Raw genomic sequence first — 72,089 nt, forward strand, 5'->3', positions numbered from 1 at the left:
GCATTCTGGAACAACGTGTAATCTAACGACGCAAATTGGGTTTATTCTTCCTTCTTTATTACGAAAATAATATGAAAAAAAAGACAAAAGAAATAATCTCATAGAACGTAGAACCACAATCAACGAACGTTAAATTGTATAGGCGAAGTATCAGCTGTTTTTGACGAAAGCCCAACTAAAACTTTCTTGGATGTAGAATAAACTAGAACTAAATGCTGTTTACACGCTTCAGCCTGTAATATCCCACTACTGGGCATAGGCCTCTTTCCCCATGTAGGAGAAGGATCAGAGCTTAATCCACCACGCTGCTCCAATGCGGGTTGGCGGATATATTCCCTACTATGAGTAACGATCGCTATCAGGTGTACATGATAACAACCGGGACCGACGGCTTAACTTCATTCATATTCATAAACGCTGACATGGCATAAACGCTCGAGTATTTTATCGACAAAATCTTTCTCGTGCGTTTCATTGTTATAAGAAATCTTAATTTTCGAAATCTAAGTCTATTTAACAACTTGTCCAATCCTCGTCTCTCTTTTCCTCCTGCCAACCTTTTTTTTTCTAAGTTGTCTTAGTTTATTGTTTCATTATACTTTATTGTGGCCAAAAAATATTTTAGAAATTATATACTTCAAAGGGATACGGGGAGCCACGGTCTGGAAATAAGGTGCCGCATAGAACAAGCCCGTAATGCTTTCTTTCGGCTTAAACCACTTCTATGCAATAAGAAGCTGAACATCGAGCTACGAGTACGATTAGCACGCTGTTACGTTTTCTCCATTCTCTCGTATGGTGTTGAAGCATGGACCCTCAGCGAATCGACCTGTAAGAAGGTTGAAGCTTTCGAAATGTGGGTATACAGGAGAATGTTAAGGATATCCTGGAGAAATAAAATACAGAACGTAACTGTGCTAAGTCGTGTGAAGAGGAAAGCGGAAGTTGTGTACGCGGTTAAGAAGAGAAAGCTTGAATACTTCGGCCACATCATGAGAAACTCTAAGTACCAGCTGCTTCGACTTATTATCCAGGGCAAGATCCAGGGCAAGCGCAGTGTGGGTCGTAGAAGAACATCTTGGCTAAAAAATCTACGCCAATGGTTTGGGAAAAGCACCCGTTCGTTATTCAGGGCTGCGGTATCAAGGATACAAGTTGCCAAAATGATCGCCGAACTTCGTGAGAAGATGGCACTTTAAGAAGAAGATACTTCAAAGGCAGAGGGAAAACCACTAAAGTTTGTGTTGTGTTCGACATATTATAACAAGTTTATTACTGTACTAGCTTCTGCCCGCGACTTTGTCCGCATGTAATAATAGTTACTTTGGGCTAACTACTAATTGACGTTCCCTCTCGCATACCACGGTATCCCATTTCACTATTTGTTTATAAAACCCAGATAACAATTTTTCCCTCATACCTAGACTGAGTAGGCTCTACAGAGAATTTACAGCTAAAAACGAGTCATTAGACATCTTTGCAGATAACCTAGCTATATTTAAGAAGGAACTGTTAAAGTGATTTGATTCCTCAATTCAAAAGCAATGTATTACTAATATTATTTTAAATAGTAATAGTTATTCAGTTTTATATTTTGTATATATTTTTTGTTTAAGCCCTGATTGTTCAAAATATTTAGAATAGGTAAACGACTCGACGTTAAAATTATCTAAAGCGCATGCTGTACCCATCTTTAAGAGGAATTATATGTATATTTAATACCTTGGCATATAACTCGTTGTATTTTTTAAACATGTAAAACTGTTGACAATTCTTATTAAATAAATAAATAAAATAAAGTGGGGAAGCTCGCAAAAGAAAAGAAAAAATACTCCCGATTTTGAAACATTCTCTATTGGAGCACCTATTGGTTTTAGCACGATGATATATAGCCCTTTTCGATTATTGGTTTATCTAACACTGAAAGAATTTTTCAAACCGGACTCGTAGTTCCTGACAACTATGCAACATTAAATTAGTGATACGGTTCAGTAATTAATCATTAAAAACTCTATGAGGTTAATATCAAGTGTAAATTATAAAGCATGTATTAGCAAATAAATCAGTTTAAATCCCCTTAAGGGTTAAATTTAAAATCACAGTACACCCTTGAATATTTTATACTTAATAAGTTTTTAAGCTAATAGTCATGATAAAAACTTTGTTATTATTTTATCTTATAAACGTTGTCTAAATTGTTGAAAACAATTGATAAAATTAATTTAGTTCCAAAATATGTTCCAATATAAATTTAGTAATATCTGTGAATAGGATAAAACCAATAGCAAAAAGCGTTTCAATTTAAAATTATAGGATAACAAATTTTGAAACTCCAATAGAAAGTTCGTAAAACAATTTGTCACTACCCTCTGGCTGCTGTTTCTGTTGCGTGAGTTATAATTTACTTATAGATGTAATTTTGAAAAGTTTGTCAAATTAACATAAAATATGAAATGCGATATTACAAAGTACGAGTATAAATCATTTACTTTCTGTTAGAGGAAGAATTAAAGAAAACGTAGCCTGATTTCTTTAAGGACTTTTTCCTTAAGACCGCCTTTTTTTTGGTATCCCAGTGACTAAAAAGGGTTATCGTATGTAATTCTCAAAGAAACGATTCCCATTATATATATAAACTTAAAAGAATCCATGCGTTCAAGACAAAAAAAAATGGTACCACTAAATTTAGCGTGTAAGCTAGCTCAACAAAATTTATGAACAGTACAATAACCTTTCTATACAAGATGGGTTTTGGACATTGTTATTATCAAGTTATCTCCATTTTATGAAACTTCTCCTTCAGTATTGATTAGTCTGTCATTATGATTTATTACCCAACAAAAATAACTTGCAAGTCACATAGAAGTTTTGAAACTTAATTAAGTTAAATATTTCACAACGGTTGTAATATTACGTGAAAACTCTTTCTCATCTTTCGCTAAACTAATAAAATATCTGAAGAAATTATAACTTCGTCTAATTTAATTTCTACAAAAGATTCAGGAAGTTGTCGAGACAACGTAAATATTAACTTAACGCGCTAGTAATTAATATCGCAGAAGATCAAGTAACTTCACTTAATTTCTAAATGGGCTCGTGTAAAGATTTGATAATTACTTTTGTTCGTTATAATTTCAATGCCTTCTTATTAGCTGAACTGTATTAGCACAGTCTACATAGTGACCAAAGAAGCCGTTCTAGATAGGACAATCGTACGGGGTGTGGAGGGATGAGACGCAGTAAGCGAGCCCGAGTGATATACGCTACTGCCGCCAGAATTAGTTGGTAGCTGGGGATAACACTTTCACGGCAAATACGTGTCCACTCTCAAACATTAAGGGGGTGATAGACGTGCGAGTAAGTTCGCGAACTTGTGGCTCGACGACCTTTCGCCAGTGTGTCACCCTATGTACGCGTACTTTAAAACCGCCGAGTAAGTTCGTTGGCGATCCGACAAGTTTGAAATTTTGCTCGTAGTCCGCCTCCGCTCGTGCGTGTGGCAGCACTGCGGGCCGCGAGCCACCAATTTTAACCGACTTCCAAAAAAGGAGGAGGTCCTCAATTAGATTGTACTATTTTTATGTATGTTATCTCAGAAGTTTTGACAGGGTGGACTGGTGTTCCATGATTTTTATTTTAATCGAAAGGTGGTGTGTGTATCGTGGGGTCAATTCGGTTGCGGTTTATCACCCTCGTTATTAAGTTCTTACGTCTCAGAGTCATAGCTGTTTCGTTGTTTCACAAGATTTGCTAATTTTGATATTTTTTCATACTGCACGCTTTATACTATTTGTTAAGAAGTAAACTCCAGTATTATTTATCCAGTATTCAGTATTTTTTAATTATTAATTTATTCGAATAATTTTATTTAACTTGGAACGCTTTAATTTTTATTTTCATAATTCTGATTCTAGGAAATCGGGAAACAGCCACTCATTACTTTATTTTATGAGACTCCACGCTCGTAACTAAAATACGTAGCATTGGTTGTGGATTATTACGATTTTTTTTGCTCCTTATAAAGTTTAAAAATTAGATGGCATCACAGAAGCGAACGATGATGTGTCACATGAAACGTACATAAGAACAACTACTATATTCTATACTAGCTGTGTCCGTGACTTCGTCCGCGTGGCATTTAAAAAAAACATTGTTCAGTTCGCAGAGTCACAAAATAAATAAATTTCTATAATAAAAGTAACCTAAGTTACTCCTTATTACTTAATCTATCTGCACGTGAAATTTCCGCCAGAATCGGTCTAGCCGCTTCAGAGATTAAATGGAATAAACAGACAGACAGACAGACAGACCAGACAGACAGCCAAAAATTATAAAAAAATGTTATTTTCGTATATGTAGCGTATACATAATATGAATTTAGTAAAAAGCGGTTATTTTAATATTACAAACAAACACTCCAATTTTATTTATTTGTATAGATTAACTGCTGTGCTGTGTGGCTACGGCACCAAAGAATATAGCCACCCCCTCTCTTCCCGTGGGTATCGTAAGAGGCGACTAAGCGATAACAAGGTTCCACTACCACCTGGGAACTTAAGAAGCCGACCGATGGCGGGATAACCATCTAACCGCTGGCTTTGAAATACACAGGCCGAAGACGGGCAGCAGCGCCTTCGGTGCGACAAAGCCAGCCCTGCGGTCAGCAACCCGCCTGCCCAGCCTGGTGACTATGGGCAAAACACATGAGTTCACGTTATTTTTGGTGTAAACTTGTGGAGGTCTATGTCCAGCAGTGGACTGCAATAGGCTGAAATGATGATAGATTAACATTTACTTTATCATCGTAATTGTTACCTATTTCAATGCGTATTTTAATTTTTAAGAACGTCAGAAACAATCGTGTTGGCTCATCTTGAATCTCGATCTTAAATCGCCTTTGTCATTGTTTCAATATTTTATTAATTCACATCGTTTACAAAGCTTAATTGAAAATCAGTTTTAATTTGTCTCTAAGTAAGAATAACATAATACTAAAAAAGAATAAAATTTGAGTAAAATTGTTTAAAAAATTCATCTTTTTAGATAAAACATAGACACTAATTCTTTTTAACCGACTTCAAAAAAGGAGGAGGTTACTCAATTCGACCGTATATATATGTATGTTCGGGGATAACTCCGTCGTTTATGAACCGATTTTGATAATTCTTTTTTTGTTGGAAAGAAGATATCCTTAGTTTGGTATGATATGGTACCAGAATCTGATGATGGGATCCCAGAGAAATTGAGGGAAACTCTCGAAAATTCGCATTACTTTTTACTGGGTGTACTGATTTTGATGATTTTAAATTTAATCAAAAGCCGATGTTTATCATGTGGTTACATTTAAATTTCATTGAGATCTGATTACAACTTTTAGAGTAATCTTTGATAATGCGTATTTACTTGACTATTTTTTCGTCTACCTACGTCGTATTACTTGTCGATATAATTGAAGTCGGTTTTTCTTCGTTTGACTGCAAACACAATTATATACATACCCGTTTTTAAATAAAACATAGGTATTTTATACTCTTTTATATACATATATGAATGTAGAGGAAGATAAATTGATATCACGTTAATTTCAGTTAACGAAGTGTTTATAACCTATTTGTTTACATCAATATATATTCAATAACATACGTATATACTCTTAAATAAATAATAAAACCTTTGATTTTGCGTAGTCATTGTAAAAGTTTATAGCACTTATATGGCTCACTACCTCAACTATAAATATAAAATTCTACACATTTTTACAGTAACAAAGTTGACTTAATTACCGATTAGAAATTATAGCGAAATTCGATGCAGTTAATCCAATTTCAAATTACACAAAGCGATGAAAAAGCCAATTTAAACTTCGAATTTAATTGAATTCGTAAAGGGACATCCTTCATGCGAACCCTTTGAAACCCTTTAAATTAGTCGCGTTAGAAAGGAGTCAACCACAAACAAAAATAGATAGGAACAAAGAGTGGAGTTGTTTATCTTTAAATAAAAATAAAAATTATATTCCTGATTTAAGTGCATATATATATTTTCTGCATAACAATTTCCTTTCGTAGCAGGCGGATTTTATTTCAAACATCTATTTGAGTACATTCATGAAATTTCTTTTTGGTCGAAATATTTAACAAAAATTTTGTTTACCGCCGATTTTTTTTCGTAACTACACGAAATTGCTAACTTTTCATTAAATCAAATTCTATTTTGTTTAGTTTCAAAGAAATGTATGGATACTAAATGAAATCTATAAATCACTTATCTCAGCAGAAACGCATCGAGTCTATTGAAACATTATACTTGAAATGTATGGAAAAATGTAAGAAAATATAATGTACACAGTTTCATACTTCTCCATTACCCATTTAAAATTGAAAACAGATAAGAGAATATCATTAAAGTACTTTTAATCCCTACATACATACATACAGTCTTCTCAATCTTAGCTTCAATAATGACATAATTAACCGGATTTCCAAACCAAGTACCTATAAAATTTTAAGAAAACGTCAAAGTACAGACGCTGTGTATAAACGATCGTATTACAGGATTATCTAAAGTGCTATGTATAGATAGGGCAAGAGTTAAAAGCATATATCGAATGAGAGGAAATATATTATGGTAATTCCTACAAAGTTCAAGTCGAGATAATAGTAGGGAAAATACGTCTTGACATGACGATGACAATAGGTAAGTGTTTAATTTATTTCATTGAATTTATCTCATAATCGATATTTAGAAACATTCGTTTCTTGAACACGTGGAATAAGGCGCTAGTCGTAAAAAAAAATACTTTTCAATGGTCAGAGCTCACTTTAATTCAAATATTAAGGTTTAGTCTCAAATAATTTCTTTAGCATTAGCACTGTTGTGATTGTAAAACATTAGCGTTACTAATAATACTAATAATATTATACTATTACTATTATACTAGCTGTCTGTACAATAAACATGAAAATAAAATTCGTTACGGTTGTCGCAGAATGTAAATTAAAAAAAAAAAAAACAGGTAAGTATTTTCACTTATCAAAGTGAATATTTTTGATCCTAGAATAGGTTTATAGCACTTATATTGATAATACATATAATCGATATTTATGCTCAATTTATTGAAAACTGCCGCGTTGGCGCAACGGTCACAGCCATGTATTGTGCCGGTTACGCTGGCGGTTGCGGGTTCGATCCCCGCACATGACAAACATTTGTATTGGTCATACAGTTGTTTGCCGTGGTGTGGGTGTTTGTGCAGTCCTTGTGGGTCTCCCCACCGTGCCTCGGAGAGCACGTTAAGCCGTCGGTCCCGGTTGTTATCATGTACACCTAATAGCGGTCGTTACTCATAGTAGGGAATATATCCTCCAACCCGCATTGCAGCGTGGTGGATTAAGCTCTGTTCCTTCTCCTACATGGGGAAAGCCCAGTAGTGGGATATTACAGGCTGAAGCGTTATTGAAAACTACAATGTTGATACCTAAATCTCTGATTACTGTCCAACTAATTTAGTATCCAATGACTAAAATTTTTTTAGCCAACATTTTACAGAAATATTTCGTAGCTTCGGAACCGAGGCACTTTACAAGAGACACTTAAAGGCTTTTACTTAATTATTACTCCTCATTATAGCTCTCAAATTATAAACTATTGCACTACACAATTATTAGGAAAAATTTTACTAAAAAGGTTACGTAAGGGGCTATTCTCTTATGTCTGCAGAATAAATAAAAAAAAAATTAAAAAAATATTAATAAGAGCCTAAACTATTTTCACACTAGGATTAGGGACTGGGGAAACTATTTTATTATTTTTTATTTCCGATTTGAATATTTAAAATTAAGAATATGAATCATAGAATATTACTAAATTTTTAACCAAAAATATGTAATCTTTATTTATACGAAAATAATAACCAGGAAAGACCCTTTAGGTTTCATGATACCACAAAACCAACTGTTGAGATCATGACAGAAAGCAATGCATTTAAATTGTTATATTAAGTTCCAAAGACTATTTCTAAAAGCTCTCTCAGAGAGGGAAATGCTCCATGTAACTAAATGTAAGGGAAAGCTCATGTGTTTAAATAGGATAAAATACTAAATAATATTATTAAAATTTTAGAGTTGTTTAAAGATTAACAATAACATCTTTTATATTTTATATATTGTTATATTTGTATTCACTTATATAAATTTATAATTAAATTTTAAACTTACGATTTCTTTATAACGAGTGTTATAAAAATATATACGTAGGTACTTTCTTTTCCAAAGGCTGTATTCTGTAGCAAATTATTATTTTAATGTTATGTAACTAATTCGTCTCGGACCATTAAAGTTATGATCAACCACTTAAAGTTGAACTTTAGAGTTATATTTAGAAAAATAATAAGTCCTTGACAAGTTCGTAAGTTTTTTTAGTAATAATCGTTTCGTCTAAAATAGATCTGGTGTTTTTAACCGACTTCCAAAAAAGGAGGAGGTTCTCAATTCGACTGTATTTTTTTTTTTTTTTTTATGTATGTTACATCAGAACTTTTGACCGGGTAGACCGATTTCGACAAATTTTGTTTTAATCGAAAGGTGGTATGTGCCAATTGGTCCCATTTAAATTTATTTGAGATCTAACAACTACTTTTCGAGTTATATCTAATAATGCGTTTTTACTTGACGCTTTTTTCGTCGACCTACGTTTTATTATACCGCATAACTTTTTACCGGATGTACCGATTTTGATAATTCTTTTTTCGTTGGAAAGGGGATATCCGTAGTTTTGTACCATGATATGATCCCATATGATGATGATGGAATCCCAGAGAAATCGAGGGAAACTCTCGAAAATCCGCAATAACTTTTTACTGGGTGTACCGATTTTGATAATTTTTAATTTAATCAAAAGCTGCTGTTTTCATGTGGTTACATATAAATTTTATCGAGGTCTGATAACTACTTTTTAAACGGTTTTATTTAGCTCACCCCGTTTGTTTTATTTATTATTTATTATTTATTCTTGGGTCAAATTTAGTAATTCAAATTTCACCCTCTTCCTGTCAATCGATTAATCTGAAATTTTGTATACACTTTGGATTTTGGTGACAATACAATTATGTTTATTCATTATCATTATAAATTCAAGATGGCCGCCGCTACAAAATGGCGGATAATTTATCTTTTATTAATCCCATCAATATGGGTATCAAATGAAAGGGCTCAACAAGCAGAATACAATATACTATAAAAAATTGAAATCCAAGATGGCGGCCGCTACAAAATGGCGGATAACGTAGGTTTTATCAATCTCATCAATATGGGTATCAAATGAAAGGGCTCAACAAGCAGAATACAATATACTATAAAAAATTGAAATACAAGATGGCGGCCGCTACAAAATGGCGGATAACGTAGGTTTTATCGATCCCATCAATATGGGTATCAAATGAAAGGGCTCAACAAGCAGAATACAATATACTATAAAAAATTGAAATACAAGATGGCGGCCGCTACAAAATGGCGGATAACGTAGGTTTTATCGATCCCATCAATATGGGTATCAAATGAAAGTGCTCAACCAGTATAATCAATTTACTATATAAAATTAAAATCCAAGATGGCGGCCTCTACAAAATGGCGGATAACTTAGGTTTTATCAATCCCATCAACATGGGTATCAAATGAAAGGTCTCAACAAGTAAAATACAATTTACTATGCAAAATTGAAATCTAAGCTGGCCGCCGCTACCAAAATATGTCTGATAACAATTTTTTATCAATCCCACCAATATGGGTATCAAATAAAAGGGCTTGACAAGAAGAATACAGTGCACTATACAACCTCAATATTTAAGATGGGCCTTGCAATAATGAAGCACTAAATGAATTAAACAGAATGCGAAATAAAAACTAAAAACTAGAAAATAAAAATAGGTAAAAAAACTTTTTAAGTTAAACGGTTTTATGTTAAACATACATTGCAATGTTTAAGATAAATGTACTAAAAACCAAAAAATAATAAAATAGATACAGTCGTGGGAATTATAAACATATGCATAGACTAGACTAAAATAAAACCGTGGGGCACGTCAATTGTCTACAAATTATCGACTTAATGTGCGATAGAAGAATCGTTTAATTCGTCGTTAAAATAGGCAGTTGGCCCGCAGACGGTGAGGAAATTACTTACTATTTTCTTGCTCATGGAAATTCCAATAGTTATACACTCCATGTAAATAAAAGAGATGTTTCAACTAGTTTATCATTGGACATTCACACTGCTGGCTGGCGAGGAATCGTTTCACTGCTCGTAGTTTGTCTTTAATCGACAAAACATATGATAAAAGTACTACTCGCTCACCACTATGAAACCCTAAAACTCGCTTATAATCGAGCTTGCTAGCTTGTTTCCACATTCTAGCCCTACTTATCACACGTCCATCTTTGTCGGTTGAACAACTGCCTAATTATAGTGTAACATTACAAAACAAACATTTTAATCAACGATTGTAGACAATTGACGTGCCCCACGGTTTTATTTTAGTCTAGTCTATGCATATGTTTATAATTCCCACGACTGTATCTATTTTATTATTTTTTGGTTTTTAGTACATTTATCTTAAACATTGCAATGTATGTTTAACATAAAACCGTTTAACTTAAAAAGTTTTTTTACCTATTTTTTTGAGTAATCTTTAATAACGCGTAGTAACTTGATTATTTTTTCGTCGATCTACGTTGTATTACTCTTCGATGTAATTGAAGTCGGTTTTTTTTTCGTTTGCGAGCAAACACAATTATATTTAGATATAATAATAGAGTAATACTACACGATGAAAAAAGTTTACGGCAATCTTTCGTGTAGACAGTGTGTATTATTAGGAACTTATGCTTTTAATGTGAGCACTGGATTACAAGTATTTTCCTTAAGGTTATTATTTATTTATTTATTTATTTATTTATACTTTATTGTACATCACAACTACATTTAAACATCATACATATTTAAAGACAGTTACAGACTATGAAGCATTATGTGTGGACTTATCTCTCAACAGAAAACCGGATATGACAGATATTTGAAATTTTACCACAGAAAATCTAGCTTCTATATTATTTTATTCATCAACTTAATGTGAATATGATAGGCATTATTACTTACTAGCTGCTGCCCGCGACGTCGTCTGTGTGAACGCTATACAGCACCAAAAATACCTACGATTATATCTTTTAAAATATCATTCATTTACCCGTTTCTTCTTTATATTTCATATCTTCAGAAAGTGCAGTAACGGAGGGAGACTGTCTTTTGTAAAATTGACCTTCAAAAAGTGCTTATTTTCAGTCTGCTTTGAATAAATGACTTTATGGTGATTCTGCTAAATTAAGTCATAAGTTGTGACTGAAGCAGATGGACAAAATAATGAATGAGGAATACAGAATAGGGTAAAAGTACATACTTATAGAACTTCTCGATGACATAGATGAAGCAGCTTAAAACTTCTCATCTCTGAAACGAATTAACGATACAATTTTTAAGAAGAAAATACACGACTCCATCTATGACAAACATTAACCTCGCTAACGTGATCAAATTTTAATTATTTATATCCAAAAAGGGATCGATGATGATGTTTTTGAAATCTCATAGATGGCACTGCTTTAAAATTGTCTTGATACTACTTATATTCATTTAATTATGTTTATCGGTCTAAGTTACTTATATTGCGTGATTTTTATAGTGTGAAGCTAGCTTATAGCATGGTTATTAATATAATAACAACAACATTCAAATATGCGTCGTTAGGTTACACGTTGTTACAGAATGCATGGAAGAAATAAAGGTTCACTGCTCGTTCCTCGTAGGATAGCGTGATAATAATATGTAGCCTATATGTTGACCCGACTTCTTAATAATATTCGTGCTAAATTTTAAGGTAATCCATGCAGTACTTTTTGAGTTTATCCTGGACATACATACAAATAAACAGACAAAAATTCTAAAAACGATATTTTTGGCTTCGGTATCGATTGTAGATCACACCCAACACCAACACCAAGTAAGCTTTTAAAGAAATATTCAATGTACAGTTTTGACATTCCTACCATTTTATTATATCTATATATAATAGATTGAGTTTAAATTATTTTATACTAGCTATACCCGTGCAAATAATTTGCACCATATAAGTATAATAATTGTCATTTTACAAAATTACAAAAGTGACGTGATACGTGATACGCGACTTGTTTGAAATTGAACAAAAAAATTACCGACTATCAATCATATTGACGTTGTTTCAAAATTAAAGACGTCATATATATAATTTTAATAATTAATTAATTTACAAAAACAAAAGCGATAGTAATTTTTTTAATGGTTGATGCCGGTAGAGCAAGCAATTATTTATAAAATGATATATAATTTATGTTATGTGGAGTGATTGTGGGGTTTTTTCTATAAAGGGAGGCAAATCATTCATTTATCGAACGTTCGAGATATCCTTCAAACTTATATTCATATTGCTTGTTATCCACACGGTTATTCAGTGTGCTATTGAGAGTTTCGTCCTGACCAGCTCTTGGACATACAGTTTAATTGACGGAGCTCAGTACTCGAGGATTCCGAGATCAATATTGTATCAAGATCGTCTACTAACAGTGCTATGTATACCTGAATTTGTATCCGAACATATCTACTCATTGTACGAAAATGCTAATATTGTACGAGTTATAGGTTTACAGGATAGCAATGTTTAAGAATTGATTTTTAACGATATGACTAAACTTGTCATATGTTACTTACTTAGATAAAAAACTCCGTTATTAAATCGAAGAAATTAAACAAAATGAAGATAAACACCAAGCCAAGATAAATTATCTTTGAAATCAGGGGCCTTATTGGAATGATGATCTCTACTAACTAATTGTATTCAAATTGTAAATCGTGATCAATATTATTGGTATTAAATATAAGTATTTGCAAAGAATAAGAAAAAATTATACAATTACTAATTTAAAAATTCTTTTAAAAAATTACGTTTGCGACAGACAGAAGATCGAAAAACAAACTAAAATTACTTTAAAACCAACTTTATTGATATTTGAATTATAACAATTTATTCCTATAAACGAAGATTCCACTTCGAAGTGAGAATATGGAATGATCGTTTTTACAAAATAATAATTAAAACTAAATCCGTGGGAACATTACGCCGTTGCTACATTGACACTTTTATTTAGTAAATATAAATTGAATGAAATGCAGCGTAGACAATCCCCATGTCATATTACTATGTAATTTAAAGATATTATTTATATAAAAAAAAGTTTCACTGCAGAAGAAACCCCAGACAGAGATACGTCTTACTTTAATATCCTTTCACACATTTAAACCAAAATTTCTAACAGTATCAAATGAACCGAATCGTCATAATGGATTTAAAGCGCTGTCTATATTGTAGGCGATTGAGACACGAATCAGGTCACACCGAGCCCTTCCGGTTCACTTGGCAGGGAAACAAATGGGCTATGAGGAATTCTGACGACAAATAACTCGACTATTGGAGGCTCTAATTCAGAATTTGTATTAATGTTTTTTGTTTCGAAGAAAATAATGTCTAAGTAAGTATCTTTTTTTAAATTATTTTAAATTTTAGTTGGAATATAAATGAGCAAGCCATTGGTTCAAAACATATGTTTGATAGAAAAAAAAGTATTTGCGTACAAAGTACACATGTCAGAAGTGAAACTTCTTTGACAAACTAATTTTTAAGTCTCGTTTATATGCATACAAATGCCATCGGCAAAAACGTTGCCGATTCATCAAAACGTTGCCGTTTGCCAAGAAGATTCACTTCAATAAATTATAACTTGTCTAGTGATCCAAAGAAAGCTAGCTAGCTAGTTGCACCGCTATGCAATTAGATTAGAAGTGTAGCTTAACGCGTCGTCAAACTGAGTACCAAAATTATTAGAGGTTCAAAAGCACTGGAATCGTAACCTCGTCCTGGGAAGTGAACATAAATGAAAGACTAATCTTAACCTAGTTTACTAACGTATTAAGTGACAAATAATTGAATTTATGTAACAATTTTTTTAAGGATATCGAAATTCAAAATTCAAAGTATTCTTAAACAAGTAAAAAAGGAGTTATTTTTGAAATCTAAGAAAATAATTGTAATACTTTGCTAAATTATTTCCAAGTTATGCAGCATTTACGAGTATTGTTTCGTCTTTCAAAGGATTTTCGCTTTTATGTTCGCCTGTTGATTTATGGTTTAATTTAAAATGTTCAACATTTCTCTCATCTTTGAAACCGTGAAATAAAATACAATTTATCCTCGTATTTCAATCATCATCATTTGTACGTGCAAAGTGTAATCTTTAGCTAGTCATTATTCAATGTTTCAGAATGTCGAAAATGTAACGAATAATAAAAATCCACGTGACATTGGCTAAATCATCTGTGCTCATTTGACACTATTAAAAGCCATAAACCCTAAAGAAGAAGAAGAAAATCGAACTATTTATAGAATATTTAAGATGCACTGGTAAATAAATTATGTGCTATACTCAAGTAATGTTACAACCAGCTTTGATCTAGTACCTTTAATCTATAGTTTATATTTTAACACCTATTCAATTTCAGTAAGAATGTCTTATTGGTTTTCTGAGCTGTATAATGTAATCATAACAAATATATTTGATCCCTCATTGCTTGAAAATAAATTTACTATTAACATAAATGTAATAATATATAAGGATAATTTTGACTTCATAAAACACATGTCGAGCTCAAATAGTCGCCATATTTTCATTCACTTTGAATAATTTAAAATATTCTTCATTCAATTAGCCTCAAGCACATTTATTCAAGTTATAAAACGTTTTTGATATTAATTTACATTACCATATACCACATGCTGAAAAACAGTCTATCGAGTAGAATTAAAAACAAACTTATGCACATACGTATGCCCAATTAATAAATCACTTTAGTCTATCGCAGTCCACTGCTGCACATAATAGGCCTACCCAATACATATGCCAGAAAATTTTAAGAACGATATTATCAGAAAATCGATAAATAAAACAATACTAAATTCATTAAATATTCGTCGATTGACATGCAATTAATTTATTTCAGTCAGTTTTGCTTAATTAGAAAGACTCTTATCGACGTTCATAAAAATTGAGTGGTTTCGGATGTTGGGTGAAAAACTTGATCACCCTCTTCTTTCACACTTTCCTAACGCGGACATTTTTGTCTAATTATTTTTATTTAATTACAAAATTTTAATTTAGATTTTTTTAGACTGTTTGTAGTTTTAATCTGAAAAATGAATTGCTTAAGGTAGGATATTGTTCAACGTCATTAAACCTCAACCTCATATTCGAAATTAATAATTATTTGTATATGTTTAATCAAATGATTGATTCTAAACCTTCGGTGTGAGCTGATGAGAATAAACTAAACTGCTATGTTTTACCGTAACCTTTTCATCAATTAATTCGAATACCTATATCCACTATCCATGTTAATATAAGTATTGCTTTTTGGACTCCGTAATAAAAACTCAAAAAATAACTTAATCTCATTTTGACATAATCAAACTTACGCAACCTGATATACTAATTTTTTATGCAATGATAGGCTTGCGTTTGATCACTATTTCACCTGATAATAAGTGAAAATGCGGTCTAGGATGGAGCACGCTTACTTAGAAGTAACCTATTCACTCGCGACTTAAAGATCCCCAAGGTTTTTCGGAAACACAGACTTAATAGAAGTTTTATAATGAAACAACAACCCTGTCATCAAAATAGCTATTTTTTATGACGAAATACACAACTTGCTTGTTAGAAATTTTAAAACAGAATTTTACGACGAAATAGGTACATAACTTGCTTGTTAGAAATTTTAAAACAGAATTTTACGACATGAATATTTTATATTTCATTTATTCTGTTTGCGATTTATGCTATGTTAAAGGAATTGACTAATTGTTATTAGAAATTATTAAACTCTATTAATTACGTGGTTTACTCGATTCTCATTATACCTAGCAGGCTACAAGGATTAACATAAATTTAGTAGCTATTAATTACTGTAATTAATATACTTACGTATTGATTTCAATTTTAATAATTTAAGTACATATAAATACGAGTACATGTCTGTTCATCTCAATTTTAGTACAAATAGTTTTTTTTTTAATATTTAAAGTTTAAAGTTATACTAAGGATGTTATATTTTAAGGATGGAATTAACAAGAATGGAAATTCAACATTCCATTTACGAACATTATTTATAGTAAGTTTAGTAGCGTGATAAACATTTCAACATTTACTATCGTAAGTCAAGACATCTATTCTAAATGAGCATTGGCCAGTACACAATATAATATCTCAAAACAAAGCCAAACAATAAGTATACTTAAGCCAACTTGAAATAACTTTACCCACATGACTACAACATGTTTTACTCAGATAGGTTGTTTTATTATATGTATAAGTAAAATGGCTAAAGTGTTGAAAACTTTTAAGCCGGAGTCGAAGCTACTGCGCACTGCTTTTTCACTTCTACGGTTTTTAATTCGTAACATATTAAAAACGCATAAGTATGGGTACCATTAGTTCTCAGTGACATCTATCATATATATGTAACGATTACGTTCGATGTAGCCAAAGGGGTCAAAGTCTTAACGGAAACAAAACATGGGGCTTGAAATAAAATTTTGGACCTACAATAATTATATGAGTAACGTATTATAGTCGTGTTGACGGTTCTGGTGTAGAGGTTACGCCGCAACACCTTTGTACGATCTGTGTTTAGTTTGCGGTTACGACTTTTACTCGGAGCAGGTATTTGTAATTCTCCAAATATTTGTTTTATGATCTATATGTATTTCTTGTTAATTCGATTAGTGATCGAGTATTATTGAATGTAGGGAAATGATCCACCAACCGATTATATTAATCTTTAATATTTTTCCCATACGATAAAGAGCCAATGAGAGAAACGTGCAATATTAAAGTTCAAAATCTAAGGAAAAACTGCATAAAATTCTTTTTCTGTGCGTGTAAGACCTTTCTTAGTAACTTGCTCATTATGAACTTTGTCGGTCTTTCGTACCGATAATTTAGAAATGGGAGGTGAAAATGAACACTTATTTGCATCCGTTGCCAAATCACATTGTCGACCGGAGCGAATGTTTTAGTAACTTGGCGGTAATGGCGGTTGAGATTAAATCAGTTTTTTATTAAAAGGGTTTCTTGTTTGTAACAACATTGTTTCGTTGATAATTTTGCGTGGCTTCTTAACTCCAACATGGGAACAAAGGTCTATTTTAAAGCAATTTCGATGATTGTCATATCTTCTAATATATAAAATTCTCGTGTCGCTATGTTTGTTACCGAACTCCTCCGAAAGAGCTGGACCAATTTAATGAAATTTTGTTTGCATATCGGGTAAGTCTGAGAATCGGCCAACATCTATTTATCATACCTCTAAGTTACAAGAGGGGGGGGGGGATTAAGGGGTTCATAATAAATGTGGCAAAATAACGTTTGCTGGTTCAGCTAGTATAATTATATTTTTATTCTTTTTTATCGTTTGTCGTGCCTCTTTAAACTGTGAAAGAAAATTTATAAGTGATTTTACTAATAACGGAGAGTTACTGAAATAATTTTAGGTCCTCTAAAAATAATTTACTAACTTACGTTGAATTGAAAGTGTACGTTTAATTAAGTATGTAAGGATAAAAGAAAAAAATTTAAAATGAATTCTAAAAATTTTATTTCATTCTTTATATTCAAAACTGACAATGATACAATAAAAATAAAAGACTTGTGTAAAATAAAATCGAGTATATTTCGTAAGAACGTAATAACAGATTAACTTGCATTACAAACAAAACAAGCTTAAAATACAAATAAATACTTAAAACAAAAATGAATATATTTTGTACGAAATAAACAATTACAAAGAGTTATGTTCTCGTATATTGAAATAAAATACAAGATATATCCACCATTTCGCAACGATCTATTTTTAGGAGAAGATTAAGATCAGTATGATATTGAGTTGAACAGAAGATAAACTATAAATACAAAATGTTGACCTTAAGTAAATATAGTAAGATAAAAAATAAATAAATAAATAGGTAAATAATAAATAAATTAGGAAAAAAATATATTTTAAAAGTTTAGTTAAATACCCGCGCGGACCCAGGGCGGGATGTTAGCAATATGTAATATATTGTTCAGTACGTACAGGCTTTTAATTTTCTTATCATTAATTTAATCTTTTGCGTCTTACTATAAAATTAAAGTGCGTGTATCTTAGAAATACCCGTTATTTAATCAAATAATAAAAAAAAACAATAAAATAATTAATTTAACATTTTGTTTTTTTTTTCAAAACAAAAGGGAGACTGTCACAAACTTTATAAAATAAAATATGACAATCCTAAGTAACCCACTCGTCAATAGATGATGCTGACCTCAGTTACGTCACGGTATAAAAGTTATAGGAAGAATGAATATACTTTCTTGGGTACCAATTGTAAATGAGAACTGTGGAGTAGGGCACTATTGTACAATGCTCTTCTGGTGGTACACTAGTCTCTAGCGCTTTATATTGATTGGTTGCTTTTAAGAAATCTCAGGTTTAATAGGACTCTGTATTCATCTCGCTGGAATAAATATTATTTTACGCAAAGACCCTTACGCAGAGACCTTTATTACCTTCCTACATGTCATAGTGTCGTCATGTAGTCGTATCCACATCGTGTCGTCAGATCCTCATCAAGTCGTCGGACCCATGTTACCGCGTCTTCGGGTCATTTTGCCATACCTGCATCACTGGTGTCTATTGCCAACTACACTTTTTAAACTAATAATTTACGAACTACTTGTTAAAACTATCTAAACCTTTTATATTTATAAAATAAGTCTAGAATAATTATTTGGCAGTGGTCTTGATCGTTTCGTAGGAAATAAAACTGTTTACGAAGTGTGAGGCAAGAAAATGGATACACTGACCCACTTTTGCCCATTTGAATAAATATATAACATACAGCCCTCGTTACGTAGGCGATAATCCATAAGATACGATATAGTTTTATGTTTTGGAAATCACAGAGGTTAAAATACAAAGCAAAATCTGTATTGTATATTATTTTGTAACAAATCGTATATTTGCGAATATTTCGCAAAAAGACCAAAAAATAAAACTGAGGTGAAGAACATAATACGTATATTATACGTAAAAATAACTACAAAAAGTCAACACGACAAATTTATATTTTGATTTTTTTAACTCATTGTAAAAAAAATTTTAGTGTAATTAGGGATATAGCAATACATTTCTAACAATAATACAATTACAAATGATTATCTAATTTACTAAAAACACTTACCCATTGTTTGAATTAGGCGTTGAGTGTGTACGCCTAATAGAGTATTGTATTTACTTTTAAATTCCTGTAAGTATAGGAACTTATTTTCCTTTATTTTTAAAGACAAGTGAACGTTTTGTAAACGCCCCCGGTGAATGATGTAATTTTATGAAAATAAATAATATTAAAACGTCTACAGTTTTTTTTTTCAACCAAAAACACTTAACAGTTGTTCAAAGAAAACTAGGAGAGCAGACACTTTATACAGAAAATATTCCATAAAAAAGGATACTTAAAAAAAGTTTATATCTTGTAAAATGCTCTAAGTACAATACGCTGTACTTAGGATATGTATTACTAAATAAGTCGTAGCCGAGCGTGCAAGTCTGAGGGACTCTTGAGAAGCTCTTTAGGTAGACTGAAGGGCGCTTCAGACTCTCAGCGGGTCCGGTTGCGTCGGCAGTGGCGCCAGCTTTGAGTTGATAATGTTTACAACTTTCTAAATACATTGTGATTTTATTAACTCGTGAACTATAATTTGTAATAGTTTGGACTAGTGTCGCGTATATTGCTTGCGCTTTTAACAACAGTAATATTTTACAAATTTGTTTAATATTTTTAATTAAAGGAAGGAATATATGAAGACTAAACTCTAGCTTTATAAACGACTTCAAAAAAAAGGATCAGTTCGACTGTATTGTTACTTTACCTTTTTTTACTTTTTAATTTTTTTACTAAATGTGCCGATTTTAATAATTCTTGTTTTAATCAATAGCCGTTGGTTGTGTTGTGGTTTATTATTTATTGCCTGTTTTTAAGTAATCTTTGATAGCGCGTTTTTATTTGTCTATTTTTTCATCTACCTACGTTATATTACTTGTCGATTTAGTTAGTTTTTTTTTTCGTTTGCGAGCGAACACAATTATTGCGAACTATATATAACTGCACGATAGTCTTATCATTTGTAATCATACTGTAAGACAAATTCTTAACAAAGATCGATTGATTGATTGAATGGTTGGTTTTATGAATTAATAAAGATCAGAAATGTTATCAACAATGACAGATAGTAAAAGAAATTGATCCACATGACGTAAGACATGCATATAAAACCTTTGTCAAAAATTTAATATATGTTTTGCGCTGAGCAAGTTCATCTTTAGCTCTCACTTCAACTAACAATGTAACTTTTATTCGAGTTAAACAAATTGGTAAAATTTTCATGAGTAGCACATACTTCCAGAATGTTTGACTACTTAAAGGGCACTTTTATAACTGGTGCTGTTGGACCACCAACTTTTGAAAAGAAATATGAAATATCAAAGACATCAAGTCCTTATAAAACCCGAAGGACTTAGCCGATGGAATAAGATAGTAAGCTCGAATAACTACATAGCGGTGGTTTAGCAGGGTTAAAGTAACTCAAAGAAAAAGATGATATAGTGGAATAAATATTCGAAAAGTGGTCAGCGAAGAGGTTAGATATGGATGTGTCTAACCTCTTTGCCTACCACTTTTCCCCGGGCAACCGCTGAATGATAAAGCTTCATTCAGCTAATTCAAAATAATATTCTTTTTTTGCTTTTTAAGGTAGGACCATAACAACTCTATAACAACTAAACGATCCGGGTATTTAGCGTAAGTTTTTTTTTTAATTTAGCACATTAGCACACATAGCACACAAACATTGCGAGTATTGTTATATTTGGATATTTTTATTCTGTGTGTGTATTTCTCTTTTATACAGTTTATTAGGTCTCTACTGAATTGATATGGATAAATGTGATTTCTGATCTTACACGATGGCACATGTTCAACAATCAAACAAAAATCCGTAGCTGGTTATAAAATACTTCAACCATAGAGTCACTCGTCTCTAATAACTCATTTCAACGATTTTTTTTTAATTTTTCGTGAATTTCCTCATAATCTGCTTTCTGAAAACAGTACCCAGAAGCATTGCTATCGGTAAGCGAACCAGGTACAAGTAAAACGATTAGCTAAAACGTTATAGGTAGATGTAAAATATGCGTAGAAATGATCAATTCCAAGAATTCACACAGATCGATTAAAGATTTGATTGAAAGCGCCAACTCTACTGTGTTAAATCACAGCTTTTCACCAACTTTCTCATCAAACGAAACTAAGAACAGTCGATTAAGTCATTAATATTCTTTTTCAGTGCTCTTTCATTTGATACAACATTAGGATACATTTACAGGCATTCTTTTCAGGCATACACCTCCTTACTGATGTTACTCCTTTCTAACTTTGCTATGTGTAATAAGTTTTCAATTGTCAGTAGACTGAGCATTTCTTAATTTAGTCTATGTCTAATTTTCTAAATGACCCTGCTAATCCCATGTGATCGCTGTATTTGTCTTGACTTCTACAAGCTTCGTTAGTGCGAAATTGTTTCATAACATTATAATGCTCTAGAAATTCTTTTGAAGTCAATGCGTTTATTAAATTATCTGTAAGAGAAAATATATATTTCATATTTATCATTAAGATTAATTTAAATATAGTTGCTGAAGACGTATATCTTTCCTAACAATAAACCGTTATTAGTTTCGTGGGTGCAGTGTGCCTGGATGTTAAAAATATTTAGATAATTTACGCAACGTTCAAATTTTAAGAAACACCTATCCATTTCATTAAAAATCAATGTAAAAGTTTAATATTTCATAAATCGAAAATCGCCAAATCGCTGTTTTTATCTGTAGCGCTGGACTTAGTGTTGTGTGTGATGTCACACATTCGTGTTATTGTAATAACTTCAAAATATTATTACACATTATTACACAAATTATACACATATTTTATATTGGCTTTGGAGAGCAGTTGAAGCAATCGGTTCCGGTCGTTGTCGTATATGAGTACAACCGATAGAACGATATATAGAGAGATATAGATGGGGTACAGCGTAGTGGATTAAGATCAGATTCTTATTTTATATGCAAGAAGAGACCTTTATCCAGCCATGGGAAATCGCAGGCTGATCCATGAGTGTTTTATTATATGATAACTTCACCATAAAAAGTTTTAGATTGAGACAAAGCTATTAAGTTTTGACGGATATAAAACTCAAAAACTTACTTGAAAGTGTTTCGATCGATTTTTCCTTTCCGCCATAATCCAACGGCAACGAATCTTTTGGTACATATTCATATAACGTGTCTATTTTTGCATGTACATGTATTCGTTGTGCTATTTTTGAATTTACAGCTTGTTTAAAGATTTGTAGGAAAAAATCTACTGCTTTCGAGGTGGTTAATATATGAATGCCTTTTACTCTCAATCCGTAACCTTCCTAAAAGCACAAAATAATTTCAAATATTGACAAATTTTAGAGATATAAAAATATATCATACTAGCCACTTCGTCCACGTGGAATTTAAAAATATATATTGTTCAGTTCGCAGAGTTACAAAATATTTTTTTTAATAAAAGTAACCTAAATTACTCTTTATTACATCGGTCTAGCCGTTTCAGAGATTAGCCGGAACAAACAGACAGACAGACAAAAATTGTAAAAAATGTTATTTTGGTATATGTACCGTGCATTATTGCCATATGCATTTAGTAAAAAGATGTTATTATAATATTACAAACAGACACTTCAATTTTATTTATTTGTATAGATATATTAATACGCTAAGGTTAAGAAGTTTGCTTCTCTTTTTAATATAGTTGTTTAATACCTATTTAATTATTACTTTTATTCAGTACCTAATCGCATTTAAGAAAAAAAGTTGGTATTTATAAATTTAAAACGGTCCAAAAATTGAGGTTCATGCAAAAAGATGCACTTCCATACAATCTGTCAATCCTGAATGGACTAATCACGAACAATTAAATATGAATGTATTTCATCATTTCAAAAATCTTAAAATACATATGTATGGCTGAAACATTAAAAAATCAGACGGACTTCTATTCAATATAAATGGGCCTTTAAAATTTCAAAACAAGAAAAAGGCGTTGGTTCCACCGCTAACAATGATCCATCTCACTCTGTCAATATCGGAAATGTGCGAGAGACATACTCAGTACTCATTTGTTAAAAAAAATAAAACAGAGTTTAGACTCATTCGGACTTAAGCCATTGGACAGTGCGTACCTCTGAGACGTCGTTACCCTGTCAGTTTTATAAATGAATCTTTGTAAACTATTCTGTATGTTTTATTTCTAAGATAAGTATCAGTGGTGAAATCCTGACTAAGGTCAGTTAGGTTAGCGTCAGGCTTTTTTAAAAACATTGAACCTTTTGTTCTTCCGTTATATAATATATATATTATATTAATTTTAAGTAACTTGTTTCCTTTTGTTTGCTGTACTTACAGTTATTATTGATAGGACATTACGAAGCTCGACTACATTTGTATTCTTTATTATATCTTGGAGGTCTGCTTCAAAATGATCGACTACCGCCAATATGTTATTGCAGTAATCATAAGTCTGTAAGTATTCGCTTATCTAAAACAAAGAATTAGGAATGGTACCATCTTTTTTCGCTCATTATTTAACTTAACTTGCGTTTTATGGGTATATTGTGGCTACATTCACCATAATTGAGTTAGTTACTAAGTTTTATTTAAACCTTACCATGAGCATAAATTTGTAATAGTTAAAAAAACCACGACTGAAACGTCCACTGTAGGTTTTTAGTATGAACACTCTGTAATCATCTTTAACCGGTGTTGGTAGAAAGCAGGAATTCCTGAAATTATTACACATGAAAATAAAAATCATCAAAGGAAAATAATGCATGTATATTAGAGCCCTTAATCTATATACACGGTTTTTCAAATGACATGAAAATTTTCTATATTTAGCGCTTCTTCTTCCTAGTAACTACTATTTACTAATTGTTGGAAAATAGTCGTTTAAACTTTTAATATTTACGTGTCATATTATTAGATATACTTTAAAAATATTTAGAACTAGATGTGCCCGCGACTTCGTCCGCGTGGAATTTAACAAAAAAGTTATTGTTCAGTTTACAGAGTTATAATATAAATAAATTTCTAAAATAAAAGGACACTAAGTTACTTCTTATGACATCAGCTATATCTGCCAGTGAAAGTCCCGTCAAAATCGGTCCTGCCGTTTCAAAGACTAGCCGGAACAAACAAACAGACAGACAGACAAAAATTGTAAAAAAAATGTTATTTTGGTATATGTACCGTGTATAACATCCATATGCGTTTAGTAATAAACTGTTATTTTAATATTACAAACAGGCACTCCAATTTTATTTATTTGAATAGATTGAATAAAACAATTACTTACCCATTCTCATCGTTAATTTAAGTCTTATTACACTACTTGTAATGTACTTGTAATACTACTTGTAAATGTTATTAATAGTTTGAACTACTAACAATGATTTTATAGTAAATTATAAAATATTCTTTATTACCTTATAAATATAGTATGTTAAAGTATAAAATAAATTTATTTCGAAACAAAAAAAAATAGATATATATAAATTATAATTATAATTCTGAATTAATTTTGAGAACAAAGTATGATATACTAAGCTTATCGGGCGACCTTGTTCTCGTTAACTAAAGCGCTTTGAGTTATTTTAAATCAGCATAAATTAATCAAAGAACTTGATAAATTTTTTGCTCTTCTTCACTTTACTTAATTAATAAAAGAAATCGTTTTATAATTTTATTTATCGTATCGTATATGTCGTACTAACTCTACTAAGTAACTCAGAAACCTTTGTGGGCTCATGCACAACACTTTTACTTTTAACGATTATGACATGATCAAATGCAAAGTTTACGATTCTATAACTTGACATACAGACAAACATTCATTTTTATTTATATAGATGACAACTTTTAACGTATATATAGATAAAAAACACGCCAAATTAAATCAGCGTAACAGCCATGAACTGGTTTTGTCACCGTTGCGTCAACAGGTCAACGATTATATAATAATGAAGGTATACGAGTACTTACATGTTTCCCAAGTTTTTTTTATCAAATGGCTCAAAATACTCTGGCAATAACGTCCTATATGTGCATATTCTGTCGTATTTAACCTTTGCTTTTTCCACGGAACCCTTACAAAATATGATTAATTTTCCCAAATAATCTCTTCCTGTCAAAAAAAAATACCTGTTTACAACTACAAAAATAAGCTTTAGTTACATAAACAATTTGACGAGTTGGTCACCATAAGATGATCTATCTAGGAGTCCGAAAATGATAACACTGATGGATAGACTACACCATATTTTTTTTATAGTATTTGCAAATATTTTTCATGGGATCAAACCCGCGACCATCACCACAACAAATGGTTTATGTAACAACTACTCTAATATGCTTTGTAAATATCCTTGTTTAATTATGCACTAATATAATAATTACTGTATGCAGTGATTTCCATTTTTTTTTGTTGCTAGTGCTTATTACGTCTTTTGTGATTTAAATAGTTTGAAAAACATTGCAGTAAAAACATTTCATCAAATATAAACATAATAAAAAATAAAATAAAAAAAATCGCAAATTTTCCTTTTTAAAAGACACGCCGAGTTGCACGAAAAGAAATTAAAATTTAAGTAGTGATTAAACTAATTTAATCGCAAGAATTGTATGAAATTCTTGTGATTAAATTAGTTTAATCTCTACTTAAATTTTAATTTTGTTTCGTGCAACTCGGCGTTAAAAAATAACGTTCTCAATACTATTATAGTTTTGTAAATTATATATAAAACTAGCTGACCCCGCAAACGTTGTTTTACCATATATGCTATAAACTCCCTTAATCCCCCCCTTATAACTTAGAAGTATGAAAAATAGATGTTGGCCGATTCTCAGACCTACCGGCTATGCACACAAAATTTCATAAAAATCGGTTCAGCCGTTTCGGAGGAGTATTGTAACTAACATAACATGAGAATTTTATATATAAGAATATACATAATATGTATATACGAAATACTCACTTGTATCTTTTTGTATTAAGTGATCCTGTTTCTTGATCCATTCTATCAAAATGTTGATGGCCTCGTCAAATCTCTCCTGTGTTTCTAAGCCATACAACGATCTAAGATGTTGTACTAAATCTGAGTTAAATTCAATTACTGAACTATTCGTCACGGAACTCATGACTGTATCTGACGATTAATCACAACATAATGACTGTTTTTGTACTGGTTTGACCTTCACAACTTTATGTTTCAATGTTCAAATGATTAAAATAGTCTTAAGAGGTCTTAATGTAATTTAAAAAAAAAAATTATACAGTGCACGAGAGTAATCGGTATTTCAAAAATAAATTCAAAGCTTATTCAAAAATATACTTAATATAATTATGTCGTAATTTATTTACATATGCTTGATGGGATATTATGTTTGATGTTTTCACGTTCACTCGAAACTTCTAAATAATATGTTAAATGCGAAAAGAATAATTGATATTTGTTAACATTCTAAAACATCTCAGTTCATTGGACTGAGTGATCCTTTACAGTCATCGGATTATTGTTATGAATTCGGTATTTACATACATTTTTCACTAACTTAGAGCCGTGGTTCTTAACTCTTTAGCGATGAGGGATTATTTGACAAACTGTCTGTTTTGAATCGGATATCCAACTGTTTGTAACCAGATTATGTTATGTTTTCGTCATATTTCAATTTTGTATACCACAAGTGTGGCAAACAAACGTATGACCCACTTTATGGTAAGCGATGACTGTACTTATAAATACCAGGAGCATTAAACACACGCTGCCAACCCTACTCCCACTATTAACACAGCACATTCACATAAGCTCTGGATATAGAACTCAATGCTAAGTATTTCTCAGGAATATCATTTGGCAATGCTTCTGTAAGGTTAAAGTACTCCTCCGGTTGGTGTGCTCGAAAATTAAAGCAAGATATGATGTGCCATATCTCAAATTTTTGTTTGCTATACCAGAAAAATAAATAAAAGAAATATTGTTTATTTCGAGTTATCATAACTTCTGAACCGCTTAGATTAAAGTAGTAAAAAATAGTTTATAATATTTATTCGATTATACTGCAAACTTTTTTGTTTTATTTTATTTGGTTTACAAAAATTTACGCTTTTTTTATGTTTGAATTTTGACCTAAGTAAATTTATAACATGCGGATAATGGAGTCCTTTAAAATATTTGTTACAATATATTAGTATAATTATTGGATTTTAAATAATCAAGAGATCATTGTTTATATTTTATTTTTCAATGAAAATTTATATATACAAATAATACAACGTAATAATAATAAATATTCATTTAATTACTAGCTGACTCGGAAAACCTCCGTATCGCCGCAGATTTAAATTATGTTACAAAAAATTATACGAAAAAATTCTTTGCAAAAAAAATACATAATAATCATAATACTCTTTATCGTATACAACAACAATCAACACAATAACATATTACAAATAAAGGTCAGTGTACAAAGGTGGTCTTATCGCTAGAAGAGCGATCTATATAATATATACGGTTACCGAGTGCAAGGATTCAGAAGACGCTCAAGGTTAATTAATTGCTCCTCTTTAAGACCAAGATAGCAAGTAGTATAAATATATATATGTATCATTTATAAGTATGTTTATCGAAAAAAAAATACGTAGTTATACCAGTCGGCTGTTACCTATAACACAAGCAATAAGTTGCTTACTTTAGGAACACACGAGTGTGTGTATTTTGTAGATAAAAAAAGTGTCAGCATAGTCAAAAACATAGTCATATACATGTTTATTTTACAATATCTAAAATCAGAGTGCTTGTCATTTGGCAGGTACGAACAGTCCATATGAGAAAATAAAATTGATGCTTGTACTATAACTCTCCTTGCAATTTATTCATACTCTTCTTTTCTCAAATTTTAAACGAAAAGTGATAAATTGTGGTCCAAATAAATTCTTTGAATGGGCTATAAATTTTCAGACAAGCAATATCTTAATAGTAACAATTATTGCTAAGAGTCTTTGATAAGTATTGAACTTTTCAGAATTAAACTACAGATCAATGTTCATATATAAAATCCTTCCATATTAAATTTAAGGTTAAAAAGCTAATAGTTTTATGAAACTGTCGCATATATTCCTATTATGTATTATTGTGAATATTATAATATTTTGACTGAACCATACTTGTATCCGAGAAAATTGCGTCTTGTCACGTTCTATGGGTCCAGCATGTCTCGTAAGCTATAAAGCATGTCTCGTAAGCTATAATGCTCTCTGCGTTTTGACTCTTGACAACGGCTCGAAGAAAATTTTACTGCATCTGACTTTTTTTTTAATAGTCATTGATTCGATTCCCCATCGTAAACGATACATTGTATTTTTGTGTTATTGTTATTTATATAAATAAATAAAATCGGAGTTTCCGGGTGTTCCGGGTAATCTCTGAAACGGCTGGACGGATTTTGACAGGGCTTTCACTGGCAGATAGCTGATGTAGTAAGGAGTACCTTAGGCTAATTTTATTTCAGATATTTATTTATTCTATAACTTTGCGAACTGAACAATAACTTTTTGGTTAAATTCCACGCGGACGAAGTCGCGAACACAGCTAGTTTCAAATAAATTTGTAGAACTTCATACAAAACTCCCATGTAATGTGTAGTAAGTAAAGTAAGTGTTAAGACCTGACATTAAACAAGCTTATCCACTTTTGCATTAATAAAGATTTATATAGGTTTACAGTGTAATTTTTCAAAACTCTATAAATTTCCCTTTTATCTCGACTTAAAACGTGCCTTAAGTTGCGTTGTTAGTCCGTAATGAGCCCTGTGTATTAATTAGTCTAAGGGCTCTAGGGTTTTATATTGTAGGGTTTTACCTTTATCGCGAATTCAGTCACGACATTTTTGTGTATCTACGTTTAAAATTGACTGTAAGAGTTCTTGAAAAAAATCAATTCTATACCAACATCAGTACCTAGGTAGATCGCAAATTTGTTTCTTCGATTAGAAATTACATACACTATTCTCAAGAAGGTACAACGCTACATAAAGTATTCTCAAGAACCTCTTTGAAACAATTAACTTTTATTATAATGGTTATCATCCAACTACTGTCTTTGAAATACACAGGTCAAAGACGGGCAGCGGCGTTTTCGGTGCGACAAAGCCAGTCCTGCGGTCACCAACCCGGCATGCCCAGCGTGGTGCAGCCACGCCAGCCTAGTGGCGTGAACTCATATGACTATGGTGGCATAGTCATATGGGCAACACATATGAGTTCACGCCATTTTTGGCACGAACTTGTGGAGGCCTATGTCCAGCAGTGGACTGCGATAGGCTGAAGTGATGATGATGATGATAATGGTTATAATCAGTTTCGGATTTTTTATAAAAAAAGATATGACAAGACAAAATAAAACACCAGCGATCAATTTTCACTTTTAACTTTTGGAACAAAATGTATAAAATTATGATGTTAAAGTACGACTCGACCTCACTTATATCCTGATGAATTTAAAAAAAAAATCTGCTTTTTTGTAATACATTTTCCATCGTAAGCGAATAAACGAGTTTTTCTGTTTTTTTTTTTTTTAATTTTAACATTTGTTATATTAATTTTCAATAAAATCAATTAATACGCACGGAGTGTCTCTTAATCACTCGCCCTTTAGCTGTACCGATAGAGTATAGAGAACTACTTTTATAATGATACAAACATTAGTTTACGATTGTCACTAGTATCGGTTACTTCATGGGCTTGATAAAATTTCGATTCTATGGTAGAATTGAAATGGCTAAGTTATAATAATAATAAATAACTTTATTGCACACAGTAACATATAACAATTACATAAGAATAAAGCTTAAAGGAAAAAAAGGCATAATTACATCGTATCCAACGGGCGGTCTTATCACTAGGTGATCTTTTCAGACTACCCACAAGTAAGTTAAGTAAGTTGGTAAAATTTTTCTTAGACATAAGTTAATGATACAATAACAGAGGCTTATGAGTACTTAGAAATTAAAAGAGAATTTTAGGGCCTGTTCAATCTAAAATTATGAAAAACAATTTTTGATCTTACACGTTGGGGATAGGAATGCCTGATAAACAAAGTTGAGTTTAGTGGTTAAACAAAAATAAATATAGCAGACAAATTTATTTATTGTATACCGTTTTACATCAGATAACCATTTAAAATATATTAGCTATCGGTGAAATAGACCGATATATAATAGCGGTTCGCCGTAAATACTCACAATATTGAACGCAAAAAATATTTCCAAATTGGTCACTAACTGATGTTTTGTGTGTATAAATAAACATCTCTAAGCTTTATTATTTCTATTCAGATTAAATTGAAACATGAAAATAATAATATTCTCATTTGATGTCACTTGTTCCCTCATAAAGAACTAGCTACGCCACGCGGTTTTACCCGTGGGAAACCCGTGGGAATACAGGGATAAAATATAGCTTATGTATTATTCCAGATCTTTATCTATCTACGCACCAAATTGTATTATAATCGGTTTTGTAGATTTGGCGTGAAAGATAACAAACGTATAGCGATTATCACAAACTTTCGTATTTCATAATACTAGCTTTTACCCGCGGCTTCGCTCGCATTGAATTTTTTTAAATAAAAAGTATCCTTTATTGTGTCCGATGTTCTTTTTAATACCTCCAAGAATATGTGTACAAAGTTTCATCATGATCGGTTAAGCAGTTTTCGCGTGAAAGCGTAACTACTTAACCGATCCTTTCCGAGAAACCTTTGTGGGCTCATGCACAATACTTTGCTGAAGATCATGACATGATCAAATGCATAGCTTACGATTCTATAAAGGACATACAGACAAACATTCATTTTTATATATTTAGATCTTAAAGACAGATAAGGTTCAGAATTACATAATATATATACGAAAATGTAGTATTGAATATTATACTAGACGAGTCTCGCGGACTTTTATAATTTTTCATTTTTTTTAAGCGACTTCAAAAAAAAGGACGTTATCAATTTGGTTGGTATTTTTTATGTATGTACACCGATTATGCCGTGATTTCTGATCCGATTAACGTGTTTTTTTTTGACCAAGTGTTTTCTTTGTATGAGCATTTTTATTCACACAGACGATATAATTTCCACAGACGATATAATTTCCACGATATTATGTGTACGGCTTTTTTTAAGGGAAAAAAAAAACGTAACCTACTACAGTCTATCTGATCTAATCTAGTCTCTATCCTACTGTAGTTTACAAAACAACCTATCATAGATACTAAATAAAATAAACTACGTTTAAAAGACCGACTTCAAAAACTGAAAACAAAACTGAACTGAAACTGAAACAAAAATACCTCAATAAAGACTTGAAATAGGTACGTCTTTTTATGCAAACCTACTTACTACCTTTAATATAATATTATTTGTATGTGCTATCTACCTACCAGGTTTGAAGTCAGTGCTAAGCCAAATATAACAAGCCGTGACATCCTCTAGAACAGGGGTTCCCAAACTTATTTTGTCTACTGCCTACTTAGAGAATAAATTATTTTATAGTGCCCCCTTTGAGCAATCTTTTAATTAATATTAGTTGATGTTCACAAGTTGTAGTCGAGAGTCGAGAGCTCAGTCGATGTCTAAGAGTCCTTATAGATTACATGACAAATCGCCTCCCAAACTTCTACATAACGCCACCTTTTTTTTCTGGGTCTCTTACCGCCCTTTAGTACTGCAGCGCCCATTGTGGTGCATTATCGCCCACTTTGAGAATGGCTGGTCTAGAACAAAACTACCCAAGCGTAGTAGGAAGTTTTAGTTTTGGGGCCTGACACCGACTTGAAACATATCAGTAGATAGCACTTGCTTTTTGGTTTTTGTAGCCGTTTTTTTTCAAACGTAGTTTTTTTTATTCTTAAGCGTATACCTACGTCTTATATTTAGATAAATAATATTCCTAAATAAAATAGTAATTGCGACGATTCCCACATAAATTCCAATTTCGCGAAAATGTAGGGATAAAATATAAGCTTATATGTCGTTCCACAACATCTTCTATCGTTCGTTGAAAATCCCGTCAAAATCGGTCCAGCAATTCCGATGATTAGCGCGTACAAACAGAAAGACAGACAAAATTTTAAAATATTTGTGTTTTAGTGTCCTTTAAATAACTATATGCTGTGTGGCTACGGCACTAAAGAATTTAGCCACCCCCTCTCTTCCCGTGGGTGTCGTAAGAGGCGACTAAGTGATAACAAGGTTCCACAACCACCTTGGAACTTAAGAAGCCGACCGGTGGCGGGATAACCATCCAACTGCTGGCTTTGAAATACACAGGCCGAAGACGGGCAGCAGCGTCTTCGGTGCGACAAAGCCAGTACTGCGGTCACCAACCCGCCTGCCCAGCGTGGTGACTATGGGCAAAACACATGAGTTCACGTTATTTTGGGCGTAAACTTGTGGAGGCCTATGTCCAGCAGTGGACTGTTTAGGCTGTAATGATGATGATGATGTAATGAAATAACTATATGCACTTGAAAAAACGCAGTTATTTTGATATCACAGACAGAAACTTCAATTTTATTACTATGTATAGATTATATCGTTATTTATTGGAGCTTCTTCCGTCGCAGTCAATTTAATTTCCGTGTCTTACATTGGAATCTATCTAATATCTGTAATGTTATATACATTATTTACCAGTATCATTTACCACATTTATCGAATTTCTATACATACAATCTATTTTTTGTATCAAATTATTTTTGTTCCTTTTCGAAATTTTATTCATGACTACACGGTGCGAAACAATCAGGTAATATGTTTTATATAAAGCTATTAAGAATTACTATCAGCCAGTTACTTAGCACACATTTACATTTATAAATAATTAAGATAAACTCCCGAGGATTCCACAAAATCTTTATTAATTGTCTAGGAAACCCAGTGTAAATGTTTGTCTAAAACTTAGCAAAATACATTCAGGGATGGTCATGATACTCGTAAATGTTTCATTTTAAATAAAATTCGCACAAATATTACGGAAATTGTTATAGTTATAGAAATAATTCTTTTCTCTTTAATCAATGATTTTTCAGCCCATTAAACTCGATTCTTCAATTCTTTATCGTGTGTAGGAAGATACCTTTGTTCAGCTGTGGAACGTTACAGGCTAAATAAATATAAAGTGTCACACAGTTTTGCAGGTTAAGAAATTGTAAAGTATTTGATCCAAATAAAGAATTTATTATTATATACTGCCTGGACAGACTTCGCTCTGTATCTGTATTCGAAAATGTCGAATAGTATTTTTTTTGTATTAAAACCTTTCGAAATTAACCGAATTGGTCGAGCCAGTCTCGAGTAATGCGCTTAGCAACATTCATTTTTATTCATATAGGTAAAACTAGTTGTGCTCGCGACTTTGTCGGCGTGGAATAAAAAAAAATATTGTTCAGCTCGCAGAGCTACAAAATAAAAATATTTCTAAAATAAAAGCCTAGCCTAGGTTACTCCTTGTTACAACAGCTATCTGCCAGTGAAAGTCTAGTCAAAATCGGTCCAGCCGTTTCAGAGATTAGCCAGAACAAACAGACAGACAGACAAAAACTTTAAAAAATGTTATTTTGGTCTATGTACCGTGTATACATACATACACATGAATTTAGTAAAAAGCGGTTATTTTAATATTACAAACAGACAATCTAATTTTTATTTGTTTGTATAAATGTTGGATGATATGTTATTATTATTGTTATTATTAATAAATCTTAAAAGTATCTAGTAATATGTTAATTGCTGTTAAATTTAAAAACAACAATTAATCGCGCTTCTAGGAAATTCATTGACGAAATATATCCATTAAATCATTCTAGACTGTAGTTTAAATATACAACATATTTGACGACAAGCAAACAATCAGAAATAAAAAAGTGTGTGTGCGCACACATATTGCAGACGTGAAACTTCTGAAAAGTCGTTGGAAATAAATCAACAATGATCACGGTCTCGTGAAAAAGGTCGTAACCTTACAGAACGCGTTGTTTTATGTAGTTATGTATTTTATCGCATTCTCTCCTATACGTTTATGTATTTGTTTCTTTATCGTGACGCATTTTCGTTTCGTCGAGTTAACAACGATTCTAAAGAGGTTTGACTATAGCATAATTACGGCGCAATTATTACAATTTCTTGTTAATTTTTATTAATTTACTAGCGGACCCGACAGACTTCGTTCTGTCAAAAAGATTTGTAATGTGGCAGTTTTTTGATCCTATCCATTTTATAGTCGGCGCATAAAAATCTCCTGAACAGAACCGTCACCCTGATGATAGGGTGGTGTGTGAGGTTCAGCTCGGGTGACCAATGAATCGTCGCTTCCATGAACTTTGGCCACCCTTCTGTGACCCACTTAAAAACCTCGACTGGGATGTCTGCTAGAGGGCTTCAAACTAAGAGGTGAACTTAGAGTTTAAACCTGATTGGAAAATAATCTAAAGGGACAGTGCGAACCTAAAGGTGCCAAATATTAAAAAATTGTGTGCCTCAATGACATAACATAGAGATAGACGGGTTATTAACCGACGTAATTCTATTTAAAAGTGGCGCAAGTCTACCTCACAGAACGCGCGACGCGTCGTGCCCAATCGCGCCGATTTGGCCTGATCGTGACATGATATTAAATCAATAATTAAAGATAATAAAACCCTTTTTAACGCGATTTGTTTGACAGATGTAATGACTTGAAAATTAATGCATTTTAACCGTGGTTCAATAAGTCCCGAGACTAAGTACTAAAAAAAGGTCTTTTTTATAAAATTAATTTTTATTCATCAACATAATAATAATAATAATAATAATAAAAATGTTTATTTCAGAATAAGTCTTACAAGTTGCTTTTATACAATACTTCTGCCAAACTGTAAAACAGTTTGTTGGCAAATGTAGCTCCTAATTTACATTGTAGGTAATACTTATTCTTACTGACTATTGTTAGTTTATTTTACACTAATTAAAATTATTTACAAGAAAATACATACTTAAGTTAGATGTTATATAATTCGATAATTCTTTCCTTGAGAACACTTAAAAGCCTCTTTTGTAGTTGATTTTTAAAAGATCGTTTTGTTAAATTATTGTTTTTTAATGTTAGTGGTAAATTATTAAAAATTATAGGCACCATATATTTTCTTTTACGTTGACCGAAATAATTACTATATGTAGGTACTTCATATACTTTTTTGCTGACTGTTTTACGCCCTATAGGTTTATTAATACAAATTTTAAATTCATCGCTACAGAATTGCTGAACAGCTATCAACAAAGTTACCTTGTCATGGACTGGCAGCATATTACACTCGATGAATAATTCCTCGTAATCACTGGATTTACATTTCTTTTTGACTTTATTGTTAACTAGCTGTTTTAAGAACCTAGTCTGTATTAATTTTAATTTGTCTAAATATGTCTTAAACGTGCGTCCGTAACTAGTCAGTCCATAACAAAGCAACGAGTCTACTAGCGCATAATAAACAGTGTACATAGTTGACCTATCTAATATAAAACTTAAATGATGGAATTTAGTAAGCACGATCCTTAGTTTTTCACATAAGTTGTTAATGTGCGTTCGCCACGAGAAATTCCGGTCTATGGTTAAGCCCAAGTATTTGTATTCATGCACTACCTCAATAGGTAAACAATTGCAGTATGAATGTGCTTGATGCAGACACTCATAGCTATGCCCCACTATTTTTGGCGCGGTATCTACAATCCTGGAATAAGGCGATCGTATGTACATACATTTTGTTTTTTCCATATTGATTAATATTCCGTTGTCATGCGCCCACCGTACAATATTGGTGAAATCCTGCTGGATTTTATTTTCTATGACACTGAATTCCTTATCTGCGTATAATAGACAGGTATCATCCGCATACATATATATACTACAGTTGCTGACAACATTGCACATATTGTTCACATGCATAATATAGCCAACGGGGCCGAACACGGAACCGGTTGGTACGCCACAGCTGATTTGCGCCGGGTCGCCGGTAGCCCCGCTCACTGCCGTTATCAATGTTCTCTCGCTCAGATACGCTCGGAGCCAATTATTTAAGGGTCCTGCAACACCACACTCCCGCATAGCTTGCAACAGCTGGTGGTGTTCCAGGGTATCGAAGGCTTTTTTGAAATCGATATAGACCACCCCCACCTGCTTCCTTTGATCTAGTGCTTCATTTATTTCATCTGTGAAGCGGGCTAACACCGTCTCCGTGCTACGACCACGCCGGAAACCATGCTGTGCGCTTGTTAATATGTTATATTTTTCTAGGAAGTTACTTATTTGGTTGACTATGTACTTTTCTACTATTTTATTAATAACTGATAATATGGCTATAGGTCTATAGTTAGTATAATCTGTGTGCGAGCCTTGCTTGTAAATTGGTCGAATTAATGCGGTTTTTAATTTTTCTGGATACGTTCCCTTTTCTACACATAAATTAATAAACAATGCTAAAATCGGACTTATTTTATTTTTTAATAACTTAATTTCTCTAACTCTTATCCTATCCACTCCTGGTGATTTATCACAACTCAAATTATTTATTATTTTTTCTACATCCACAGGAGATGCTTTTTGAAATCTCAGTGACACTAAGTTTTCTTTTACATACGTTGATCTATCGAGAAACTTACAATCACACACATGCTTAATATTCATAATTTCTTGGGTAAATGTATAAGAAAAGTTGGTACACACCTCTATCATCGTATTGGATCTGCCTAAATATTTTAATATAATGTCATCTATACTTTTTTTACTCTGACCTGTCCAGTTATTTATTTTAGCCCACACTTTTTTTAGGTTATTTTTACATTTTAATATTTCTTCTTTTCGAAACTTATTTTTTGCTTTATTTATTTCTTTATTTAGTCTATTTCTATATTTATTATATTGACTTCTCAAGTTCATATCATTAGGTTTCTGTTTCCAATATTTAAATAGTTTATCTCTAGTCAAAATCATGTTTATTAATCTTTTATTAATCCATCCTTTTGGTTTTCGTTTTTTAGTTACAAATTGTGTTACTTGAGACCGATCATAAACATCAGAAAAAATTGAACATAGTTTATCATATAAAAGTAAAGGGCACTTACAGTCCATTAATTTAGTCCAAGAAACAGCTTCGAATAGTTCACGCACTTTATTATCACAAATTTTTGTTACCTGAGTTTTTCTATTCGTCACAGAGTTATTCACATAACAGTCGTCGCAGCCGATGCCTAGTCCTATCAAATAATGGTCGGATAATTTGCTATTTAACACATACGCTGCCGTCCCCATTGTAGATCGCACCCACACATGATCGATACATGTCTTCGTGACTATGCCTCCATATACCTCCTCGCGCGTAGTGTCGATGATCGCACACTCTAAACCTAGTTCGCACATGTTGGTTTTGTAGATACTAGCAATGTTGCTCGTACTCGTCAAGAAATCAATGTTTGTATCCCCGATAGTTACCGTCTCACAGTCATAAGGCACACTGGTCAATATTTGTTGTAATTCTTTTATGAAACCCTGTTTATTTGTTTTGGGTGGTCGGTATACACCCAAACATCACACACATCACACGGCATTGGTCGTTTGCCAGGTCGGAACAATTCGCACTTAATTGTTTCGCAATAGTTAAGTTTTAAAATGTCAGTGGTAAAGTTGTGAACATTCTTAACATACATTAAGATTCCACCTCCTCTTGTACTTTCTCTTGTGTTTACACACATCTCAAACCCCTCCAATTTGTACAAATACAGTTCATGTTTTTTAATATTGATTTCCGTGAGAATAATAACATCTAGTTTATCCATACTATGTTGTATTAGTGCTTGAAATTCATTAAATTTCTTTCTTAAAGAACGTATATTTAAGTGTATGATATTAAAACTTGTTTTTTGTTGTTTTAAGTCCTGATGCCAGCTATTTAAATTTAAATATTTTTTATACTTAGTTTTAGGTTCTACATCCAAAGTATATTGATCGAATTATGATTATAGCGATATTCTATGTGTTGCATAATCACGGATACATAAAGAAGTGGCCCTAGTTGTTCGCGTACTTGTCTATATCAGATAGTGTACGAATAGCTCTGATCTTTTTATCCTTAGGGTCATCTTTCTTAATGAGCACTTTACCCGCTTGTGTCCATATGTATTTATATAGCGGTTTCAGTTCAATCTTTGCAGTCCAGAATAAATTACGCATGTTCCTAGTTAGATCCTCGTTTATATAAATATAGTAGTCATAGTCTCCTCCAAGAGCGATACAGTCCCTCCAACGCTTTTCTAATTTTTCAATCCCATGTGTGTAGAACGATTTGTCTTTGGCTTCAAAATAAGCCTCCGTTGCTGCGATAACTTCACTATTTGAGTCAAATTTCTTACCCTGAAGCATTTTTTTGAGGTCTGCAAACAGCCAGTAATCGCTGGGGGCCAAGTCTGGCGAATGAGGGGGATGAGGAAGCAATTCGAAGCCCAATTCGTTAATTTTGGCCATCGTTCTCGCGGACTTGTGACAAGGCGCGTTGTCGTGGTGAAACACCACTTTCTTTTTGTTCATGTGAGGCCGTTTATCCGCAATTTCGTACTTCAATCGCTCCAATAAGCACATGTAATAGTCACTATTTATATTTTGCCCCTTTTCAAGGTAGTCGATGAAAAGTATTCCATGCGCTTCCCAAAATATAGACGCCATAACCTTACCGGCCGATTTCTGAGTCTTTGGACGCTTCGGGCGGCTTTCACCAGCCGCTCTCCACTCCGCTGCCTGCTGATTGGATTCCGGAGTGAAATGGTATATCCAGGTTTCATCCATTGTTACATACCGACGTAAAAAATCGTTTTTATTATGATTCATCAGCGCCAAACATCGCTCTGAATCATTGATACGTTGTTCCTTTTGATTAGTTGTAAGCAAACGCGGCACCCACTTAGAAAAAAGCTTTTTCATGGCCAAATTTTTATGTAAAATAGTGAAAACACTACCAGCTGAAATCTTCACTATCTCGGCTATCTCTCGCACTTTTACCTTCCGGTCTTCCAATACGATTTTGAGGACTTGGTTAATATTTTGTTGAGTCACTGCTTCATTTGGACGACCTGAGCGTTCCCCATCATTGGTGTCCATGCGACCACGTTTGAAGTCGGCATACCACCGACAAATGGTTGCTTTAGAGGGAGCTGATCCTGCATAACATTTTATAAGCCATTGCTGTGCTTCAACGGTATTTTTTCCCTTTAAAAAACAATGTTTTATCAACACGCGAAACTCGTTTTTTTCCATTGTATCGAAATTACAACCGTAGCGTCTCTTAAATGTTTCAAAATCAATAATTTTATTGTTCCATTTTTAAAAATTTGACACATATTCTTGTATTGATAGCCAGTACTTTTTAAAAATCAAAAGAGTTTTTAATATATGCGCCATTTCCAGGTTAGTCTCGGGACTTATTGAACGATCTAGAATGTCGCGTGCCGAAACTAAAACAAAATTCAAATTCAAATTCAAAATTATTTATTTCATGTAGGCCAACCTGTGGCTCTTATGACACGTCATGAATCTACCACCGGTTCGGAATGCGAATTCTGCCGAGAAGAGCCGGCAAGAAACTCAGCAGATGCACTTTTCAAAATATTCATTTTACAATATTTTCAATACTAACTTACAATAAACTATACTAATTACAAAATTTCCATATTAACTTGTGTTTTACATAATATTACATCGTCATAAGTTTTCTATACTAACTTGTGTTTAGCCGGATGCCTAGCCGATTTATCGCTAATGAAATAATATCGCTAAAAAGAAATAATATCGCGAAGCCAACCAAAATAAAAATCAGTACTAATGATCTATAGCTCTTACATTTTTGGACTATTCAATTTGGTCGGGTTCGCGATATTATCACTTTTGTTGAGTTTCAGAACGCGACATTAGATCGTCCAACTCGAACACGCGAACTTTATTGAATAGCAATAAAGTTCAAATTGGCTCTACATTTTAGTTAGATAAAGCTTGTATGGAAAAAAGAAAAGGGATGTTTTTAGGGTTTTCCCGGAAATTATTCGAATTTTTCTCGCCGTAAAAACTATCCTTGGACTTCAACGAACATTTAAAAAAAAAAAGAATTGTTAAAATTGGTCCAGGCGTAATTGAGTTATGCGCTTACTAACACACTTTGCGATTCATTTTTATGTATAAGATTGAAACGTACGATCGTTGTAGTAAATACTAGGTGTCTTTATATTCATTGTGTATCAAACAAATAGTACAACACTAACTAATTCGAAGGGATCTAAGTTACATATTGTCTCTTTAAACAAAGAAACAAACTTAATTGGGGTCGTATGCATAAACTCTACAAACAAGGCATAAGAAGATTATAATATTACAAACAGACGTTTTGTATGATACAGCTTTATGTGGATTTGTCAGAGGCTTTTAGAATTAGGAATTGAATTTGAATACATTACCGTTTTATTTTGATTGTCTGTTTATTTTGGAACGATTTTATTTTACATGTTTACTAGCTGACCGGCAAACGTTGTTTCCATATATTTTATTAACCCCATTGATCCCTCCCCCTGTTATAACTTAGGGATATGAAAAAATAGATGTTGGCCGATCCTCAGACCTACCCGACATGCACACAAAATTTCATAATATTTTATTAACCACCTCAACCGCCCCCCCGCCCCCTTATAACTGAGGGGTATGAAAAATAGATGTTGTTCGATTCTCAGACCTACCCAATATGCACACAAAATTTCGTGAGAATCGGTGAAGCCGTTTTGGAGGAGTTTAACTACGAACACCGCGACACGAGAATTTTATTTATTAGATACACAACTAGCTGCCCGGACAGACTTCGTCCTGTCAATAGTTAATGTATACAAATAAATAAAATTGGAGTGTCTGTTTGTAATATAAAAGTAACCGCTTTTTACTAAATGGATATGGATGTATACATGGTAAATATACCAAAATAACATTTTTTACAATTTTTGTCTGTTTTTCTGTCTGTCTGCCTGTTTGTTCCGGCTAATCTCTGAAACGGGTGGACCGATTTTGAAGGGACTTCCACTGGCAGATAGCTGATGTAATAAGGAGTAACTTAGGCTACTTTTATTTTACAATAACTTTTTTGTTAAATTCTACGCGGACGAAGTCGTGGCCACAGCTAGTAGTAAAATAAATATAACGTCTTCCGAGCGATGACTTTGATTTTTAATTTTTTATTATTATTATTATTTTTTTTTTTTTTTGTTATAAAAACCTTCCGTGGACTTTAAGGAACATACAAAAAAAATAATTAGCCGAATTGGTCAAGCCATTCTCGAGTTATACGCTTAGCAACATTAATTTTTATTATATATATTTGCTTGTTTGTTAAGTACTGAAAGGTATTTAATATATATTACGCAACAAATTATAGTAGCAACTTTACATAATATTTTTTCTGTAAGAGTAGGATATACGAGAAAAAAAAACATAAATAGACTTATTTATTTATATATACTTATTTATTTATATTATTTACTTATTTATTTATATATATTATTATATTAAAGCTAATAAATATTGTATTACTTTTTAATTTTCTCAAATTCAAAGTATAAGATAAAGTAAAAAAAAGAAACAATATTTATTTATACTTGGCGTTGCTTACTTTGTAAATGACGCAATTCGTGAAAAAAACTTGATGCCACACAACGCGTGATTTAACATGAATTAACGCGAAAATGGTGCACTAGTTTAAAGAATAATGCTTTTTTTTTTATTGTGTAGTATACGTTTTACTGCATATCGCTGCGTTTTGTTATGGATATGTAAGACAGCGGCTTAAAGCAATGCAGAACATCGCGAAACAAGGCGAAGCGATGCGACGCTCTGTAATATAATATGATATTACATACAAATAAGTTGTAAGATTTCACCAAAAGATATACAATATATTGTATTTTTTTAGAAAAACATTACGACGTCTTATTCTTGTCAATATAAAAAAGATGACAGTAGTTATCAGACACTGAAATTATTTTTGAGTTTTAAATTCGAAGACTGATTTTATACATCTTCCTTTTATTCTGTATATGTTATTGTTAAAAATGAAATTATTATTTGACAAAGAAAACTCATTATTGCTGGTATTGTGATATTTGTAGTTTTTTTTAAATGAAAAACAGTATTATCTAAAAGTATCAAAACAAGAGTGTGGCTTTCACATATTAATTTATTTCACGAAACCGAAATAACGTTGTAAAAGTTACTCCATTTCATCAGGCTGGCTTTATGAACCCTTTTATACTAAATTCTGTTTAACTGGACGACGGAAAACGTATCTCGAAATACGGGTGCCATTTTAAAACGACCTGCAATTCTTGTTAAGCATAATGGGATTAGGTATTTTACTAAACTGTTTTCAAAATAGATTGTGTGAGATCTTACGCTTAACTGCTATCTTCATCCTATGAATAATAAAAGATGCTTTATAGCCCATTGATATATAAATTATACATCAATGTCATAGCCACATACTTCTTCACTACTTTCGTACGCAATAAAGATTCTATTTAACCACTTAAACAGATATTAAGATTAGCAGGTTTAAGTAAACAAATTCTTCAGCTTAATATAGATTAACCAGTTGTAGCTAAGCCAATGGATAAAATATAAACCGTTTCAAATAAAACAAGAGAATACCCTTAGAGTATTGTTCTAAGTTCTTGCAAACAAACTTTGGTTTAAGTTTATTGTTAGTCCTTCCCAGTTTGTGTCAGAGAAAACTTTATCAAATGCAACTTTAAGTGGACATTGAATATGAATAAGCAACTCTGCTTCCATTTAGGGACCCTTTTATGTCCTTGCTATGAAGTTCGTCTCATGGTAATGTGAACGCATACTATTAAACAGGCGAGGCGTAGTCAATTATTTACTGGCGTTTTCACAAGTAGTAAATTTTATTGAGATTTACGAAATATATAGCTGTGATTTTTATGCTCTTGTATGAATAACAAACGTAATGTACTGAAAACTGTGACTGCTTGAACATGGTATAAAATATATACTATTGTTGTAATATGTAAAAATTCAGCAGGAATTTTTAAGTGAATACATATTAATTTTTTTTTAATCTTTATTTGTAGATTGTACTGAAATCGAACGATGTTCTGCTATATTTAATATGAGTCATTTAAAATATGCTTTATTGCTTTCATATATTACGTACGCGATTAAATAGTAGTTTAACGTTTATGTAATATGCTAAATATACCTGCTAGATTTATGTTATTTGTTTAAATATTATTTACCATAACTATTATATATTATAACTCGAAATATAGCCATATTAATGGCCAGAAATCTTGCCTACTTGAATATTAAACCTGACGTTTTTCAACAAGTATCAATTCAATGTTTTTAGTCGATTGTATTTTATTTTTATTTTATGATATAGTATTTTATTATAATATATCCATTTTTTTATTATCTCTGGATAAAAATTAACACAAAAAATTATTATTAAATTTGGTGCTGTCTGCTGCTGGTTTTGGTGATTCATTTTTATTATTTATTTATAGTTTATTTTACACCACAACTACATATTAAACATTAAATATATTTAAAGAATTATAGACTGTGAAGTACATGGGAGGACTTATGACTATTTAGCCATTTCTTCCAGACAACCCAAGTAACGAAGGTTATTAGCTCGACACAGGGTAGGTATTATTATAAATAAATTCAATTCAAAATTTATACTATCGAGTACTATCAAAATTATTTCTATCTAGTGGTTCAAATACGCAATCAGTAATATAAATGTGCCGAGAGAGGCCGGAGGGTCTCATTTTTGGGCGTTATTGTTTGGTTTTCATTTACTTCGCAATAATAAGTGACTGCATACAATTTGATCTCTAAAAAGATATTCTATTCAGTCTCTCCTTATCAGTTTCACTTTACTATTTTAATATCATAATAGGTTTCAAATTATTTATTTGCTTTAGTTTATTTTAACAAAGGTAGGGCACAGCACGAAATTTCCTGTTTAAAAAAATAGAACAGCCCAACGGGGGTAGTACCTCGACCTTACAGAAGATCACAGCTAAATAATACTGCTTGAAAGCAGTATTGTATTCCCGTTTGTGAGTAAGGTAACCAGAGCTCCTGAGGGAATTAGGTTAGCGTCGGCAACGCGCTTGTGATTCTTCTGGTGTTGCAGGAATCTATAGGCTACGGTAATCGATTACCATCAGGTGAGCCGTACGCTTGTTTACCAACTCAGTTATAGAAAAAAAAACTATTTGCTACAACTTTTGGTAAATCATATTTTGTATTTAACAGTGTAAATAAAATGATGTAGCAAAGGCGTTGTGAGGTCGAAATAGGCTTTTTAGAAGTGTTTAGGTTTTGCCCATATACCTAATGTATGTCTCAGACAGTAAGTAGTAAATATAGGTAATATGAGTAAATAAGGTTAATAATCTTAATAAGGTTGGATATTTAATGAAATCGTGAAGCATTTACATCGATCCTAAAGCCATTTACTAAATAAAATTAGTAAACACGTAAACTTTACAAAAATGTTTAAATTTTTTACTGTTAAAAGTTCAAACGAGAGAAATATCGCTAATACTTACGACAAATATATATTATATTCATAATTATTAAAGACTATTTTTGTCAGAGTATCTACTTTAAAGATTCAGGTTGAATATATCATTAGGATCGACGAATTCGTGAAGATATTGTAGAAGGTAAGTTAAGAAGGCAACTCAGAAACCTTTGTGGGGTCATGCAAAACACTTTGCTGAAGATCAGGACATGATTAAATTGCATATTTTACGATTCTATAAAAGACATACAGACAAACATTAATTTTATATATATAGATCATCCAAATTTTTGAACATTCTTTTTCGATTGTAACATAACATTTTAGAATTTTTCTGATCATGTTCTAAAACGCTACCATTGTTAGTAGCGTTTTAGAATATGTTCAGAAATAATTCTTGCTTATAAAAATATATAGACATATTTATCCAATTTCGAAAACTTTTCATATATTTTTTAATGTCGTTGAGTCGATATTTAAAAATATTTAAGTCTTTACAACTTGACCACTAAATATTGTACAAATGTATTCTCAGTGATTTATACTCTTTATCCTACAAAATTTATTTTAAAATATCGATACCTTTCAAAATATTACTTCCTAAGAAAATCCACTGACAATATTTCAAGCCATAAAACTGTCAATAGTGGTGTTTGTTACTTGCACCAGCGTGTGGTTGCGACATGTACGACATACATATGTACTAGTAGAAGTGACCGAGCTATTGTTCAACGAAGCTACAACACAGATGTTGAACACCAATATGAATCTATTTCATTTGAAACAAGAAACATTCAAATAATATTTGTAAAAAATAAATTTATTTTTTTTAAATTGATTTTTAACGCACGGTCGTCTGTACGTATAGTAGAAAACTTAATGCATGTGTTATAGATAAGACCCGACTGATAATATATATTTATAGATATTTTTAATGTGACCTACATATATGTTCCTTGGATGGGAATTTGGGGTTAAGGTCGGCAACGCGTTTGCGATGCTTCTGGTGTTGCAGGCGTCTATAAGCTCCGGTAATCGCTTAGCATCAGGTGAACTGTACGCTTGTTTGCCGAACTAGTTACATAAATAAAAATGTATATGAAACACTTTTTTCGGATTTTATCGCGGTTTATTATTAACTTTTGATTCCCGACGTTTCGGATACTTTACAGAAACCATGGTCACGGGAGGACTGATATGATGGTTGCTGTAAAGTATCCGAAACGTCGGGAATCAAAAGTTAATAATAAACCGCGATAAAATCCGAAAAAAGTGTTTCATTAAATAAATAAAATTCGCGTAAACATTAGAAAACAATAAAAATGTATATACTAAAAAAAACACCAACCTCGGGTGGGAATCAAATCCACAAATTTTCCTTTATAATGTAAACTAGTAAGTATGTAGATTTTGATGGTGGCAATAAAAGAGTGTATAATTAACAATAAAATATACATATACCTTACTAAAGAGCTTAATTAAAAATGTAAGTCATTAATGAAAAAAATAAATGTTTCATTTTAAGCACTTGCATTTCATTCAGTATATTTTGTAGGTATAGGGATGAAAAAAGTGATGACTTGAAGTAATATCTCAAGATTACCTTTGTCACTCAGACTAATCATTTGCTAATATCCCGTAAGATGGCGCGTAATATCAAGAACGCACGTTCTTACGTCGTAAAATTTTACGATGGCTTCATACGAAATTGATGGCTTTAGACGCTGGTATTATAATAAAGTGTATCTATAGATGCGAGGAAAGGTGTACGTGTGTGTAGGACGTAAGATTTGGGGTTAAATCTTTCAAATATAATCATTTTAAGTAATGCTTTCACAAACAAAAATAAATAATTCCATATAACAGTGTGTGATAGTGCGGAATAACTTAAAAAGTTGCTCCAAAATTATGTGTAGTACACAAATCAAAAATATGCTTAGTAATTACAGTATTCATTTTTAAAGCCTCTTTCCAATGTATTATAATTTAAGTTTTATTTAACTTATACTTTCATTAACAAACAGTCCTAAATTAGTCTCAAATACTCCCGCTCCGACTAAACGTTGGTGGTCAGAAATAAAATGTAAATAGGCTGTGTCTAAATTTATTGATTATGTATGGCTAAGTCAGTGACTTCTTTTTGTTGTATCAAACTATCAGAGATTGATAAAGATTTTATGGCCGACTCTGTCAATAACCTTATTTTTGAAAATATGTCGAAAATTTTGCCGGGAGGACCGAGGAGTCAGACGTTCTAACGTTGCTATGGTTGCTCTAAAGCAGGGATGTCAAAGATATGGCCCGCGGACCGTATCCGGCCCCCGGGCCATATTAACACGGTCAGTAATCGCAATGTGTCACAGAAAAGAGAATCATGACTTTGCTCGATTCCTCTATGGAACTTTTAAAAGGCGCACACTACATTTTTTTAATCTGGCCCGCCTACACATTCTATATTTAATATGTGGCCCTCTGTAAAATTGAGTTTGACACTGATTGAGATTGAGTTTTGAGTTGAAATTGAGTTGACAAACTGCGATAAAATCCGAAAAAGTTGTTTCATTACAATGAGTGAAATTCGCGCAAATATCAGAAACAATACTGAATCGATCTTAAAAATTCTATTACTATACTTAATGCTAGAGGCGGCTCATCGTAAACAGGATGGGTGCACTCCCACGAAAATTACATAGGTAGGTAATGTTAAATCTAAATATTTCTTTATACTTCATAAAATCCTTACATTACATTATTTCTATGCCTATACAATAGTCTATTCTATTACGTATACATTTGGTATTAAGTTTTAAAGAGTGAGAGGCTGTGTGGTTACGGCAGCAAAGAATAGAGCCACCCCGTCTCTTCCCCTGTGGGTATCGTAAGAGGCGACTAAGGAATAACACAGTTCTACTATCACCTTGGAACGTAAAAACCGACCGATGGCGGGATAACTATCCAACTGCTAGCTTTGAAATACACAGGCCGAAGACGGGCAGCAGCGTCTTCGGTGCAACAAAGCCAGTACTGCGGTCACCAACCCGCCTGCCCAGCGTGGGTAAGCTTGTGGAGGCCTATGTCCAGCAGTGGACTGTATAGACTGTAATGATTTCTGACTGTGTCCTTCCTCAGTAAAAATATATTTAGATAACTTTTAAATAGATGTAGAGTTTTTTAGAATTCATTTAGATTACAAAATTTAGCACGCATAAATACACGCTTTGTTTAATTGAATAAATTTATAAGATTCATGAATGCCTAAAATTCACCTACTTATTGCAGTTTTGGTGATCTAATTATTAATTATAATAAATAATTAGACCAAACCAAGACCAAAAATTAAATGCGTATTTTTTTAAATAATAATAATAAGCAAAACTAATTACCATAATATGAAGTTTGACCTATATTGATCTGAAAAGTGACCTGTAATATCCCACAGCTGGACATAGGCTTCTTTCCCCATGTAGGAGAAGGATTACAGCTTAATTCACCACGATGCTCCAATGCGGGTTGGCGGATATACTCAATACTATAAATAACGATATTTTAAATAGGTAAACACAATGTTGTTAACTACGAGTACCTTCCGGTATATGTTTAATTTGTTTTAAAAGCTTTTAAACAGTTTTAATAAAGATAGGAAGATGAGTTAAAACTAGTAATAGCTAAAATATAGGCTAAAATTTTAATATTATGTGCTTATCACTTTAGTTTTGTGCTTTTTAGTGATTTTACCTAACTTTTTTTTACCTTGGCCATTGGTGCTGTTTTTGTTATTGTGTTGCTTGTAAGTAATTAGTTTGTATAATTCGAATTTATTTGTTAAGATATGTATTTCTTGTGTACCATATTATCAGCATATTATTATTTTTTATTTTATTTTTTATTTTACCTGTAAGAATTGATTTTCATATAAAGCCCCTGTTATGAAAAAAAAATATAGGGAGTAAAATCTATTGAACGAATAATGACCTCGTTAATTTTCTCGTGACGTCATCTATCGGAAAGATAAATTACTAACGGCCGAACCCAATATTCAGTCTATCTCTGGTTATCGATCTATAGTTTTCGGGGGATAACTAAGATTTATTAATTGCAAAAGTATTTTCTTTGTTTAAAATAAAATTAATTTCGAGTGAAAAATAATGGCAGACTCAAGTTCAAGTAGCAGATCAATGATATTGCTCTTTTGCAACAATTAATTGAATAAAAATAATAAGTTTCTTGTGAAATAATACTTACTTTAGTCATCTTGTGAATAAAACAAACAATTTGGTGAATGATTGTATAATTTGAAAGTGATAACTTAAATTATACAAATTCAAACAAAACGACGATTCAATAAAGCGTAATGGCCTCATAGCGTCTTGTCGTGTCGTGTTAAAACGTTCCGTTACTAGATTTACCGTGGATTCCATATTAAAATAATATCACTTATTATAAATTAAAAAGTTGTGTAAAAATTAATTTGTCCATATTTTTATAAAACAAGATTACTTTAATATGAATAAAATTTGTATGACAAATTTAAATACCACAAAACATACATGTAACATAACTGAGGCCGTCTGTGACGCTGCGTATACTGGAATGTAAGGGAGAGCTCAGGTAGCCGGTCTATCTACAGCTAACTGGAGATAGTAGTCCCCTATGCGAATTATTGGGACAACTACAAAGGATAGATAGTTAGTTATTAGCAGTCGATGATAACTACCTATCTCTATCTTTAGATTGAATATTGGGTTCGGCCGTAAGAAAACGTCGTCGATCGATCGATAGATGGCGTTATTTTATTCGTTTATTTACCATTTGATACGGTATTAATCTTTCTCTTAGTTTAGTAAGCCTTTTTTGTGCCTATTTAGACAATCGATCTCAAGGAGCACATTTTTTTCTGATACTCACTATATTTAAATGACATAAATGTACAATTATTATTTAACAAAACTGCCTTAATTTATAATTAAAGTTACTTTTGTCAAAATGGCACATGATCTTAAATTTACAATTGGATAAAATATGAAATAATAATAAACATACGGTTTATACTGTACATAGTCTCCCATTCAGTCTTAGGCTATGTCTAGACAACGGGGGTATCACCTGGATTAGTACCGCTACCCAACCGTAAGAGGCATCAAACGTCTGGCGTCAAACATTAAAGTCGTCTCTACAATGTCAGGCACTACAATTATTATATATGATGGAATATATAACGAAGACTATAAAACTATGTAACGCATTCCAAATTATTAAAATTACTTTTCTTTTATATTTTTAATCAACATTTTTGTTTATACGGGTCTTATCGCGACTGATATTTTGAACTTCTTCCTTACTTCCGATATTTTGACAGGTGCCAGGTGGTGAGCGACTATAACAGCGTCACAAAAATTAATCTACTCATACAAAGTACTAGTTACGCTGGGTTCAATCATACGGTACATGTAGTTTAAATTCCGATCTCAACGAATTTTCACTCATTAATTTAGTTTTTATTAAATAAATCGATTTATGTGGATTGTATTTGAGTAGTGTATGCTCGTAAAGTGTATTTGGGATCTAACGAATATTACCGAAATTCTAAATAGGGGAAATATCAAGGGGCGAGCTGTAATTTAGTAAACAAAGATACAAAATAGATATACTCATAATAGACATACCCACTGCAATACAGTATACTAAACTAAAATGTTTCCAACAGTAAAATACTTTATTTATTATTCGTAGATAAGTCAACTGCGTTATTATTACATTCGTCTGACATCACAAGAACAATTAATAGGGTGATGAAAAGAAGATACATCGTAACTGAGATTACAATAACATCATTTTTTTTAAATCATAAATTTCTTCTCGATCATTTGACGTATTGCAGTCTCAACGTAATTACTCCATGGTGCTGCCATCTTTTAGACGCGTGCCGCACAAGCAGCTTTATTAGTTTCTTGGTGCCGCACATTGTTTACAACCGTATTAATGACAGTTCTCTCAAATGTACAATATTGTAAGACCTTTAGTCGCTTTCATATTCTTTGTTATTTTATTCATAAGAAAGTAAAATTAATAATTATGTATATATATTTAAATCAGTATTCCACTAAAACAGTAAAGTTTTATACGAAGAACAGCATTATGGGAAAACTTTAAAATAATAGCATTTCGACTGAAAATCTTCATATAATAGGAAATTTTGTAAGAAATTAGAAGTTTTCTATTTATAGAATATAATGAATAGATTTACATAGTTATTTGGGAGTGTGAAGAAAAGGAAGGATCCTCCAACCAGACGGATGTTGTGTCTGGCGGGCTACTGGCCCCCAACGGTTGTTGTCGGGATCTTGTATAAATACTTAATCACTTTGAAAACTCTGATAGCGCGATGTAGCATACGTCAGTTTTCTCTAATTACGTAGTTTGTAGTCGTTCGTATTTCGCGCGATAGATGTCGCTACATCACTCCCCTCCGAGACCGGAGGTCGATAGCAGGTTGAGTCGTCTTCTTCATCTTCTGATGCTTGCCGGGCCAGTAATGTTCCAGTGAGTCGGAACCAGATGCCGCATAGTTCACGGTGAGTCGGAACTGTCTGCGGTGATGCTGCATATGCTCCAGTGAGTCGGAGTGGTGCAGTACTGCGTAGTGGCTGCTGCTGCGTCGACCAGGAGAGAAGTGTGTCTCTGCTTGCTGACCGGCCGAAGTGCAGTGTGCTGTGCCAAAGTCGCTGAGAAGGCTGTGGGCGATGATCAGGAATGCGCGTCCGCTGCATGCTGGTGGTCAGGATACCCGTAGTAGCCGTAGATGCTGGCTGGCTGAAGTCGTAGATGCTGGATGCTACTCGCTGCTCGAAAGCTTGAGGAAGTGATGATGACGATGAAGGTTGCGCCGATGTTCATGCTCGGGGTCAAGTGATGATGATGTCATGATGACGTAGCTTGCGAAGGCTGCGCTGATGTTCATGCTCGGGGTCACCAGTTTGGAAGTGCGGAGGAACGTGGTGCAAAGAATCACGTCGGGGTCACCAGTTTGGGAGTGTGAAGAAAAGGAAGGATCCTCCAACCAGACGGATGTTGTGTCTAGCGGGCTACTGGCCCCCAACGGTTGTTGTCGGGATCTTGTATAAATACTTAATCACTTTGAAAACTCTGATAGCGCGATGTAGCATACGTCAGTTTTCTCTAATTACGTAGTTTGTAGTCGTTCGTATTTCGCGCGATAGATGTCGCCACAGTTATATTTGCAACTTATACAACTTAAGTTTTAACTTAATATTCAATTTATAACACACGTACTAGGTAGGTTTAACTGAGGTAGGGCACAGCAGGAATTTCCTGCTCAAAATATGGAGCAGCCCGACTGGGGTAGTACCTCGACCTTACAGAAGATCACAGCAAAATAATACAGTTTTCAAGCAGTAATCTGTTCCTGTTGGTGAGTAAGGTGACCAGAGCTCCTGGGGGGATTGGGGATTGGGTCGGCAACGCGCTTGCGATGCTTCTGGTGTTGCAGGCGTCTATAAGCTACGGTAATCGCTTACCATCAGGTGAGCCGTACGCTTGTTTGCCGACCTAGTGATATAAAAAAATGTAATAGATATATTATTAAGAAAAAATTAAAATAAAATGTTAAAAATATATTGTTTATTATTTTTACTTACAGTAATAAAATATAAACAGAAAATAGAACTGGTTGTAATTTTATTTATTATATTAAATTATACAATAGCATAATTAATACATTTGATTTATACTATTTATTATTTATATGGTCTTTGCTTCCAATATTTTACTTTAGACATACTCTTTAAATCCTTAAACAAATCATTAAGAATTTTGTTTGTTTTATAGATTTTAAAATCAACATATTCATTTATAAAGAATTGGTCGAAATACTGTAACATAACTTTTGAAATTTTTCTCTTAAAATACTCTACCTCATACAAAGAATTATTTAACCAGTCTATGTTTTTCTCTATATTGTTCATATTAATATTATGCGACCTTGAATAAAAGTCTACACCATAAATTTTATTGCTAGAATCATCTATACTATTATAAAAATCTATACTATTTAAAATGTTCGTATTTTTTATATCCCAGTTCAATAGAATTTCATAAAGTTCATTTCCATCAAAATGACATTGTTTGACATTAACATAATCGATTATGAGTAACTCATCACAGTGTAAATGTGCAGAGAAATCATTTTGTAAATAATTCATGTAGAAATATGTCAGATCGGAATTTTCCACATCACCTACCCCTGCTTTGAACTTCTGCACCAATAACAAATTAAGATAGAGACTTGGAATGGCAACGGGTAGTAGTTCACAAGGCGAGTCGAAATGGCTGTATCTCGACCACCCAGTTAATATTATACCCTCAAAATTAAATATATCATTTTCACCACCGAACTTGTAATCCAAAATCGTAGTCAGCCAATTGAAATGATTTGAAAAACGTTTCCTCAAATTTGGATACGTAATCGCTCGGCCATCTGCGCCTTTAAACGCCGATGCGATCCAAATATTTTTAAATTTTTTATGATACTTCATCATGTTTACGTGTGACACTTTTATATTTGGACCGTAGGACCAGTATACTGGTTCGATATTTAGGTTCACTCTCTCCCAATCATTGATAGATATCTCACGTAACATGTCGTCCCAAATCAAAATAGTTGTGTCAGAACTGAACGTTTTTACGATGTCTGTTACAACTTTAACTTGATTCAGATAAATATCCCTGTAACAAGTAAGAAATAAATTACAGAAGAACACTTTCAAACAATATTCGTGTATGTAAATCGCTTTTAACGTTAACGGCCTGTTTTACCGTTATGGATAACGCTATTTGACGGATGGCGGTATCCAACAGAAAAAAAGTTTTTTATTTATCACTATTTTTCCCCATCGAATTGCACTTTTTATGAGATAAATCTATTCGCAATTGTGATTTTATAAGTTTTAGTTTATTAATTGATGTGAAACAGGTCCTAAATGGTCTATTCTACCAATTACTCGTCGTTAAAGTCTAGTTATAACTTATATGCAGAAAAAAACGTAAACCACAATCGTTGTAACACGCTCTAAGCATTCAATATGATTGTGAAATTATTATTTTAAAGTATTGGCTGGACTTAAGCGAGTGAAGAAATAACTATAAAATATAAATTTTAAAATGTTCCCGCTCACAAATAAGTACTTTTATTTATTTGCCGTGTTTGTTTTTAATTATTCTAAGTTGCCAGTGAAATGTGACATTCGCAATAGTGCAAACAGCACTATTGCGAATGTCACATTTCACTTTTATATGTATACTTTAGTGACACATCAGAAACTCAAGATGGCTAATGATTAACTTAATAATACCGTTTTATGTATTAATAACAAATTATATGTTAAAAATTATTTTTGAACTTACGTATCAGGCAGATCTCTCTTCAAACATTGATAACATTTGTTCATGTTATATACTTCATCGCAACCAATGTGAATGTACTTCAATGGGAAAATTTCCTTATGAAAATGTATAATCTGTAAATAAAATATTTATAAACGTTTAGAAGTTGATTTATTTGATTATTTTAGTTATATAAGCGAAAAAATCCACACCTGTCGTATCATTTCTTTGATAAGCTTCTGACTTTCTGATCTACTGGGACACATGGAATCCGGTCGATTATGTACTTCCCGTAATTTTTCATACTCTTCAAGCTTCAAGATAAATTCCATGTGTCCGAACGTTTGCACCAGAGGTATTATGTCGAATCCTACTTGCGTTGCCACTTTTAGGAACTCTCTTAACTGTAGACATAAAAATAAAATATTACATGTGTAGAGTTGAAATTGTTTATCAGTAGAATATTGAAGTGGCTTATTAATAAAATATACGTGTTTTGACAAAAAGTGCGATATTTGAATCTGGCTTCGCATTGCTAGATGTTGGTTTTGTTTAAAATTTTGTTTCATAACCGGTGGTGAAATAAAAATCTTGTTATAAAACCTAAATAACTCAAGAGAAATTCTGAGATAGATGAAGTAGCAAAATTTTTCTATGATTTTTCGAACTCCTAAATATCGAACACATGTTGAGGATTCTTAACATTATTCGAATTATTTAAGCGGTTGGTTTGTCTAAATAAACAAATACATAAAATGAAATGTAAATTAAACAAAGCAGTTGGTCGTCAATATTAGTGACGACGTCGAGTACAGTTCTGCCGTAGTACAATTTTAAAATATATTAAGTATACAGTAATAGTATCTATATTTTAACTACTAAATCGATTTTAATGTGTTTCAAATCAATTATTTAAAAAACAACGTTCAAATATTTTTTGTTGTCTCGACACCGAATTATTTACTAAATCATTTCCCGCTTATTAAAATCTCAGTACACAAGTGAGTTCCTCGGAAACCGTTCCAACGATTTTCATGAAATTTATTATGCAGGGGATTTCGAGGGCGGTAAATCGATATATCTATGACTAATTTTTAGAAAATGTCGTTTTATCCCTGTTTTTAGGCAATGAACAAATGGCTACAATATCGTTAGAATACGAAGGTAAATTTCAAAATTGTCAATAAAGTTGTAATAGCGCAGTTGGGAACTCGGCTGGTCGCTATCGACCGAGATGACCACGCTTCAAATCCCCATGTCTTCGGATCGATTATTTTTTTCCTTATTTTCTAATTGCACTCATGATTTTTTATTAAAATAACCAGTTCATATTTTTTATTATTATGTCGGTAAAATCGAAAAATATTATTCATATTTTATCAATATGTAATTCGTATTTAAATATGATTTCCAAAAAATACGATTTACTAAAAATACCCAGCTAAGCTCGGTCACCCAGGTATTAATAATATAGAATAATAATAATGAATAATGACAATTATTTAATTTTAATAAAAGATTTTTAAGTTGAACGAAGGTACTTCAAAAAACTATAAAACTACGACCAAATATATTTAAAATACAAAAAAAAAAAAAAATGATATTTTGTAAGATTTGTCTATGTAAATTTTTGATTTTTTTAACATTCTATAAATATCACTGGTTATGCAAAATATAAATTATATTATGACATACGCCTTAAATTCATGAGTTAACAAACATGTTAAAGCAGAAATATAACTCTTACCTCTGACTTCTTATAGCAGTTTTTCGCACTTATATTTACTAATCTCCCATCATATGGAAACATATCTTCGTATTCCATTAAAAATCCAGTAACTCCGAGCTCCCGTAACTTCGGTAACAAAGTTTTCAAATAGCTCAATTTCGGCGGCGAGCCCTTCATATCGAAATGCACAATAACATTTGGTAACTTTAACGACATGCGTGAAATATTCTTTATGTTTTTATTTTTAGACACCATGTCTTTAACTAAAGTGTACGAAACAGTAAAATACATTGTCACAATTGCACCAATAATTATTGAACATTTTTTTTTCACTGATAGCCGTTTCATACTAGCGAGACGCATTTCTATTATGAAAATTCAGGTAAAGTACATCTGTACAAACATAACAGCGTCAAGGCTTATACACAAGGCTTTTTAACAACTTCGGATAGTTAAAACCACAGAGCTCATATTTGAAATACTCATACAATCTCCTTTCGAAAAATATTAAAACTATCCTCTTTGAATTTTCCTACATTTAGCATATTCAAAGAAAATTTTCACTTCATTGTCACGTCCCTTGTACGACTTCAAGCGTCAAACTGAATAATTACATCTTGACGACTTGCGCTTGTGAGGTTTCGGTTAATTATATAATTCTTTAATAAATATTATGGAGCATTATGTTTGTATTTTCACTTGGTGATATTACATGTTTAAAAATAATGTAATTAACTCATCACGTCTTCACTTCAGCCTATCGCAATCCACTATTTGACATAGGCCTCCACAAGTTCGCGCTAGATATTATGGCGTGAACTCATGTGTTTTGCCTATATTCATCACGCTGGGTAGAATTGTTGTTGACCACAGGGCTGGCTTTGTTGCTCCGAAGACGCTGCTGCCCGTTTACAGACTGTGTATATTTGAAAGCCAGCAGTTGGTTATCCCGCCATCGTTCGGTTTTATAAGATCCAAGGTGATAGAGAAACTGTATTATCCCTTAGTCGACTCTTACGACACCCACGCGAAGAGAGGGGTTAACTATATTCTTTACTGCCGTAACCACACAGCCCTACTTGTAAGATCTCGGTAAAATTTTGGTTCCATTTAAATTATATATCAACATTATTATAACAAGTACCATCGTTCGATTAAAAAAGAATTTTTGAAATCCTTACACCAAGTAAAAAGTTCTTAGGTTCTTACATAAAATAAACAGTCGCATTTAGAACCTTCTTTTTTGAAGTCGGTTTAAAAATATCCAATTAGAAAAGTAACAATGGAAAAAAATGTTTGATGATCTGTAAATAGGTTACAATAACTTAACCAGAAACAAAAAAGCAGGTTACTCAACAGTGAGTGTACAAAACTTTAACGATCTCAGGTGAAAATGGTATATTTTCGTACAGCACTCCCAGCATAATGAAATATGTACCACGTGTACGGAATATTTTATTTGGCCTGTAATATGTGGCATACAAAATACGAATTGTAATGAGCATGTCACGCAAGCCGTTCCATTTTTAGATGTTTGTACGTAACATTGAAATCTCACATCTTACAAGACAGTTTAAGTACGTGCTATACTACAAAGGTTGTGAATGATGCTTTTCTTAACTGTTTTTTTTTTAATATTGTGTGTGACTACGGCATTAAAGAATATAGCCACCCCCTCTCTTCCCGTGGGTGTCGTAAGAGGTGACTTTGGGATAACACAGTTCCACTACCACCTTGGAACTTAAGAAGCCGATTGATGGCGTGATAACCACCTAGCCGCTGGCTTTGAAATACACAGGTCGAAAACGGGCAGCAGCGTCTTAGGTGCGACAAAGCCAGCCCTGCGGTCACCGACCCGCCTGCCCAGCGTGCAGTGGCGTGCATAAAGTTTTTAGACAGGGTAGGCAGTCAAAAAATAATATGAACAGCCACACTGCACTTCTCGCAATTATTTCCTAATTTATTTCAATTTTGTTGGGAATATAGGTTTTTAGATAATTTCAAGACAAGTAAATTATTGGACACGTAAGTCGTAAAGTGCTAATATTGCAGGCATACAAATACACGTACAGCAACCGACTGATACTTATCAAACAAATAAGTTACTGGATATATATAGTGACCTCATAAGGTCACTCTAATAATTTCGTTTGTGTCAAACATAGGAAATCATTGATAACACTATTAATTAGTTACGAAATTGTATGCTTAATGAAAGTACTTGTTTATTTATTAACAAATGAAAAATTATAACGTCATTGTTATTTATATGTTAAATCGATTCGCCTGAACAACTTTTAATTTATCTGTAAAATCGAACGTGTTGAATTTGGATGCACTATTTATTTTCATCAAACACACATCTCCGTTACATATTTCACAAGTAAACTTATTTATAAACATCACTAATATATTAATATTTTCACTAATAACAAGAACGCACAAACGAAAAATTCAAAGCGAATTGTCATTAATATTACTCTGTGGAATGTTGCGATTATGCGACCGTGTCAAAAATTATAATTATTGGTAGGAACGGTCTCGAATTCAAGACAGTTGGATTTGACAGGTTATTCTTAGGCTGTGCCTACTGTCATTGTTAAACCGACCAATATTAAAAACACAGTACTTTGTTCGTATTCCATACGACGCGTGACATTATAAAATTGTAGGATTATACCTATAATGTCCTACTGCCATTGCTAACATTTTTTTAGCGATTTTAGGCAGAAGTTTCATAAAAGGCCCGTCGTCGATTCGCGCGAAGCGCTAATATCGCATAAATGACGGCGGGTTTTTCAAATTGAAATGGATTTAAATTGAATTAATGTTTATGTATTTTTCAAAAATATGTAATGTTCATGTTTTATAATATGTCATTTTTAGTAACGTGCCAAGGCAGTGGGCAGTAGGCAGTGCCTTTCTGCCTATATAAAATGCACGCTACGACCAGCGTGAGCCACATAAGTTCATGCCATTTTTGGCGCGAACTTGTGGAGGCCTGATGATGATGATGATCAGGATGGCAAACAAGCATTGTCTACTCTAACTCCTGACCCTCAGAAGGAGTTCTGGCTACCTTTCTTAACACAGAAATATAATTACTTGAAAACAGTATCATTTGGCTGTGATCTTCTGCAAGGTTGAGTTCTTTTTACCAACTCTCCTCTACCTCAACTTTAGTTTTAGCAAAATATTTATATAACGTACAAAAAAGTATATGTGTCAGCTTCGAAGCACGACTGGAGTTTAGCTCTTCAGATCGACTGTCTATAGAGGCCCAATAAAGCTTACTAGTCTAAGAAAAAGATTAACACCATTAAATATTTATATTATACCAATTAATATTTAGATTAATATAATAATATATATATTATAATAAATATTTAGATTATACCAATTAATTGGCTAGAGCGCCGACACGGTCAGTCGGAGACGCGGGTTCGAACCCCGCTGGAGCGGTCAATTTTTGATATGATATTCAAAAATGTTAAGATTAATACCATATCAAATGGTAAATAAAAAAAAAAACTCCAATCCATCTCCATCTATCGATGATACGTTACGAAGAGATGGCGTTATGAGTAACTCCAATTACATAGTTTCAATATTATAAATAATTGCCATTCCATTGTCAGTTTTTCTAAATTTCAAACGGTAGTAAGTTGCTGCTAGTAGGTAGTCAGTATCGCTCCAAAATTAAATTTAAAAAGTTAGACTCTATGAAATTTTGCAGTATAATTGGAACATCAGAATTTCTAAAGCTTGTAAAGTGGATAAAACCACAGCGCTTATAAATTTATGACTATGATATTAGGTTAGAGTCAAAGTTGTTTCAACCGTTATCGTTATAATCTAGTGCTGAAACATTTTAATTATATAAGTAGAAGTTACTTAGAAAATAATTCAATTTCTGTAACGTCTCTCTTAATAATAAATAATATTACGAGTAATTTAGAAATTATATTTAATGAATAAATCTCGTTAGTCATGCGCCTATGTTGAAGAGAAACTCAATAAACTTAATAGATATTTTGTAAGTGTCTCATTATTTTCTGATATGCAAAACTGGTAGTAAATGAGATGAAATTTATATATTAATAGTTATCAGCCAAATACATAAACTGCCAGTGCGGAGTTTATAAGAATTTTTTATGATCAACAATATATACAAGGTTTTTGTTTGATAGTTTTGAAGTTGTAGACATCATAAATTTCGATTGTAGAAAACTTTGAATGTACGATTCATCTCAAGCCGACTTACTTTATTACCTTTTCTCAACTTTTATATAAAAAAGGTGGCAATTGAACTATGTCATGGGTACGGTAAGTTAGTTATGTAGTAAAAAACTGCTATCCAACTAAGTGTATTTAAGAAACATGCAGAACTAATATAGCTTCACTGACTATACGTGAAATAGGAGGATGGCCACGTGTTCTGCCTGACAATTGCTTGTGACTTCGTACTTAAGTTGCAGGTTAAAATGAAATTTTTTTACTAAAACTCTGCTGTCTGTTCTATACACTAGCTAGAAGATTACAAGTCCAGCAAAACCGATGCCTGCACTTGATTGTAGGAGTTCCGAGGTACTTTGAAACGGTACGTCTGAACAGACCACCTGGTAAGGAAAAACCAAATGATGACAAGAACCAAATTAGATACCAATAAAAGTCATAGGAACTTGCACTTGGACATATTACTGGGTAACTAACTGAGGTAGATAGAGCACAGCAGAAATATTCTGCTCAAAATAAAGTTCAGGCCGACGTGGGTCCTCGATCTTACAGAAGATCACAACTAAATAATAGTGTTTTCCAGCAGTGTTGTGTTTTGTTGGTTAGTAAGGTGACCAGAGCTCTTGGGAGGAATTAGGGATAGGGTCAGCAACGCGTTTGTGATGCTTCTAGTGTTGCAGACGTCTATAAGGTACAAGAATCGCTTACCATCAGGTGCTGAGCTGAACAATTGTTTACCGACATAGTTATATAAAAAAAATGTATCATAATTCGAAAAATGAATTGTGTATTTTTTATGTCTAATTTATTATATAAAACAATTGAAAGTCAGAATAATATGAGAAAACAACAAATTTCAAGTAATAGATGAATAAAGATTTGAAAATTCATAATTAATTTGTTTTCTATATTTGAGTCACTTCAATATGCAAGGTGTAGAAAGAATAAATTATAATCAAACCTATTAATCTATATGTAATTGTATTTCTCAGATAGTCGAATGGAATTAGGCTTAGCCTTGAAGATAACAATACTGCCTCCATGAAACTGCCAATTGTAGTATTCGGAGCGACATTCACAAACAGACATAAGCTTACGAATATTATTACTTTGTCATAGTATTTGCAGCGAAAACAAGCAAAGCCCTTTCGTATTCTTCATTTCTGATTTTTGTTTTCGACGTCAAGGTGATTATATATACTGATGTTAACTCAAAAATCTGCTAATGTTATATAAATAAAAATGAATGTTGCTAAGCGCATAACTCGAGAATGGCTCGACCAAATCGGCTAATTTTTTTTGTATGTTCCTTAAGCCCACTGGAGCTTTTGATACAAAAAATAAAAAATAAAAATAAAAATATTTTTACTACTAACTTTTAACAGAACGTCTGTGTCCGGGCAGCTAGTCTCAAATAAATCTTATTTATACGCATGACAACGTACAACACTTCATTTTTACATTAAATGCGTATACAGGGTGACTGGTGAATTACTATCAATATTTACAGAGGATACTCGGTACATGATTCTCATTCGAATTATGTAAAAAAAATAGGTACTTAATTTTTGACAAAATTCCCACACATTTCAATTTAAATAAATGAAATGTAGACACATTAATTTTCAGCCATAATGGCGGCGCGTGCGGCATTGGCCTTGTACTGTGCCGCTTGCCGCCGCCCGCCGCAACCCCCGCCAATTCTAATTCCCCCCTAAATTCGATTAGTAGGTCACTAGCAGCGTTGCAAAAGCTACCGATTTATCGGTAGATCTACCGATTTTGGCCCTTGTCTACCGATATACCGATTTAGCAGTGCTATCTACCGAATTTTTGAATTTTCAACTAATGTAAAATAATTTTCTAAAAAAAAAGGTAAAATAATATTCTTAATACTGTAACACTAAAAGAAAACGGTAACACAAAATCAATGTACGAGGACTTCCCGAAATTCTTCCCACCACGTCGAATATGACCGTTCAAATCCGCGGTGTGTTAAAACAAATTGTACTAACACGTCATATAATAGAGTTTATTATTGTCTGGTGAGTATAGAAGGGAAAATCCCTGAAGATAACTTTCTTCGGGTTTGTTTCTTGAATTAGGTATAGGACTAGTGATAGATTATTTTTGGATTATATCGATGGATTAGGATTAGTATTCGGATTCATTATTGACATGGGAAGATTCAATTCACATTTAACAAATTAAATGTAGTTGCGAAATTTTGTGAAGTGTTAAGCGAATTCATCGCTAATTCATACTTCTTTGGCGGCAACGTGCTATTCTATCGGACCCACGGGAAGTCGGGAATACTAATAATCTGTTTCATTATTAGCAATTTAGCAGTTGCTGCGAAGAATGAAATTATGCAATCTTTGGTTTGTTTGTATTTATAATGCTTGTATATACTACTTCTATAATTAATGTTTCTTAGTGATAAAACGTATAGCTTTTGAGTACTTTCTTTTTCTGTAATGTAAAATAATTATAATTATAAATGGAACAAAAATTTGCACGCCGTTTAAACTAGATTATATGAGACATTGTAACTAATGACACCTTATGTATTAACTATATTCATGCAAATAAAGAATTTGATTTAATTTAACGGAACAAATTTAAATAAATGAACGCATTATTGACTTAAAATACTTTTGTTTTACTCCGAGTAAAAATCTACCGATTTCTACCGATTTTTCGGAGCCAAATATACCGATTTTTTATTTTACACTTTTGCAACACTGGTCACAGTGTTGCCAACTTAGTGGATTTTCCACTAGATCTGGTGGTTTAGACACCCCTTTTGGCGGGAAAAAAATGGTTTTAGTGGCTAGTGGATTTTTTAGTGGTTTAGGTTTGTTCCAGTTAGTGGTAAGCTTCATAGCTTACCACTAAAGAATAATCTAGTATTTTTCTAGGATTTTTTTTACAGGCACACACAACAGGCAAAAATGGTATAGTTTTGTTGTGTAGGCAACACCGAACGAATTAAAACCTGTCGGCTGTTGGGAATTCCCCGAAAATTGTTTATGAATTTATTGAATGAACATAAACTTTATATGTTCAACTATTGAGTTAAGTTTGATTTGATTCGAAAGACCAAGTTGTTATTTATTTACTCACTTGTCAGTCAGTTCAGTGAACAGTACAGTTCGCTATTGGTTCGCTATCGTTCTCTAATCTGTAAATGATACTTACTTCTCAATCTTGCTTTAATTTGTTTTTAAACTGTTTAGCGCTGTAAAATTATTTTTGAAATAGTTTTAAATAGTATTTGATAATGTCCAAGCCACAGTACACCCAAAGGTCATTCGTTAGTTAAACGGCCTCGAATTCATGGGGTGAAATGGGGGTGGTAGAGTAACGCTTGGCTGCGGCGCTGCGGGAAGTGCAGCCCTTCCGCCCTTGCGTGCGAAAGCACGCTCACTCATGCTCCGTTCCGCAGCGGAGGCTGCCTCAGCCGCTCCTCTACGCATTCGTTCGCGCACTTTCGCACGGCGGGCGAGGGCTGCCCTCCCTCCGTGCCTCCAGCTTAAAAAAAACACTCTAGGACCACGTGGACAGTGGGGTGCTCCGATTCGGTTTTGGTATTTTTCGAATTTCTAAACCTATATTCTAGCACGCAATGTTACTAATTTTATTAGAATATTATGTCTGACGCGTTATTTTGTTTAAAAGTGTCTATTTGTCAGTCGTGAAAGGTCAGTTCGTATCGTATTTTGATCTTGCAGTAAAGATGGTTTTTACGTAAATTTATTCGAAAATAACGCGTGATAGTCGCAGTACGGAGCATGAGTACACTAACCGCAGCACCGGAATTGAGGTAGAGTCAGAAATAACAAAAATTTAACCTCCGATAAAAAAATCTACCTTTATTGTACATAATAGCCGTTATGTACTTACCTAATTGTTTCCTTTTTAACCGACTTCCAAAAAAGGAGGAGGTTCTCAATTATGGAAAATTGGAAACCAGGATCTGATGATAGGATCCCAGAGAAATTGATGGAAATTCTTGAAAATCCGCAATAACTTTTTACTGGGTGTACCGATTTTGATAATTCTTTTTTTGTTAGAAAGAAGATATCCTTAGTTTAGTACCATGATAAGGAAACCAGGATCTGATGATGGGATACTAGAGAAATCGAGGGAACTTCTTGAAAATCCGCAATAGCTTTTTACTGGGTGTACCGATTTTAATAATTTTTAATTTAATCGAAAGCCGATGTTTGCCATGTGGTCACATATAAATTTCATTGAGATCTGATAACTACTTTTTGAGTAATCTTTGATAACGCGCAGTTACTTGAGTACTTTTTCGTCGATCTACGTTGTATTACTCGTCGATGTAATTGAAGTCGGTTTTTTTTCGTTTGCGAGCAAACACAATTATTTTCTATAGTTACATTAATTATTGTTTCCTGTAGTACATAACTTAAATAATTATTATTTTATTTTCATAATTACGTTGTTGTTGTTGTTGTATTTTCAAATTATATTTAGGTAGGTAGTCGTTGTCTTTGATTTTTTTAGTGGAATTCTGGTGGTTTGAGAGGCCAATAAGTTTTAGTGGTTTCTGGTGGTGTACACGGCTTCATTTGGTGGGTTGGTAAAAATAAAGTTGGCAACACTGACTGGTCACTAGGTCAGTTGGGCGAGCGCCGCCATGAGGTTTGTACGCCGGAGTATGTCCATCTTCCCGCGCGCGCGCCTAGTGATCGATCTTACGTGTATACCTAATATGTCTTGTGTGAATGTGACCTGTCATAAGTAATTAGGTATGGCTTATCAATACACAAATGCAGAGTACTTAAAAGTGACCCGTTCGTGTTATATCGTGTAAAAGACAATAAGTATGGTTCATTTATTACGTAAGACGATTTAGGGGGAGAGGAGGTCGATCATGTCTTTAGTCTCGATAGTTCTTAGGTAAAATTACAAAAATGCGCAAAGTGAAAATACCTTGAAAAATGAGCTTAAGCGTAAGCGATTTTCATTTCCATGGCAACGAACCCGCGCCGCGACTAGTCGTCACTTGCTTTCGTAAACAACATTCGTTATTTCGTTGATAAATTTTAATATTGTAGTTGAATAATAATTGGATTATTGAAGTGTGTGAATAGTTTCTTTTATTTGTTTTTTATTTATTTTTTTGTTAAGCCTTTGGACTGAAAATCTTATGTCGGTAAAGATCATAATTAAAACCAAAGTTTATTACTACCAAAAAATAAAAATTATTAGTACCTACCTAAAGTACAAATAAAAATAAACATTGAAACAAACCAAACGTGTATTCATTTATTCGTTTAGATTCTTACGTAATAAATTAATATTTATCAAATTATCAAGGGGAATATTTATTAAGGGGAAGGGGTCGGCCTAATCTTCTTTTGGTATTTTTGCCTGTCCTAAGCTAAAATTAAAGTATGAAGGGGGATTGGATCATACTGGTTTATCAAAAGTAGCCTGCTACCCTGTTAACACTTGGCGGTGCTTGGACGTAGGTAAACGACCGCGCGATAACTAAATGTACCTATACCTACACACCTGCTTTGTGACGACTGCGCAGCTAGGGCGTCCAGACAACGCGTAATTAGCGAGATAACTGTTGGTTAACTTTACTTAGAAGTTTATGAATATTTATTTTATATGTAATTTTTTTTCGTCATATATGATCCTCAAATAACACGTCCTCAAATATTGATAGTAATTCACCAGTCACCCTGTATACGTTGGCAGTAATAAATTTAAAAAAAACTAGGTATCTGAAAGTTCCAATATACACATTGTTATATTTTGATTGACACACTAAGCTTCATTTATTTTACATGGATTTATAATAGTTTGATCATTACATTATTGACGATAATTAATGTCACTCGTTTGCGGCTTACCATTAAACCGCTTTCATCTGTACGTGTTGTGGACTACAATAGGTGATATTTGCATTAATAACCGGTTATAACACACGAAACTAAAGAGTAGTTTACATAGTGGCTAAGAGTAATTTTTAAGATGATTGAACTTTTATATTATGCGTTTGGCGTTGACTGTTTTAAGTAAATTTACATAATACGTTTGCAATAATAATCAATGTCCTTCGCTTTCTGTTTTGAGATAAATGTGTTATAAATTTATAAACTTTGTAAATATATATAGTTCAAGATAAGTATCCAGTCTTGTGGAGGCCTTTGTCCAGCAGTGGAGTGCGATAAGCTGATGTGCGTGTGTGGGTGTGTGTGTGTGTTTGTATACAGTATTTACTTTAGTTTAAGGATACGTATTCTGGTATTATTTCTTTGCCAAATTATAATTATTTAGTTATTATAATGTAATTAAAAAAGTACTTAATCTAAAGTAAGACTTAACAAACTTATGAGTATACTATAATGATCAATGTCCACTCTGCGTTTAGTTAATAGTAATTTGGTGATAGGTGTTCAAATGACTGTTTTAATTAGTTTCTGATTGTTTAGTATTTACCGCATGCGAAAGATTAACGTACTACTGTTTTGTTAACCGACTTCAAAAAAGGAGGCGGTGTATTAAGTCTTAACTTTTTACTGGGTATTCCGATTTTGATTATTCTCATTTTAACTGAAAGCTGGTGATTTTCATGTAGTATTATTTAAAATTGTTTTAAGTCTGTACACCCTTCCCGCTTTTTTCACATTATCTCCTCGAAGCTGGAAGAGATCGCTGTTTAGCGATAAGACCGCCTGTTATATATTTATTTTTGTGAATAATGTAATAAATTGTAAACTTCTTTTTATGTGTACAATAAAGAGTAAATTATTATTATTATTATTACTATTTGTTCGAAATCTGTTGTGTAGTTTTTTAATTTAGCTTTAATAATGCGTATTTTATCGACAATTTTTTTGACTATTTATGTTGTATTTCTTGTTGAAGCAAATTGGTCGTAGCAAACACAAACCCAAAAAACCCATGCGATGCATCTTATAAAATATGAAACTGTGTGGGAGGCTAAGTCGTCGGACCTTTTTTTTCCTATACTCTCATCATGTGCGAAAAAAATTGATTAAAAATCAGCAAGCATATGGACACATTACGCTTGTTATGAACGCTTGACGCACAGAAACTTTCAAAACAATTGGCAGGATTGCAGCTGCTTCGAAAGTAAGGTGATTTGACAAGGCGATGGACGTTGATCATTATTGCCTTGTATACCTGTGACTCTGATAGTGACGTGGCGAACTCAACTCGCGCCCGGGGAACAATACCTTTTAAGCCCCCTCCTTCCCCTATTCGAAACCCATATTATAATATGTTAAGCAGCTTTTTGTTTTACGGACCATTTGGCACCCTTTTGTGAGACCCCCCCCTCTCTCACGCCACCGGATCTGGTGCATTCTAGACTTGTAGACAAATATTAAAAACATGATTATTTTGGAAGTGCAAGTGATATTGCTTAGTTTCTAAGCAAGATTCAACTCTGCGTTTTCCTGAAGAGTGTCCTAGGCGACACAGTGTCTGTCTGACACTGTCTAAATCGTCTGCAATAGACGGACTAAGGCTGATATCTAAGCAAGATTAATTACTACATATGACAAGTGACCAAATGACATTGCTAACTCAGATTATAATATTTTTGGACATTGATCATAATTACAACATAAAAAACTTAGTTCGTCACGTTCAGAAGTCCGCTATATTAGATTAGAGTAATATACTGGAAAAATAAAGTGTTATTTTTCGAGTTACTTTCTGTTAGCCCTTTCATTTGATACCCAAATTACGGGAGTGCATTAAAAATAGCTGCTTCGATATTATGGGTTTTCCACTATAAATTTAGAATGACGTCAGTTAGCTAACCGAGCGTTGTCATCAAAACTAAAGGTGTGCACAAAATTTCAGCTCAATCGGTTGAAGATATATGCTTTAAAATTGAATTAATGCACACATATATACTTACATACATACATACTCACATTAATTTTTTGAAACGGCTACCAGGAAGATTTTTTTTAAGCACAAACGCCTTGTTATGTGGTTAATATCTATCGTGAGTGGGGATTGAACCCGCGACCTCTAGTAAAACTGTAAAACGACGGCGGCAAATATTTTGTTTTTAACTAGATCGGCAAACAAGGATACGGCTCACCTGGTCGAGATATTTCCCCAGTCGGGCTGCTCCATATTTTGAGCAGGAAATTTCCTGCTGTGTCCTACCTCAGTTAATCAGTCAGTAATATCGAGTGCATCGATACAAACATCATATTACGATACGTTGTATCGATACAAATTACTTTCTTGGTCGTCCCTACAGTTCCATTATTATTCTCTTAAACAATGATAGTCATTTGAGAAGTCAAAAATTACTTTATTTACTTGTATGTACGCTTATCACGTATAATGGACACTCAACTACGTTTATGTCATTTTTGTCGCTATAAACCTGATTGTCTCGGGACTTATTTGAGGTAGATTTGAGCGAAATGATTGGCCGGGGAAGTACTTCATATGAACCATGAAGCCGTAGAAAATTATTTTAAGAAATATATAATTTAATACTAAAATTTAAAAGATATTATAAACAATTATAAAAATATGACTTTAAACTACACAAATAATCATATTAAATAAATAAATTATAATTAAAGCCAATAAAGGAACTTGGTTAAAACTTAACCTATCATTGAAAAGTGTGATTAAAGGTAATAAAAGGGTAAATAGCTAGTCGATTAAAACTGCATACATTTAACTTTAATGGCTGACTGTCCATCACATAACTTGACGATTGAAATTCCATCCATAAATGGTATCAGATTTCATGCGAATACGTCGTGTCAATGCGTTCTAGTTAATCTCTGTAGCGAATGCAATTTTGTTTTATCTCTGCTTCGCATATTCGCAGGAGAAAAGAAATTTTGTATATAGTTAAAAAGTTTTAGCAATTTTGATATTGAAAACCCTTTTTATGTTTTTATCAGTGAACTAATATTTTTTTACGATTCGTAAAGTAAATTTCCGTCATCATTATCATCATCACTTCAGCCTATCGCAGTCCACTGCTGGACGTAGACCTCCACAAGTTCGCGCCAAAAATGGCGTGAACTCGTGTGTTTTGCTTATAGTCCCCACTCTGGGCAGGCGGGTTGGTGACAGCAGGGCTAGCTTTGTCGCACCGAAGACGCTGCTGCCCGTATTCGGCCTGTGTATTTCAAAGCCAGCAATTAGATGGTTATTTATTTATTTATTTATTTATTTATTTATTTGTTTGGTACACCAACGATTGTTACAATGTTACTTACATCTACAGTATAATATTTAATTTATTTGTGCTAATTGCACAACCAGTTACAGGTATACTCCACATGCTTTTTATATTATGTATACAATAGAAAATTTCTTAGAAACTAAATTATGTGCTAAACACCAAGACTAATAATCAAAAAAAAAAAAAAATAATAATAATAATAATAATAATTACAATAACCACTAAGTCAGCCCATTGGCAATTTTTGTTTTAAATCTAGTTAGAGACATGCAGTGTACGTCAATCGATCCCCCACACCTATTATAGAGCGTACAAATTCGTGAGATTGGCGAGTTTGCACCCAAAACTGTTCTACGAAGTGGACGAAAGAGTGGCTCAACCGGCTTGCGAGGTATCCGAAGAGGGATTCTAAACATAAATTTTTCCAAAAGAGCTGGGCAACTTAGATAATTTCTCATAATTTTATAGAAATTATCTAAGTTGCCCGCTATCAGTCGGCTTTATAAATTCCAAGGTGGTAGTGGAACTGTGTTATCCCTTAGTCGCCTCCTACGACACCCACGAGAAGAGAGGCTATATTCTTTACTACCGTAACCACACAGCAGACTAATTCTTTCCCTACATTCGAAAATATAAATGACAACGTAATATGTTTATTTTATCAAGCACATTTTTTATTGACCTATTATAAAATTTAATCGTTGGCAATTCATATTTCATATAATTTCACTCCACCAAAAGCATGCTATAGAAAAAATAAAACAAAGCCCCTTCATATTAAGTAAGCTTAAAAATGTTTGGATCGATAACTCGTTCTTCAAATCATAATATCAAGTTAAAATTTGTCAAATTAAAATTGTTAAAAATTGTCAAATTAAATTATTAATGTTATAAGTTATTCGTGATATACGCAGGATTACACTAACAAACATAATCATAAAACTTCCTCTTTGTTTCAACGTAGTCTGGTAATTATTATACCAACGCTTTAAGTCATAAATTTCACGTGAATGTGTTGTAAAATTTTACGAATATGTTTTCTTCCTTTTACGCATCGTCTTCACGAGATTGCCAAATCATTAGTCGCATCTACCCATGTAACGCCCGATCCTCTCTGATCCTGCGAAAATTTTCGGACTAATAGCGAATTAATTATATGTAGTTGTACGTGGTTTTTAACTTTATATCTTACTCAATACATATTGTAAGCATGTCAGTAGTATTTAAAGTCAAAGGGCTGTCACATGGCTATATATGTTAGTTAATCAATTTATCCAAACTTTTCCTTTTTTTAATTAAATTTTGTATTATTATTCATTATTATTTATTACAGGTGTAAATTTAATATTATTATACTAAGCTAGCTGATCAACTGAAGTGATGTGGAATAGAGAGGCGTAAGAAAGACGTGAAAGGAAAACGTCGAAGGACGCTTTTACTGACTTAAAAACGTATCTTTACAATCGATATAGTAAATTCACTTAATTATTTAAACTAGCTGTGCCCGAGACTTCGTCCGCATGGGATTTAACAAAAAAGATATTGTTCAGTTTGCAGCATAAAGCATAAAATAAATATATTTCTAAAATAAAAGTAGCCTAAGTTACTTCTCATCACCACATCACCTATCTGTCAGTGAAAGTCTCGTCAAAATCGATCCTATCGTTTCAGAGATTAGCCGGAACAAACAGACAGACAGACAGATGGACAAAAATTGTAAAAAATGTTATTTTTGTATATGTGCCATATGCACTTGGTAAAAAGCGGTTATTTAAATATTACAAACAGACACTTCAATTTTATTTATTTGAATAGATGTGAAACATTCTTTTTATATTTCTTTCATGTGTCATATATAGACAATCTTATTTCTTTGCTTCTCAATAAAGTAATAAATACAATACTTAATATTAATTAACGATGAAAGTACGAAACCAATCCCAATTAATCTCACCGGTTCAAATTACCCGATTACCTTTTTAATTATAGCAAAAAGTTTATATTCAAAAGATCCACTACTTTGACATTCTATCGCACTTAGACTGAAGGGTTTTGAAATTAATTGGGCTATTTTTATTCCAAAATATATTTCAGTCACCTGTGTTTGATTTTAAATTTTTAATATTCCAAAACTTTTTAACTTTTATAGGAGACTTCTTCGAGTCAAATATTAAATAACGTTAAATTAAAAAAAAAATCTGGTCTGGTTCTGTCTGTGTATATAAAAATGATTTTATTTTTACTTCAATACCTATATTAAAAAGTATATGTATACTTCTGTACGAACGTAAGAAGTTATACTTCATTGGCTAACTAACTTCACGTTGCTAAATTCTCCTTCGTTGACTAGCTCACTTCAGGATGCCGGGTTTAGTAACGGTGTGCGCGCGCATTCATTTGCTAGCTAATTTCACGTTGTTAACTTCTTCTTC

The 72,089-nt window shown here is 32.7% G+C and overlaps 2 protein-coding genes across 2 annotated transcripts; both read right to left on the reverse strand.

Annotated features, from left to right (window-relative positions):
• Positions 1 to 21,545: 21,545 nt before the first annotated feature.
• LOC123665065 lies at positions 21,546 to 26,555 on the reverse strand. The gene is made up of 6 exons (XM_045599415.1): positions 26,367 to 26,555; positions 25,375 to 25,516; positions 24,002 to 24,116; positions 23,738 to 23,872; positions 22,493 to 22,706; positions 21,546 to 21,867 (listed from the first exon to the last, which is right to left on the reverse strand). Exons 1-6 carry the CDS (start codon positions 26,527 to 26,529, stop codon positions 21,716 to 21,718), a joined length of 921 nt encoding a protein of 306 aa, XP_045455371.1. The 5' UTR covers positions 26,530 to 26,555; the 3' UTR covers positions 21,546 to 21,715.
• Positions 26,556 to 52,775: 26,220 nt separating this feature from the next.
• LOC123664983 (hexosaminidase D-like) lies at positions 52,776 to 56,543 on the reverse strand. Its single transcript, XM_045599348.1, has 4 exons — positions 56,199 to 56,543; positions 54,664 to 54,855; positions 54,473 to 54,585; positions 52,776 to 53,794 (listed from the first exon to the last, which is right to left on the reverse strand). The coding sequence occupies exons 1-4, from the start codon at positions 56,541 to 56,543 to the stop codon at positions 52,807 to 52,809; spliced, it is 1,638 nt and encodes a 545-aa protein (XP_045455304.1). The 3' UTR covers positions 52,776 to 52,806.
• Between the last annotated feature and the right edge of the window lie 15,546 nt (positions 56,544 to 72,089).

This window comes from Melitaea cinxia, chromosome 23, assembly GCF_905220565.1.
Source record: "Melitaea cinxia chromosome 23, ilMelCinx1.1, whole genome shotgun sequence".
Taxonomy (NCBI): domain Eukaryota; kingdom Metazoa; phylum Arthropoda; class Insecta; order Lepidoptera; family Nymphalidae; genus Melitaea; species Melitaea cinxia.

Excerpts from the sequence above, each read along its gene's own strand:
- LOC123665065 (XM_045599415.1), bottom strand. The coding sequence starts at position 26,529 with ATGAGTTCCGTGACGAATAGTTCAGTAATTGAATTTAACTCAGATTTA. Across the intron at positions 23,873-24,001 it reads ATTACAAATTTATGCTCATG|ATAAGCGAATACTTACAGAC; the intron begins GTAAGGTTTAAA and ends TCTTTGTTTTAG. Across the intron at positions 22,707-23,737 it reads ATGTCCTATCAATAATAACT|GAAGGTTACGGATTGAGAGT; the intron begins GTAAGTACAGCA and ends TTGTGCTTTTAG.
- LOC123664983 (XM_045599348.1), bottom strand. The coding sequence starts at position 56,543 with ATGCGTCTCGCTAGTATGAAACGGCTATCAGTGAAAAAAAAATGTTCA. Across the intron at positions 54,856-56,198 it reads ACTGCTATAAGAAGTCAGAG|TTAAGAGAGTTCCTAAAAGT; the intron begins GTAAGAGTTATA and ends TTATGTCTACAG. Across the intron at positions 53,795-54,472 it reads AAGAGAGATCTGCCTGATAC|GGATATTTATCTGAATCAAG; the intron begins GTAAGTTCAAAA and ends TACTTGTTACAG.